Genomic DNA, 72,089 nt, shown 5'->3' with positions numbered 1-72,089 from the left:
GACATAATTCAGCATCCCGTCATTAAAAGTCTTGGGAAGGTCAGGAATTCAAGGCCCATATCTAAACATAGTAAAAGCAGTGTCCAACAAGCCAGTAACCAACATCAAACTAAATGGAGAGAAACTTGAAGCAATTCCACTAAAATCAGGGACTAGACAAGGCTGCCCTCTCACTCCTATGTATTCAATATAGTACTTGAAGTTCTAGCCAGAGCAACTAGACAACAAAGGGAGCTCAAAGGGATACAAATTGGAAAGGAAGAAGTCAAACTCTCACTATTTGCAGATTATATGATCGTATACTTAAGTGACCCCCCAAAGCTCCACTGGAGAACTCTTACAGCTGATAAACAACTTCAGCAAGGTGGTTGGATATGAAATTAATTCAAACAAATCAGTAGCCTTCCTACACTCAAAGAATAAACAGTCTGAGAAAGAAATTAGGGAAACTACACCCTTCACAATAGTCACCAACAATATAAAGTATCTTGGTGTGACTCTAACCAAACAAGTGAAAGATCTGTATGAGAAGAACTTCAAGTTTCTGAAGAAAGAAATTTGAAAAGACCTCAGAGATAGAAAGATCTCCCATGCTCGTGGGTTGGCAGGATTAATACAGTAAAAATTGCCATCTTTCCAAATGTAATATCTTCATAGTTAGAATGAGCAATTCTCAAGTTCATCTGGAATAACAGGAAAATACTGGATAGCAAAAACTATTCTCAACAATAAAAGAACTTCTGGGGAAATCAGCATCCTGGACTTCAAGCTGTACTACAGAGCAATAATGACTAAAAACTGCATGGTATTGGTACAGTGACAGGCAGGTAGAGCGATGGTATAGAACTGAAGATCCATAAATGAACCACATACACCTGATCTTTGACATGGAATCTAAAACCACACAGTAGAAAAAAAGATAGCCTTTATAACAAATGGTATTGGTTTAACAGGCAGTAAGCATTCAGAAGACTGCAAATAGGTTCATTCTTATCTCCTTGTACTAAGCTGCAGTCCAAGTAGATCAAGGACCCCCATATAAAACCAGATCCACTGAAACTAACAGAAAAAAGTAAGGAAGAGCCTTGAGCACATGGGATCAGGGAAAAATTTCCTGAACTGAACACCAATATCTTATGCTCCAAGATCAAGAACTGACAAATGTGACCTCATAAAATTACAAAGTTTCTGTAAGGCATAGGACACTGTCAATAGGACAAAATGTCAACCAACAAATAGGGAAAAGATCTTTACCAAACCTACCTCCTATAGAGGTCGAATATCTAATATATACAAAGAGCTCAAGTAGTTAGAATCCAGAGAACTGAATAATGCTATTAAAATTGGGGTACTGGGCTAAACAAAGAAGTCTCAACTGTGGAATACCTAATGGCTGAGAAGCATCTAAATAATGTTCAACATCCTGAATCATCAGGGGACTGCAAATCAAAACAACCCTGAGATTCAAACTCATACCAGTCAGAATGGGTAAGATCAAAAAGTCAGGTGACAGCAGATGCTAGGGAGGATGTGGAGAAAGAGGAACACTCCTCCATTGTTGGTGGTAGTGCAGACTGGTACAAGTACTCTGGAAAACAGGCTGGCAGTTTCTCAGAAAACTGGACATAGTAGTACCTAAGGACCCAGCTATACCAATCCTGGGTATGTATCTAAAAAATTTTCCAACATATAACAAGGACACATGCTCTACTATATTCACAACAGCCTTATTTATATTAGCCAGAAGCTGGAAAGAACCCAGATATCCTTCAACCACAGAATGGATACAGAACATGTGGTCCATTTACACAATAGCGTATTACTCAGCTATTAAAAACATCGAATTCATATATTCTTAGGTAAATGGATAGAACTAGAAATTATCATCCTGAGTGAATTAACTCAATCACAAAAGAACACACTTGGCATGCACTCATTGGTATTAGCCCAAAATCTCTTAATACCCAAGGTTCAACTTGCACACCATATGAAACTCAAGAAGATGGAAGACCAAAGTGTGGTGCTTTGGTCCTTCTTAGAAAAGGTAACACAATACTCACGGGAGCAAATATGGGGACAAAATACAGAACAGAGACTGAAGGAAAGGACATCTAGAGACTGTCCCATCTGGGATTCATCCCAGATATAGTTCCCAAATTCTGACACTATTGTGGATGGTAAGAAAGGCTTGCTGAATTTGAGCCTGATATAGATATCTCCTGAGAGGCCCTGCCAGAGCTTTACAAATATATAGTCAGTTACTCACAGCCAACCACTGTACCTAGTGTGGGGTCCCCAATAGAGGAGTTAGAGAAAAACCTGAAGGAGCTGAAGGGGTTTGCAACCCCATAAGAAGAAAAATAATATCAACCAAGCAGACCCACCAGAGCTCCCAGGGACTAAACCACCAACAAGGAGTACACATGGCTCTGGTTGCATATTAGCAGAGGATGGCCTTGTCAGGCATCAATGGGAGAAGAGGTCCTTGGCCCCATGAAGGATCAATAGATGTCCCAGTGTAGGGGAATTGAGGGCATGGAGGCAGGAATGGGTGGGTGGGTGGAGGAATAACCTCATAGAAGCAGGGGCATGGGTGGTGGGATAGGAGGTTTCTGGGTGAGGGGGAAACTGTGATGGGGGGATAACACTTGAAATGTAAATAAATTAAAAAATAAAAATATTCAAAGAATAAGAGCTTCTAGCTCTCTATATAGAAAATAAACAGCAAGCACAGCCCTAGGTCCATAACTTTGTTACAGCACTTGTGGAACAGGGTTTTATTTTTCACCTTTAACCTCTTTCATGTGTGTGGAGTCAGCATGCATCACTGTATGTCTGCTCCCATGGGTGTGTGCTCTTGCCTGTGTACATGCATGTACATGTGTGTAAACATGCCTGATATGTAAACAATATTCAGGAGGGTTAAGGTCAATGTCTAGCTAGCCATATTGGGTGATGGATACTCAGTCTCTACCTCCTGAATATTGGAATTACATGTGGGCTACCATCCTCACACTACATCTATAGGGCTTCTTTGGTACTCTGGTCTTCACTCTTGCCACAGAAAGCTCTCTACTTACAGACATGTTTCTCTACCACCCAATAAATGTTTTTATTTAAAACTGAAAATGTCTTTTGAAAGAAGTAAAGTGCAATGCACTCTATATACTCCAAGTCACAATTTGGTAGATTATTTAACTCTGACTATGTAAACTGTGTAGAGATACAAAGAACGTTTTATAAAGTTTTGTGCAATGATGTAAAAATCTATTGTGCTTGCAATACAACATATTAATTCCACTTTCTACCACTTTATCTTTAATTTACTTATACCTGGAATCCTGCCAATGGCATTACTTTCAGCTTGGCTAATTCCTACACACACATTAATTTGTATTTCAGGTAGAAATCATTATTTTTTAGCTGTTCATCTATTTTGCACTACTATGATACCTACTAAAAATCTCTCATTGTATTTGTTGTACTTCATGGTTTTTATGAAAACATATGCTTCTGAAAAATTACTTTACAGAATGTTGTCATTGTGTATTTATTTTTATATTTGCAGCTCCATTATGCATCAGAATGTGTAACACTGTCTTGAACATCTGAGAGATTAATCTACTGAATGAAATTTCCCCTTGCCAGTACTGAGCTCTACAAGCAGGTCTTGGGCTTTGGGCAAGTAAGGTCTCCCTTGCTGCTGAATTTCTAAGTGATTCTTGTGAACATAGGAGAAGTAATGTATCACCTTATTAGTTGATTCCTAGAAAAACAATTAGGACAACCTCACTGATAATGGAGTCCACAGTGCATTACACCACTGATTTTTGTCATACCCCAACCAACATATAAAATAAAAACAGAATACAATGTATAGAAAAATATGATATAAATCTTATTTGTTAAGTCTTTCAACTCCTGGCTATTTATAGTCTTCACCTCCAGTATGAAGATCAAATACATATTCTATGTATCTATATGATGTATCTTACTGAGGACTCTTATTTGTTTTATTCCCATAAGGAGAGAGTACTTTTATAGCTTCTATTTTATAGTGTCTCAGATATTCATTGGTCACATTTTAAAAATAAAGTTCTTGCTATCTCTCATGAATAGTCAGAACATCTGAAATATACAAAATCCATATAATCAATAAAAGGCAATACAGAAGTTTTATCTAAGTCTTTGAACATCACAGGGAGTTTACTCCATTACAGATAACCTACACATTCCATTGACACAGGCATCTTGCTGGTCACTGAAATTCCTTAAAGCTTTCAGAATTTGTCTCAAACCATCTTTGACTTTGAGTTTATGAGTCATTTGCTTCTGTGAATACCTCTTTTTGGTAGTAGTATTCTTATTGTACAATTCTCATATACCCATTTTTCTAGGAATTTCACCGTTTGTTCATGACACTTAGGGAAATACTAGGTTCCCCACATGAAAGTCCATACATGTAGATGAAGCAATTATCAAAATTTTACATGTACTGTTAATTAAATGATCTGTTACAGTAAGTATGCCAACTTTCTGATCTAAGGGTTTCTATATTTTTATTATGGAAACTAAAAATGTAAAATAATTAATAGATTATCTTAGGTCCTAGAAATAACTGCCAATGTTTTGTTTTGTTTTTTTATTTAAAGAAAATTACCTGAGGGCTTAAAAAGGCTTGTGCCTAAAATAAAGATATTGTGCACCAGAACTTCAAAGCCTCTATGATTCACAAAAGCTTTCATTACATTTGGGCACTTTTTATAACCATCCTTTCTCTTTCTTTTATGCAGGCAACTATATTCATTTTGATTCTCAGAGAGCTTTTCCACATTAGAGAGATATTATTATTTGCTTCATAAACTATATTCCCAGAAAAATGGAATTCAAAGGGCCTAGAAATAAGTAAGTTTAATAAAAACTCACTGCAGTAATTTGAGTTGGCTGTGCATCTGACATCCTTGATCCTTCAACAGTAAAAAAGGGAATATACACAAGCATTGGATAAGCTCCAGTGTCCACAGCAAAGAAAAGCAGTTGAAATTGATCTTGCTGTGGAGATGCCAAGGAATGGAGACATTTGAAGTGCACCATCTTCAGCACTACATTCATGAGTATAATTTTTCACAATCTGTGAAAAAAATTGAAGATGTTTCAGAGATACAGCATTCAATAAACAGAAGAGAAATTGGGAAATAGCCTCAAACGCATTGGCACAGGGAAAAATTCATGAACAGAACACCAGGTGCTCAGGCTATAAGATCATCAATTGATACATGAGACCTGTCAAAACTGAAACGCTTCTGTAAGGCAAAGGACACGGTCAATAAGACAAAATAGCAATGTACAGATTGAGAAAATATTTTCACTAACCCTACCTCCAATAGATGGCTAATATTCAAAATATATAAGGAACTGAAGAAGTTAGACTAGTTTGCCATAAAGACAAATGTCAACAGACAAAATGGCAACCAACAAATGGGAAAGGATCTTTACCAACCCTACATCCGACAGAGGGTTAATATCCAATATATATATATATATACAAAGAACTCAAGTTAGACTCCAGAAAGCCAAATAACCCTATTAAAAATGGGAAACAGAGCTAAACAAAGAATTTTCACCTGAAGAACTTCAAATGACTGAGAAGCACCTTAAAAATGTTCAACATCATTAGTCATTAGGGAAATGCAAATCAAAACAACCCTGAGATTTCACCTCACACCAGTCAGAATGGCTAAGATTAAAAACTCAGGAGACAGCAGGTGTTGGCAAGGATGTGGAGAAAGAGGAACACTCCTCCACTTATGGTGGGAATGCAAGTTGGTACAACCACTCTGGAAATCAGTCTGGCTGTTCCTCAGAAAACTGGGCATAATACTTATAGAGGAGCCTGCAATACCATTCCTGAACATATACCCAGAGGATTCCCCGGCATGCAATAAGGACACATGCTCCACTATGTTCATAGCAGCCCTATTTATAATAGCCAGAAGCTGGAAAGAACCCATATGTCCCTCAGTGGAGGAATGGATACAGAGAATGTGATATATTTACACAATGAAATACTACTCAGCAATTAAAAACAATGAATTCATGAAATTCTTAGGCAAATGGTTTAATCTGGAAAATATCATCCTAAGTGAGGTAACCCAATCACAAAACAACACACATGGAATGCAGTCACTGATAGTGGATATTAGCCCAGAAGCTCTGAATACCCAAGACACAACTCACATATCAAATCATTGCCAAGAAGGAGGAAGGAGAGGGCCCTGGTCTTGGAATGGCTTGATGCAGAATTGTAGGGGATTACCAGGACAGAGAAGTGGGAGGGGGTTGATAGGAGAATGGGCAGAGGGAAGAGGGCTTAGGGAGCTTATGCGGAGGGGAGAACCGGGAAAGGGAAAACTTTTGGAATGTAACAAAGAATATAGATAATAAAAAATTTTAATAAAAAAAATAGGATGCAGAAGTAAGGGAATTTTCAACAGAAAAATCACAAATGGCCAAGAAGCACTTAAAGAAGTATTCAGCATCTTTAGTAATCAGGGAAATGCATATCAAAATGTCCCTGAGATTCCACCTTGCTCCAATCATACTGGCTAAGATCAAAGATTCAAGCAATAGGACATGCTTGTGAGGAAGTGGTAAAAAGGAACACTCCTCCATTGCTGGTGAGCTTTCAAACTGGTACAACGAATCTGGAAATCAATCTGAAGGTTCCTCAGAAAATTGGAAACAGTTCTACCTGAAGACCCAGCTACACCAATCCTGGGCTACTCCACTCCTGGGCCAGAAGATGCTCCTCTATATCACAAGGACATGTGCTTCACTGTATTCATAGCAGCCTTATTCATAATAGCCAGAAGCCGGATGTCCTTCAACCAAAGAATTCATACAGAAAATGTGGTTCATTTATACAATTGAGTACTGTTCAGGCATGAAAAAGGACATCATAAATTTTGCAGACAAATGGATGGAACTAGAAAATATCATCCCAAGTGTGGAAACCCAGACCCTAACGGACTTGCATGATATATATATATACTTATTGATAAGTAGATATTAGCCAAAAAGTACAGAATACTCATGATATACCCCACAAACAGACCCTAAGAAGTTAAACAAATGAGGATATTTCAATCCCACTTAGAAGGTGAAACAAAATAATTATGGGAGGCAGAAGTAAAGAGGGACTGAAGTGGGAATGGGTAGGGAAGATGGCAAAGGGACAAGGAAGGGTAGGGTCAGGTATAAGAGGAAATAGGAAAAAGACCAGAGAGACAAGAGAATGAACGGAAATATGCGGCTGCTAAGGATGGGCATGGGGGAAACTCTAAAATGGCTGAGAGACCTGGGATGGGCAAGGCTCCCAGGACTTAATGTGGATGTCCTTAGCCAAAATGCCCAACAGTTGAGATATAGAAATTCAAGAGACCACCTCCAGTACTTAGAAAGTTGCCCCCAATGTAGGGATAGGGACACCAAACCACATTCTAAGTGGTTTTTTAGACAAAATTCAGACCAAAATTGTTCCTGTCTAAAAGAAATGCAGGAAGAAAAATGGAGCAGAGGTTGAATGAATGGCTGACCAGTGACCAGCCCAAATTTGCCGGTGACCAGCAAACCCTGACACTATTACTGATGCTAAGCTGTGTTTGAAGACAGTAGCCTAGAATGGTCCTCCTCTGATGAGGCTCTACCAGCAACTGACTGAGGCTGATGAAGAAACACATAGCAGAGACCGCTAGGAAAGAGTTAGGGCAAAGTTTGAAGGAACTGAAGGAGATGGCAAACTTTTAGTGAGACCAACAGTGTCAAGTAGCCTGGAACCCTGGGAGCTCCCTGACTAAGCCACCAACCAAAGAGCATATATGGGCTGGTCCAAGGCCGGACACATATGTAGCAGAGGTCGGCCTGTCTGCTTTCTGTGGGAGAGGATGTGCCTAATCTTGTAGAGCCTTGATGTCCAGGAAGGGGATTCTGGGTTGGGGGTGGAGCACCTTCTCAGAAGTGAAAGGAAGTGGGGAGGGGAAAGACCTGGGGGAGGCAGGAGGAGAGCAATATTTGGAATGTAAATAAATAAAATAATTAATAATAATAAATGAGTATGTCCCTAAATGCTTATGTTTATTACAAACTAGGCCAGTGGCAAATATATCAGTAAATAACATTAGTCTGTAGACCATATTTATAGTTCCTTTGCTCTGTATATTAATCTTCTGTAGTGATTAGCTGACATGGTCATATATCATCACCTTCCAGAGCTCCACCTCCCTTCCGGAATGTGTTTTCCACCAGGGCAGATCACCAGCTTGTATGCTCCTCTAAAGACCCCATAGTTTTAAGGTCTCTCAGAAGTTATGCTGCATGAAGGGAAATAGGTAACAGACCCTCTCAAACAACCACAGCAGTTAGGAACCCTGAGAAGCCCAGCGGACCCTGGCACACCCCGCACCCAAAGTTCACTCCCCTTCTTGACTGTGCCTTCCACCAGGGCAGATTTCCAGTTTGTCTGCTCCTCTGCAGACCCCACAGTCTGAAGGCCTCCCAGGAGAACAGCCAGGGCAACAGGTCACCAGCATGCATGCTCCTCAGAGGACCCCACAGCCTGAAGGCCTCACAGGTGATCTGATACAGCCAGGGTTATAAGGCTCCTGGGAGACCTGCAGCAAACCCAGGGACACAGGAGGCAGGCTCCAAACAGAGACATCCAGACCAGCAAACACCAGGTTTAGCCAGATGATAAGAAGCAAGCACGAGACCACAAGCAATAGAAGCCAATATATTTTGGCATCATCAGAAACTAGTTATCTCACCACAGCAAACCCTGGATACACAACCACACCTGAAAATCAGGAAGCTGACCTAAAACCCTATCACATGACGATATTAAGTCCTTTAGGAGGATATAAAGAACTCACTGAAAGAAATATATGAAAATACAGGTAAACAGGAGAAGCACATAAAGAGGAAACATCACTTAATTTCAAGCATCCTCATGCTATCTCACATTTTTTCCTTCTCTGGATTGTTTGATCTTATGGGCGCAGTACTGTTATTTTCATGTGTAGAATGTTTAGAATCTTTGGATTTACATCTGTATAGCAATAGTTACTTGCCTTTTCTGAACACCCTTTGAGATGTGTTCTCTGCAGATGTGATCTATAAAGACTGCTAGCATGATGTATGTTACATAAATCAGCATACAACTGATACACTAGCAAGAAACAAGAGTAGGAAACTCAGGATTTCTATTCCACTGATTTCTTTCATGCAAGGGATGCCCTATGCTCACCATGTTCTTCCTCTTAGAATATAAGCTGCCATATGTGGCCTTTTCTATAGTGTCTGTTGGTATCAGGACCTTGGAAACCCATGACATCACATAGGTGGCAACACTACCCAAACACCTGTTGCCAAGGCAACAGGCTCCATGTTCCCAGATTCCACTTGTCTCACCTCCCACCTTTAGTTGTGGCTATGTCATCCCCCTTATATAAGAGGAAGCCCCATCTGATATCTCTCATTCTCCCCCCCCTTCTTTTTCCACTGCCACCTTGCCCTTTTCTCTCTCAATAAACCTCATGTGGAATTGTTTGGCCTAGTGTGTTCTTTCTGGTGCTACATGAGGATCACAACAGTGCCTACCTTACTCTCTGATTTCTGAATTCCTTAGTAAAAACATCCTGTCAATATTACCTTTATGAACTAAAATGAAGTGTCTTTGAAAAGACTATTTCTTTCAATGGCTAATACTATTCTAATTATTATTTGTGTATTCTAAATGAACCTTTGATCAATATACACAAAAACCTTTGGAAGCTATTAAGAAACCTGAACAGCAACAAGCTATTAGAAGTAACACTTCTATGGGTCTTTAAATAAAAGAGATGCACTATGTGACCTTGGATACTGTCAACGAAACATTTTGTAATATTCATTCAGGAGAGCCACATAACCTCATACTATTTGCAATTGGCATCTGCAATATACTGGCTTGGAGAACATCCTTCCAATGTAGAATAAAAAAAAAATGAAGATAGTGAATGATAAGCGAATCTCAAAAGTAGAGTTAATGAACAGTTAGTCAGTAAACCTTCAACCTCTAAGCCACTCATTCCTCAAATCCAACTTTCTTTAAAAGAATTACCTCAAACAGTGAGATGGATGCTCTGCTACTCATATGGAAAGGTATTGAGGCAAAATTACATCTGAAAATTAAAGGATGAAATTAACTTGATTGACATCTCAGATACACACAGACCATAAAATCACTCTCACTGTTCTGGGTCTCCTGAACATCCCAAATGTGAAAATAGTAAACCTTTTGCTACTTTTCTTTCACAAAATCGTTAAGTTTAATAACTGTCATCACAAAACTTCTGTGGAACTCAAAGGACAACCAAAACATAAAGAAAACTTAACAACAAAATTGAACAGAAAATTCACCTTTAAACTTTATTTTCTTTTTCTGTTTAAAAAGCAGGAGAGTGCAGTTTAATGTAAAGATTGAAACCACGTAAGTAAATGTTACAATGTATTATTTTAGTAACTCTATTCATACAAATTTTCATGTGTGTATGTACTTGGTAAATCATTTGTAGATATTTCAAGTTCATGCATTGACAGCTAACAAGGGCTATTGGATTTGTGATAAATGGTGTAATCATGTGACAGTTACATTTTTTAACTATTGCATAGAGAATAAGGATGTTCCTAATATATGAGCTATCAGACGTTGTTCTTAACTCCTGGCCTATGTGTCATTGACAAGAGCCAGAAATTTGTGCCCTGTGCTCTTTATTACAAGGACAACGTTCTAAGTGGGTTTGCTATATAAATAACTGAAGGGAGTGTCATTATAAGGCCAGTGTACTCTGTAATTCTCTCAGAACGCAAACTGCTTTAGTGATCATTTCACGCAGGTGCAGAGCAATCAAGCATGGAGTAGATTGGCAAAACGTAGCTTTTTCCAAAATTACAAAATTTATTTGATGAAATGATATCCCTTCTCTTGAGAATTTACTGGCATAAAGCAATATCCTGAAACTCTCAGGCCCACATTATCATTGCAATGAAGCACAAACTAGACAAATATCCAGAGGGAAATAATATTTTCAAATTCAGTGATAAATTGAGTCTCTAGAAGGCAAGAAAGTTGTATATTAATGTTTTAGTCTATGCAGTTGAGCACTGAGAGAGTTAAAGGCTTAATTTTTCTATGTGGTTTAACAGCATAATGCCTTCCTGATATCACTTAGTGAATATAAATGTGAATTATGGATGCTCCTAGCTTTATTAAGAAATCACAATGTACATTTAAAGGCACTAGGTATGAAGTGTGAAGACCACGATGAAGATATTTCATTTTCTCTTCGATAATATACAATCTTTGAGGAAACACTGGTTAAAGAACATGAGTTAGAAGGGCTGGTAACATTCCACAAACTTCTTCAGGAACATATAACAAAGTATTCCCTTGTGAAATAATAGTAGTGACAGCTGATAAGAATTGAATGAAGATTCTAATTTTAAAAACCTTTTAGATATAAACAATCTATCTACTTTGAATGGAATAATTAATAACATTTCACTATGAAGAGTACTTCTGCAGTCTTGATGTCAGGCATGAGAATGATCCTTCACGTTCATTTACAAAATTTTCTGTAATACAATGAAAATATTTGGTATGAATGAACATTATCATTTTAAGAATTTAAGCTTCAATGGATAAAGCTGTTTCTGCTTTCTAAAAAGATGGTCTGTTGTAATTTGCAAATACTTGATTTTTGTATGGTTTTCATTTGTAATAATTCTGCCAGTTTGTACGGTTTTTAAACCCCTGCGTTTATGCATATTGATGGGGTTGTGGTATGCGTCTTCTTGATGTTTGTTTGTGTGCATCAAATGCTATCCTTCTAGGATCATCTGTTCAATTCTTACTTTACTGATATCATATCATTAGTTTATGCTCTCTATTAACTTTTTTCCAGTCTTTGCTAATTTAATAAAACTTTATTCGTACCTCTGTGTTTTCTAAATATTCCTTTAGGATAAGTCTGTGATGGCCAAGAAACTGCTAAAATATCATTTATCTTTCCTCTTTTTCATTACACTATTTTTCATGCATAATTAAACTTTTATAAAGTTCCTACTCTAAAATAAACACATTGACATTTATAAGCAGTATTTGAAAGTGAGTAAAAGAAAATTGAGAAAAATCATATTTACACTATTATTTTCTATTTCTCATGGGATCACTTATGCATGTCACTTATATTTTCAGTTGACTTTGTCATCTGGTGTGGATCCTTTCATTTCAAGTTTCCTTTAAGTGTCATTTTTAAGATACACCCATTAAAAGCCAATTGTCTCGGGCTTCATCTATCTAAAAAAAAATTGATTAGCATCCTTTTAGAGAATTTTTTCACTTTATACAGAATTTGTTACTGGTTGCTTTCATTGTGAACATTTTATTCCTCTACATCATATGGCCTCCTTTCTCTTTCTGAGGAGAAGCTCATGTACTTGGTCTTGGAGAAGTTCCCTTAGCTTTTCTCTCATAAAGTTTCTCTTCATGGTCACTAGGCTTACTACTAAAATGTGTCAGTACATAAATCTTAAATAAATTCTTGTTGGTCTTCTGAGTATTCAATATATATGTATATGTACATGTATATATATGTATATGTATATATGCATGTGCATATATGTATACATACATATATATATTAGCCAGAATTGTCAAACCAGGAGTGGGATTTGTTGCTCATCCTATTATTTCTTTTACTTCTTAAGCCTCTTTGTCTACTAGAATATTATTTTGTGGATCTTTATCTTCTCCATGCAGTTCTCAAAGTCCCTGTGACTCTGTTAGATTAATTACATTATTAGATGGCTGTAACTTGTTTTTGTTCTTCTTGTTCTTCTTGTTCTCCATGTTCTTTTGTTCTTGTTCTTGTTCTTGTTCTTGTTTGTTCTTGTTCTTGACCTTGGCATTGGTTGTGTCCTTGTTGTAAGTTTGTTCTTGCTCCTGTTTCTGCTTCTCCTCCTCCTCCTTCTCTTCTTTATTCTTCTTTCTGACATATATAATATTTTAGCTTTGGAACTATGTATATTAGTGATTTGGGTGGTGATTCTTGCTTCTAAACTTCATTCAAGATACTGCAGGATTTCATTATTTATTCTCTATCATGGCATAATTAATTAGTAGTATATTCTTGACAGATTTTTTTCCCACTGATGGCTCTGTCCCATGTAGATTTTTCCTTTTCTTTTCTTTGGCTTCAAAGTGTTTTCTCTGTGTCAACATTTATTAATTGTCAACAACTGTCTGATCAAAACTAGTCTTAGTCTTGGCATCAAGTAACATATTGACGTGATCAGTTTTTCACACATGGTGGTGATGTGATCAGAAATCAGTTTACATCCTGGGTATTTTTTTCTTTGTGGCTTTTACTTTTGTCATGTAAATGGCAGAATTAATTATTTTTAGCTCACACCAACAATATATTGAGTGTAAACATTTTTGAGGAACATTTACTATTAGCTTTTGTTAAGTGTCATATCAGTATCAAGCACATTTTTATAACAATGTTACTTTTTTCTCTTGATTGTCTTATGGAAAAAGATGTTTCATTGTGATATATTTTTATTTTTTTATTTTTAAAATTATTTTATTTATTTATATTCCAGTCAATACCCTCGCCCCAGTCTCTCGTTCCACAGTTCCTCATCCTATTCCTTCTCCACTTTGCCTCTGAGATGGTGCTTTCCTGCCCGGCCCCCTCACACACACAGGCTTCACCCTTCTTGGGGCAGACATAGTGTAGGCAGAGCTGAGGGTTCTATGTCTTCATCTGAATGCCATTAGAGGAAAACTGTCTTCTAGGCAGCTAGGATGGGTCTTAAAGCCCACAGTGGCACACCTACTCTAAAAGGGCCACAAATTCTAATAGTGCAATTCCATGGGCCATGCATATGCAAGCCATCACACTCAAAAAATTGGAAATATTTTTACCTGAAGACCTGACTATCCCACTGTTGTGTTTGTACTTAAAAGATGCCCTACCATACTACAAGGAATGTTTTTCCATTATCTTCATGGCAGCCTTACTTGTAATAACTAGAAGATGGAAACTGTGACAGGATTTTCCCTGTCCAATTAGTTTAAATATTAGTGCAAAACAGGAGGCTTGTGAACGGAAGGCAGAGCTAAGAATTGCAGAGACAGGGAGCAACTCAGGAGAGAGGAGAAGGAAGCGAAATGGAGGGCAATGAGGAGGATGATTCAGAATCTGTGTGGTTTTAAATAGTCACAGTCAGATATTCAGAATGCCCACACAATAAATTCCGAGTCAGTTTATAATGGTATAAGCTACTCATCTAGATTAGACAAGTTACCCCAATTATTCTATCCCAATATAGTTTTAAATCTATCTGTGCCTATTTAAAACCACAGCCTTAGTTGTAGTTGATGGGGTCCAGGACTGAAGGGGTCATGCAATGGAGTTGAAGACTGGCATCATGAAGAGAGCCTATGAGAGGCTTTTAGTGAAGCCTAGTTTCAGTGGAAGACCCAAGTATTAGAGATGTCAGTACCATGGGTTGGTCACCAAGAACAGCAGCAGCAGTGGAGTAGATTAACCTAAGCTTCAAGTGCTACAGAGGGCAGAGTTGCAGAAGTAATGCAAGCCCTTTGGAGGAGCCCAGAAGATCATGTGTGAATTCTAGATACTGGAACATGAAACTGTAAGCTGAAGTTGCCTTGGAGACTACAAAATGTTAGAGATACCAGAGCCATGGGATATCTTCAGAGGAAAGCTGCTAATAGGGAGTTCAACCAGCAGAGGAGAAAGAAGTTTGTTGTGGTCATCAAAGGTGAAAAAGGAGTTTGAGACTTGATGATGGCTTTGACATCAGAAGCAGAGATGCAGAGTTTGGAGTTTACCCAGCTGGTTTCCTGGCATGCTTTGGGGATTCTAGTTAAGTGATTGGGATGAATCTCAGAATAATCTTTGAAATTTTTAACATTTTTGAGACTGCTATAAATTATGAGGATTTTGGAAGTTGGACTAAACATATTTTGCATTTATCAATTGTTGATCTTAGAGCCTGAACAATTGATGTTCTGCTCAGGAAATTTCCTCCTGTGTTAGTGAGTTCCAGGCTCTTTTCCAATTTTTCTTCTTGTAGATTCAGTGTATTTGGTTTTATGTTGAGGTCCTTGATCCATTTGAAATTGAGCTTTGTACAAGGTGATATATATGGATCTATTTTCATCCTTCAAATGCAGACTGCCAATAAGACCAGTACCATTTATTGAAAATGTTTCCCCTTTTCACTGTATGTTTTTAGTTTCTTTGTCAAAGATCAAGTGTTCATAGGTGTTTAGGTTCACTTCTGGATCTTGCTTTCAATTCTGTTCCACTGATCTACCTGCCTGTCTTTGTACTAATACTATGAGTTTTTTGTTTTGTTTTATTTTGTTTTTTTAATGTTGCTTTGTAGTGCAGCTTGAGATCAGGGATGGTGATTCCAAGTGAAGTTCTTTTATTGTTGAGAATTGTTTTTGCTATCCTGGGGTTTTTGTGATTCCATATGAAGTTGAGAATTGCTGTGAAATCTATGCCTGTGAAGCATTCTGCTCAATTTTTGCTGGGGATTGAATTGAATCCGTAGATTGCTTTTGGTAAGATGGCCATTCTTACTATGGTAAGCCTACTGATTCTTTTCCCAGATTTTAGTGGTATTGCGTCTATTTTCTTTGCATTTAGTTTGATGTTCACTGTTTGTTTCCTATATATTGCATTCATTATGTTTAGATATGTACCATGAATTTCTGATCACTCCTAGACTTTCAATATGAAATGGTGTTATATTTTGTAAAAGACCTTTTCAGCATCTAATGAGATAATCATGTGACTCTTTTCCTTGAGTTTTTTTTTAATATAGTGCATTGTATTTATAGGTTTTTGTATATTAAACCATCCCTTCATCCCTGAAATGAAGCCTACTTGATCTTTGGTGAATGAAGGTTTTGGTGTGTTCTTGCATTTAGCTTGTGAGAATTTTACTGAGTATTTTTGCATCAAAATTAATGAGGGAAATAAGTCTAAAGTTCTTTCTTTGCTGGGTCTTTCTTTTTGTGTTTTTGGTATAAGAGTAACTGTGGCTTCATAGAATGATTTGGGTAGTGTTCCTTCTGTTTCTATTTTGTGGAATAGTTTGAGGAATATTGGTATTAGCTCTTTTTTAGAAGGTTTGATAGAATTCTGCACTAAATCAATCATACTCTGTATTTTTGGTTGTTGTTTTGAAGGGTTTTTTTTAATGACTATTCTATTTCCTTAGGGGTTATGAGAGTGTTTAGATGGTTTATCTGATCTTAATTTAACTTTTGGTACATGGCATCTCTTTAGAAAACCATTTCATCTAGATTCTTTTTTTATATATAGTGTAGGCATTTGTAGAATGCTGTGATGCTTTTTTTAAAAAAAAATTCCTCAGTTTCTGCTGTTATGTGTCCCTTTCTATTTTTGGTTATTTTTTCTAATTTGGATACTGTCTCTTTGCCCATTAGTTTGGTTAAGGGTTTATCTATCTTGCTTATTTTTTCAAAGAAGCAGCTCATGGTTTTCCAGATTCTTTGAATTGTTCTCTTTGTTTCTAACTGGTTGATTTCAGCACTGAGTTTGACTATTTTCTTTAGTTTTTTTGGATTTGTTTTTTTTTTTTTTTTTTTTTTTTTGAGACAGGTTTTCTCTGTATAGCCCTGGCTGTCCTGGAACTCATTCTGTAGACCAGCCTGGCCTCAAACTCAGAAATCTGCCTGCCTCTGCCTCCCAGAGTGCTGGGATTACAGAAGTGCACCACCACCGCCTGGCTGAGTTTGACTATTTTCAACTCTCTACTCCTCTTGGGTATATATGTTTCTTTCTGCTCTAGAGCTTTCAGTTGTGCTGTTAAGTTCCAATTTATTTATCAAGACATTTACTGCTATCAATTTTCCTCTTAACATTGCTTTTATTTTGTCCCACTAATTTGGGTATAATGTGTCTTTATTTTCATTGAATTCTATAGAATCTTGGATTTTCTTATTTATTTCTTCTCTGAACAAGTTCTCACTAAACAGAGAGTTGTTCAGTTTTCATGGATATGTACACTTTCTGTTGTTTTGTTGTTATTGAAATCCAGCCAAAATCTGTGGTGATCTGATAGACTGAATGGTATTATCTCAATCTTCTTGTATATGTTAAGCTTGTTTTGTGACATATATGGTCTATTTTTGAGAAGGTTCTATGAGGTGATGAGAAGGAGGTGTATTCTCTTGTTTGGAGATGAAATATTCTGTAGATATCTGTTAAATCCATTTGGTTCATAACTTCTGTTAGTTTATCTCTGTGAGGTAGTGGACCATGATAGTTAGCCTGATCCTCTATTGAGGTAAAAGATTTGAAGCCCTGGAGACCTTGAGGGGATGGTAGGACCTTTGCCTGCTCCTGGCACCAGGGCACTGATGCTACTAGCCACAGCTCCCCATAGATTTGTAGCCATCAGGAATGTAAGGACATCACTCCAAACCCTTCCATGTGTAGATGAGGTAGCCTTAACATTACAGACCAAGACAATAGGAAAAAAAATGTGACCTTTGGTCACATAAGCTCAAGACAGAGATATCTATGCTAATGAGGTCCCTAAAGGCCTAGAAGGCATAGCCAATAAGCTTTCCTTCTAAGACATTCTTCTGGAAGTGCCATGCCCAGTTTTCTGAGGAACCGCCAGACTGATTTCCAGAGTGGTTGTACCAACTTGCATTCCCACCAGCAGTGGAGGAGTGTTCTTCTTCCTCTACATCCTCCCCAACACCTGCTGTCTCCTGAGTTTTTTTTTTTAATATTTTTATTTTCAATATTCTTTGTTTACATTCCAAATGATTTCCCTTTTCCCGGATCTCCCCTCCCCATATGTCCCATAAAACTGTTTTTCTCCATCCCTTCTCCAATCACCTCCCTCCTTTTTCTCTGTCCTTATATTCCCTTCCAATGCTAGATCAATCCTTTCCAGGATCAGGACCCTCTCCATACTTCTTCATGGGAGTCATTTGTTATGCAATTTGTGCCTTGGGTACCTCTCCTGGGCATATACCCAAAGGATTCCCCAGCATGCAATAAAGACACATGCTCCATTATGTTCATAGCAGCCTTATTTATAATAGCCAGAAGCTGAAAAGAACCCAGATGCCCCTCAAAGGAGGAATGGATACAGAAAATGTGGTATATTTACACAATGGAATACTACTCAGCAATTAGAAACAATGAATTCACAAAATTTTTAGGCAAATGGTTTGGTCTCCTGAGTTTTTAATCTTAGCCATTCTGACTGGTGTGAGGTGTAATCTCAGGGTTGTTTTGATTTGCATTTCCCTAATGACTAATGATGTTGAACATTTCTTAAGGTGCTTCTCAGCCATTTGAAGTTCTTCTGGTGAAAAATTCTTTGTTTATCTCTGTACCCCATTTTTAATAGGGTTATTTGGTTCTCTGGAGTCTAACTTCTTGAGTTCTTTGTATATATTGGATATTAGCCCTCTGTCCAATATAGGGTTGGTGAAGATCTTCCCTGGCATGCAATAAAGACACATTTTCCACTATGTTCATAGCAGCCTTATTTATAATAGCCAGAAGCTGGAAAGAACCCAGATTTCCCTCAATGGAAGAATGGATACAGAAAATGTGGTATATTTGCACAATGGAATACTACTCAGCAATTAAAAACAATGAATTCATGAAATTCTTAGGCAAATGGTTTAATCTGGAAAATATCATCCTAAGTGAGGTAACTCATTCACAAAAGAACACACATGAAATGCAGTCACTGATAAGCAGATATTAGCCCAGTTCCAAATCATTTATTGACATGGTGGAAAGTGATTCATAAAACTATGCAGCACTTCTCAGGGTGATCTTGAGATTAAATACCTTTTCAGGGAAGAATGTGATTTTTTTCAATATTCTTTGTTTACATTCCAAATGATTTTCCCTTTCCTGGTTTCCCCCACTCCCCATAAGCCCCATAAGCCCTCTTCTCTCAGCCTATTACCCAATCAAAGCCTCCTACTTCTCTGTGACAGGAAGATTTTCTTTTATAGTTCAATCTATTTGGTGTTCTGTAGGCTTCTTGCACATTTAAGGCCATCTCTTTCTTTAGGTTGGGGAAGTTTTCTTTAATGTATTGTTGAAAATGTTTTCTGGTCATTTGAGCTGAGATTCTTCATCCTCTTCCATTCCAATTATTCTTATGGTTGATCTTTTCAACATGTATTCATTTTTCAGTAAAGTTTGGGTTAGGAGCTTTGTATTTTCTTTTACTGAGTTGTCAATATTTTCTATGGTATTTTCTGTTCCTGAGATTCTCTCATCAATCTCTTATATTCTGTTGGTGATGCTTGGATCTGTAGTTCCTGATATCTCCTAAGTTGTCCATCTGAAGGATTGCCTCCATTTGTGTTTTCTTATTGTTTCTATTTCCATTTTTAGGTCTGACTGTTTCGTTCAATTCCTTTACCTGCTTGTTTGTAGTTTCCTATGTTTCTCTAAGGGATTTATTTGTCTCTTCTTTAAGGACTTCTACCTGTTTTCCTGTATTTTTTAAAGGAATTACTGATATCCTCCCTAAAGGCCTCTGTCATCTTCATGAAATGGGATTTTAGGTTGTTACCCAGGGTTTGCTGTGCTGGGAGAACTGGATTATGAGGGCACAGAATTGCATTGGGTTCTGTCACTTGCATCTGGTCATCGGGTTATCTTTGTTATCAACTGGCCTAAGTGTCTCTGACTGGAGTCATCCTCCTTGGAGGCAGGTAGAGCTCTGTGACCTGGGTTAGAGCCAGTCTCCTTTTAGTTAGGCAGTGCTGCATCTCCTTAGGTTGGGCTTCCTGTGTTCCTGGTTACCTAAGACCTCCTGGGAAACAGGCAGTCTATAAGGTATAGGAGAGTGTTAGGCCAGATAATCTGACTTGTGTGGAGGAGAGGATTGGAAAAAAGGTGGAGAACAGGATGGAGGGCAGATCCCACATCAGATGTGCTCTGCAGGCGTTCTGGCTGGTGTGCACATTTAGGTGCAATTTTCACCTGTGTGTTTGGTTACTGCAAACCCCCTGGGAGGCATGCAGGCTGTGGCTCATTGTGACATTTTTCATTCTTCTTGTTCTGATATCATTTCTGATGCTTTGATAAAATAACCAGACAAAAAAGAACATTGGCAAGAAAGGGTATCTTCACACTCACAAGGACAGGTTGTATTCCCAGAAGCCGAAGTGACAAAAACTTAAAGCTGAAACTGCACATCCACAGCCAGGACCAGACAGAACTCTTGAAGCCTACATGCTTAAAATAGCTCTTGGCTTCTACAGTCCAGGGCCTAAATTCACCCACTTCTAGGCTGGGTGTCATGTCAACTAAGGCAATCAAGAAATTCTTCCACACACATTCCTACTGCTCATCTTATCTATGCAAGGCTACCCTGAGACTCCCTTCTCAGGTGGTTCTTCCTTGAAGTTGACAATTGTAAGTAAAAGTCACTTTAGTCTTACTTACACACATTATACTCTCAACAGTTTCCACCTTCATTGATCTCCATTTTCTTACTCAATACATGTGTTTTCACGTCATTCTCATTTGCACATGTGTATAAAATGTAGCCTATCACAGGACAGAAAATGTAATAATAATCTACCGAAGTTGAGTCTATTTTGCTTAACATGAAGATTCCATGTTCCCTCAAGTTCCTGTGAATATCATAATTTCACTTACCACCAAATAAAACCCCACTCTATACAGATTTTCTCATTCATTTATCTCTTCCTGGATCTGGGATGGTGTCATAAACATCTTGTGTGAATAGTGCCACAGAAAACAAGAATGCTCAGCTCTGTTGCCTGCTGACTTTGGTAGATGGCTGTTTTGAAGGTGTCAAGTGCACACTTTCCATGGAGTCTTTAAGAACATCCAAAAGTGCTTTCCTAAAACATTATCTATCTCTTGCACCTGTGTTCTCAGATAATAATGTCTTCTTTTTAGAAAGAGTTTTTAAAGCAAAAATCATAAGTATTACTGTAGCTTTCTATAAGTATTTAGGTAATATATTTCTTCTCATATTTCTGGGTGGTTATATGGATCCATCTATACTTACACAAATAAAGTTTTAAAAAAAGTTGGCCTTATACTCCTTCACTCAATTAGTAGAGACTATCATTTTAATTAGGAAAATATTCGTTTTGACAATAATAAGAAAATGTTAATTAATTTTATTCACATGTATTGTGTGTGTGTGCGCACGTGCGTGTGTTTGTGTGTGTGTGTGTGTGTAAATGTATGCCATTTGTATATGTATCCTTGGAGACTGGAAGTAGCTATCAGATCCACTGAAGCTAGGTTTATAAATGGTTGCATGCACCCATACAGTGATTTTGGAAAGTAAATCTCGGTCCTCTGTAAGAGGAGGTATAGTTCTTAACCATGAGCCATCTCCAGCTCCAGAAAACCCAGTTCTACTTCAGCTATTGCATTACATAGCTAAAAGCTAAAATGTAGATTAGTATTCTTTCTTGCCAATATTTTTTCAACCAATTTCATATGAATATTTATTATTTTCAGTGGCATTTCACATGTTTTCCCCTTTGAATCAATATTTTAAGCAGAACTTTAAAATCTCATATGACACACATTTATAGACTATTATATTCCCAGATGCCCTTTATTTCTTTAAGATTTGATGTGCACTATAAACAGGCTTTTCCCTGACTGCTGATTGAAGGGCAATTTTCTGGGCCTGACTACTGCTTCTCTCTATGCAATGGCAGATGAGTAAGCACATTCTGACTGAGCTGGACAAACTCTCTTCAGCTCTGTCCATCTGTCTCCTCCGTTCTCCTCATGTCACATTTCACTTTTGAATATCTTCATTTATGCTTTGACTACCCACAGGAAATATGAGATGTGTATGTTTATTGCTGTTTCTGTTCTGTTTCTATCTTGTTTCGAAGGCTGTCCGGTAGAATTAGAAACATTAATGAAAAAATTAACTTTTATCAACCTGTGGCATGTGGAGGACATAGGAATGCTGATGCTAGTTATTGTAATCAGCATGACAGAAGATCAAGAAATGACAACATTCATGGACAATTACCCTTAAATATATAAGGACAGAGGAGGTTCAAATGATAAAAAATTTGACCCAAAGTATCAATTCCTCAGTTTAGATAATAGAACCATGTAGATACCAACTAGATGTGGATGCTGACTTTAACTTCAGAACTCAGAAGCAAACCCAGGAATCACCTGGGATGGAAAACTAGGCAGACTAGCAAGGATCTCTGTACTGCTTCAATAAACAGAGAGTGATTGAGAAAGACACCCAGAATCAATTTCCCATTTTTATGTGGACATCAACACAAAAGCACCCAAACACATGGAATGGATGAGTAGACATACACACAAGCACACTGAACAAATACGCATATCATGACACCACCTGATTACTTAAAAATTATGAGTTCATATTCTGGATTTTATGATTTTGTGTTTCAAGTGGTTTATCATATTTTTACATATTTTTCACAAGATATTTAAAGTTTTCATTCTTAGTCTTTACCCTCCTTTTTTCTAACTAGACACAAATAATGTCCTTCCTAATTCTACCTTACACATCTAGATCATCCATGATATAATTCCTTTTTTTCTTATGTTGATAAATACTTAACACTTGTTGACAAAATTTTCTTGTCAATAATGTTAAATGTCCCTAATTATTTTTTTCTTTTCCTTTTTCTCTTCTTTTCTTTCTTTTTTTCTTTCTTTTTTTTGTATTTTAGGTATTTGTGATATTCTTAGTAAGAAAAATTTCTACTGCTTTACTCTGTTTTTTTAGGATAGATGACAGGAAATGGTTTATTTTTATATAAATGATGGAATATAGTCAGTTCTTAATTATATATACTGACAACTAAACTTTAATGAAGGGAGAATCCCAAGGAGATCAAAGATGTTGATGGAGGCATATAAAGGAAAAATATGAAGAAAGCCTTAATTAATGATATACCTGGAAGAAAAATGGATTTTCTATATCACAAGAAAGGCTTTATCTGATGCATTAGAATGTCTGTAATTCTGCATGTAAATGAGATTTAGTATTCATCAATTTCAGTTCAATAGTTGTACAGGAGTATCATATAAACATGGGGCTTTTCAAAAGCAATACTAAATAGAGACATGAATTGAACAATGAGAAGTCCTACTTTGTATAATTTGAGACTGTCTCCTTTGTTATAAGAACAAAAATTTCACCTATTGTAAGCAACAATAACAGTAATGTATAAGAAAATTCTGTAGAATAATATGTGATTATCCTTATTAGGAATATATAATAGCAGATATTGCTGTGTTCATTTTTCAGTATGACTCAATTTTTTTATTTTCTTCAATAATAGAATATTCTAAGGACTATAATGTCCTCACCAGGAACAAATGGTTTCATCTCGAATTAAAAACTTTAAACAGAGTTCTACTTTCAGTATCAAATATAAAAATCACCTTTAAAAATTTTAAGAGGTTTTAGATATTTTCTTTAAGTAATTTGAGTAGTTATATTTTTTCTTTAATTTCTCAAGCAATGCCATTAAAACTAGCATCCTGGACAACAGAAAATTATAATAAAAATATACTTAATACAATTCAACTTTCAATAGGAACCCTTTTGCTTTTAGTAACCTATTGTGTTTGTTCTGTTTCCTTTGAGACCCAGAAAATGGAGCATTGGGCAATGGAACAAGAGGAAGAAAGTCATTAAGTCAGTGGCAAAGGACCATTTGAAATGTACTTACAATTGTCCCACAGATGTGTCTGACCCTATGAAAGCAACTCAGCATGTAAGAAGCACTTCTTCCTTCTCTGTTTTCTATTGACAACAGGATGCAGTTATATTCTTTACGACAATTCTCTGTGTGAAAGATTTACTGGCCCTGTTGATAGGATATAAGAATCAACTGCTTTTATTTAATCATCTCAAAAGGCCAATAGTTCATATATATAAAAGTATTTCACAAATCAAATTGGTGAGAATAGGAGAAATTATACTTAAATAGAATAAATATATTCAATTAGTTATGTGTAATCACATAGTATCTTCTATACCAACTAATATCTGTAAAACAAAATACTAAATTAAGATTGCGATTGTATTAATGAATAATCAACTAATCTTACTTTACTTGCCAAAAATGAGAATTAATTTATGGTCTACAACTCTCAGCAAGTTTGTCCTCTAGGTCAAAGATGTTTAAATATGCAAAATTATACTTATAAAATTTCTTGCAAACTTCTAGAGTCAATTAAACAAGCTTTATACATGAATGAACAGAAGAAAACAAGTTAACTTTGACCAATAACAATTGTTGAAAACACTACTGCTATTGATAAATATATCCCTATTAATGTTGATAAGAATTTGCCCATGTACTGATTACCAAACTATTGTTCTTTATTTGTTTTATTTAAAAACAACAACAAATAGAGCAACACCCATTTTCAAGTAGTATGTAAGTTAACGGGAACAACTAAATGCATACTTCTTGAAGCATTTTCTATATCAGCTAGAAAATTCATCTATTTTAATATAAATACGGATTAAAAAGAAACTACCAATGAAATTCACAACTCCATGGTTTCTCTCAGAGGAATATAGCTGGTTAAGACTTACTGCTCCACTCCATAGGAAATTGACTTAGACAGTAAAGCTAAGTACTTAAAGAATGAAAGTACTGAATAATTACAAATTTAATTAGTTAAATATGTAAATATAAATCTTTCATATTCTAACACTGTCAGCACTCAACTAACTTAATTTCTTGATTGGGCTTAGAAATTAATTAGGCTGCAGCATTCTGTAGCAAGCTGAATTTGCACATGAGCTACATTATGATGTATCTGATGTTAAATATTATTTATGAGTGGAATAATATTTCCACAGGGATAGATAAATGATGGATGTGTTAATATCCATGATAGTGAAGAAATAACTTCATACTTTTAGTATAGCTTTCTAGGACACCATGAGTCCAAGTGTAGAATGATCCATTAAGATGCAATGCACATAATAGTAAGATATAATGCACATAATAGTAAGATATAATGCACATAATAATGGCTACTTTTTCCTTATGGTTATTATTGTTCTTCTTTCAAACTTACTTTAATGTTATTTTTCTGTAATCATGTGTCAATAGAAATTCAATAAAAAGTAAATAAAATACTAATGAAGTTTCTCCCAAGTTTTGACATGCAGTGTCCTATTCATTTAAAAATAATTTAACAGTTGAAGACAAGAAATACATAAAAGAAAATAGATAACTTTTGAGTCTACATATACTATACACACACACACACACACACACACACACACACCATGTCCTAGGAGTATGGACACAGGCTTACAAGCCCACAGGAGAGACACACTCCAGCCAGAGACAGGAAGACCAACTAACACCAGAGATAACCAGATGATGAAAGGCAATTACAAGAACCTTATCAACAGAACTCAAGGCTACGTGGCAGCATCAGAACCCAGTTCTCCCACCACAGCAAGTCCAACACACTGGAAAAGCAAGAGTTGGATTTAGAGTCGTATCTCATCATGCTGATAGAAGACTTCGAGAAGGATATAAACAACTTCCTTAAAGAAATACAGGAGAACATGGAACAACAGGTAGAAGCCCTTAAAGAGGAAAGACAAAAATCCCTTAAAGAATTAAAGAGAAGCAAAAACAAACAAGTCAAGGAACAGAGAAAAACCATCCAGGATCTAAAAATGGAAGTAGAAACAATGAAGAAATCATAAAGGGAGACAACTCTGGGGATAGAAAACCTTGGATAGAAATCAGGAGTCACAGATATAATCATCAACAACAGAATACAAGAGACAGAAGAAAGAATCTCATGTGTTGAAGATATATAGAAAGCATTGACTCTAAAGTCAAAGAAAATGAAGGCTTGTAACCCAAAACATCCAGGAAATCCAGACACAGTGAGAAGACCAAACCTAAGGATTACAAGTATAGAAAAGAGCAAAGATTTACAACTTAAAGGGCCAATAAATATCTTTAACAAAATTATAGATGAAAACTTCCCTAACCTAATGAAAGAGATGCCCATGAACATATAAGAAGCCTACAGAACTGTAAACAGACTGGTTCAGAAAAGAAAGTCCTCCCGTCACATAATAATCAAAACACAAAATGCACTAAACAAAGAAAGAATATTAAAAATAGTAAGGGAAAAATGTCAAGTAACTTATAAACAATTACACCCTACTTTTCACAGGAGATGATGAAACCTAGATGATACTGGGCAGATCTCATACAGACCCTAAGAGAACAATATGCCAGTCCAGACTACTATACCCAGCAAAACTCTCAATCACCATAGATGGAGAAACCAAGATATTTTCTTATAAAACCAAATTTACATAATATCTTTCCCCAAATCCTTTCATACAAAGGATAATGGAAAATGCCAACACAAGGAGGGCAACTGCACCCTAGAAAAAGCAAAAAAGTGATCTTCTTCCAACAAACCCAAAATAAAGCAACCACACAAACAAAAATAACACCAAAAATAACAGGAAGCAACAATCACTATTCCTTAATATCTCTTAACATCAATGGACTCAATTCCCCAATAAAAAGGCATAGACAAACAAGTAATTGTTCATGTAAATCTTCAATTTTATCAAAAAATTTTAAAATGCCTCTTCCATGTAGTTTACTAATGTTTTTAAATCTACCATTTTTTCTGTATTATTTTCCATGATAATCTTCAATTTTAAAACGGTTTTCTATATATTTTTTCAATTTTATCAGAAATATTTTCTATGTAAATCTTCACTTTTTTTCCAGAAAATGCTTATAATTTCACTTTCAATAAACTTAGAAATATTTTATGTCTACTATTTCCTCTGTATAATTTTCTATAAAAGTCAATTTTAACGTGTTTTCCTACATATTTTTTCAGTTTTATCAGAGATATTTTCCATTCAAATCTTCAATTCATCAGAAGTTTATATTTCCACTTTCAATCAACTTAGAAATATTTTTATGCCTACCCTATTATCTATTTTATTTTCCATGATAATCTTCAATTTTAACATGTTTTCTATATATTTCTTAAATTTTATCAGGAATATTTTCCAAGTAAATCTTCAGTTTTATCAGAAAAAGTTTAAATATCCACTTTCAATCAACTAAGAAATATTTTTATGCCTGCCACTTTATCTGTACAACTTTGTATGAAATAGTCAATTTTAATGTGTTTTTTTATATATTTCTTGAATTTTATCAGAAATATTTTCCATGTAGATCTTCAATTTTATCAAAAAATATTTTTAATTCTACTTTCAATCAACTTAGAAATATTTTTATGCTTACCCTTTTATCTGTATAATTTTCCATGAAATAGTCAATTATAATGTTTTTCTACACATTTCTTCAATTTTATCAGAGATATTTTCCATGTAAATCTTCAGTTTTATCAGAAAAAGTTTATATTTCCACTCTCAACCAACTTAGAAATATTTTTATGCCTACCATTTTACCTGTGTAATTTTCCATGATAACCTTCAATTTTAGCATGTTCTTCTATATTTTTCTACAATTTTATCAGAAATATTTTCCACGTAAATCTTCAATTCTATCATAAAATGTTTCTACTTCCTTTTTCAATTAATTTAGCAATATTCTTTATGTCTATCATTTTACTCTTTAATTTTCTATGAAAATTGTCCATTTTAATGTGTTTTTCTTTATATTTTTTCAATTTTGTCAGAAATATTTTCCACATAAATCTTCAATTTTACCATAAAATGTTTTACTTCCTTTTTCAATAATAAAAAGAAAAATTAAAAAAGGAAATATGTAAGGAAACTATCCTTTTTGCACTGATTCATGAATATAGTGATACATAATTAAGAGTCATTTATTGCTATGTTCCTTTAGCATAATAATAATATTCTCCCCTCTAGGCCTGTGTTCTGACTGGTTGCAGGTTCTTGACCACTTTACCGATGTAAAGTATGGGTTCCATTTCACAAAGTGGGCCTTAAACACAAGCACAGTGTGATTGGTTGCTCACATATATACTGACGTCTTTTAAGTGACCTCTGTATAAGCAAGTATTTTAAAATAACTTTAGCATTTCATATTTTATGTATTTATGATGAGAAATGGGTAAAGTTTTATGCCTGAACTTTGTGCTATGCAAAAGCTTGGAGAATTATAAACATGAGTTTAATACATTCAAAATGTATGAAAAATGAAGGTATATACTCATATATATGATATATATATATGTATAAATATATGAAGGTATGCAGCATCTATTTGCATATATTTGGTAGAAAATAATCTGTGTGTACATATACTCATATACACATACATATATATATATGAAAGTATAGGATATTTGTATATCTTTGGTAGTTATAAAGAAAATTAGAAAACTGGAAACTGAATGCAGAGCTCATCACAAACACTGTTTTGTTAGTTTTAATTTTCTATTTCACTCTTTTAGCTCTCATTTTTCTTTATGTACATAGCTTTAGGACCATATTAGAACCCTTCATTATGTGTCTCAAAATGACAGGTGATCAGATATTTCTAAAGCACCTTCTCAAGGATTTTTGGTGAGTACTGAGAATAAATAAAATAATAGATACCAAATGTAAGACATACATAAGAAGACTGAGAGTTCTAGAGAAGAATGAAGGCCTAAAACACTCAGGGAATGTCATAGTAGTGTCTTCATCGGATTTTCTGATTTATATAACTCTCCATCGCATTTGAAGAAGCAGACAAATTAGAAGTGTCAGCACAGCAAAATAAGCTATTAACTCATATCTATTTACTCTAGTCAAAGAATACAGATGGAGCATTCTAGAAAACTAGTTATTTTAGACAACACTGTTCCAGTGCATCCAAATGTCAACAAGCAACAGAAGTAAACAAAAGAAAGAAACTGTCTAGTAGCCTATATCTGATTCAAAAAGTATGGAATGTTCTATGTATTTATCTACTATTTGTTCATTTGTTTATTTATTTAATTTATTTTGGTGTCAAAAATTGCTGTAAGAGGGTTATATATATTGTCCTGATGAATATAACACTAAGGTCGCCATGATGTAAAGTATGTGATTTAAGAAAGCACTCTTATTTAGAAGATGAACCAAGGTAAGATTACTACCTTGTAGAACCAAGTTTTGGTTCCTTTTTCATTCATGGCTACAGGAAACTTTAACAATTCTTATTTTGATTCTAGAGTAGGAAGAAGTAAAGTGGCAGTATATGTTAGGAAAAATTTCTGTCTCTATTATCATGGTCAAAGACTTCCTTAACATTTTCATTGGCAGAGTTGAGCATCCCTCAAAAAGTGTGGGAGCTATTTCTCCACACATTAGGACATTTGGATTAATTAAGATGTATTTTAACTGGGTATGTGAACTAAAGGAGACTAGCAAAAGTTGCATTGCAGCTTCTGGTTTAATGGGTACAATGTTGACAACAAGCTGTGTTTAACAAACTGTGTTCCTGGTCCACTATGTAGTAAAGAAATTGACCAGTGTGCTCTGAAATAGCAAACCATATTACCACCAAAAGGTAAGAACTTCTTCAGAACTCTAGCATTAATTGGATGATGGTTTATTGTAATTATGTCTAGACTAATGGGTAAATTTAATATCACAGGAAGATTTAATCTTTAATTGACAGTCTCAATTAGATATACAATCTTTAAAAAGCCAAGTCTCAGTGCAATTGGATATATACTCTGGCATACTTGGTCAAGTTTTGGTATTCGTTTGTATGGCCAAGAATTCCTCACTTCTCCCTCTTGTAAACTTGTCCTATTCTTTCAGTAAAACTACATCTCCAGTGTGTCCCTAATGTACTACTTTTCATAGTTAATAATAATGGCTTCATGTTGTCTATAATAACAAAAGAATATAGTTGATGTTTGTTTTGTTTTATCATTGTTTTATTTTGTTTTGAAAAGGTTCTTTCTATATAGGTCTGGCTGTCATGGAGTTCTCTGTATTAAACTGACTGGCTTTGAACTCACAGACCTAAGTGTCTCTGACTCTCCAATACTGGGATCAAAGGAGTATGCTACTACACATGGCTTAGGAAGATCATTTTTAATGAATATAAGTTTTCAATACTCAAGGAGTAAGGAGTAGGCCTGTATAAAAATGATACTTTCTTCAATCTCCATGATAAAATCTAAATAATTTTTAAAAAGTTCTTCCACTCATTTCCTAAGATTATTTTATTGACTGTATAGATGACTTTTATCATCCATAACTATAGCTTTTCTAGACAAACAATCATTTACTGATTTCTATTATCTGGTCACTTATATCTATTTTTATATTTCTTACCATTATTGAATATTATTTTCAGTATTTATTAGCATTAAGGCTCCCTGTATGTTATATTAAAACATGAAATTTTCTCATGGGAATTAATTTCATAACCATAAAAACATCCAACTTGGTGAATATAATTATTTAAAACTGAAAGTAGTTTTATATGACTATGACATTTATATTTATTGCACTGACTACCTTAATGCCAGAAAAACAAATCCCTCTTGTAAATGTCTCTTTAATTTCTTCAGATGAAGTGATTAGATGGGAGTAATAACCAAGTTGTGTGAATTCAAGGCTTGGACTGAGGAAAGACTGTTTCTTTCACTGTTCTAAGTATCCCTGGGCCTAGGCCTGGAACCTTCTAGCCATTATACAATCTAACCTTCCAAGATGACTGATTCAGTTTGGCTTCTTTAGGGGTTCTGACTGAATTTATCTTCCTGGCCTCAATGATATTTATAAATATCTTCTAATCTTCTGGATCCTTCTCAATCTTGATGGTTTTGTCACCACCTGAGTCTATCTTGTTCACTCTGCAACCTGTCTCTATTAAACTGTCCTGGTAAAACTGCCATACACATATACCACACACCACACACCACACATTACACATGTACCACATTTTGCTCTCTCTTGCTGTTCTTAAGTAGGCTTTTTCCTGTGTTATTTTCATGTGGGTTCAGTGTATCTTATCTCTGATTTATTCTGTCAAATCTTTCTCTGATCCCTCACTTTTTCTGCCCCTCAATTAGAAGGCACTTTCAAACCTAGCTGCTTCCTTCTAGAAACTAACTTTATACCTTCATTGTTAAGGATTAAAGGTATGTACTATGGGTATGTCTAGTACATACCTTTCATCCAGTATGATCTCAGCCAGATCATACTGTAATTTCAGACATATCTGCATTCCAACTAGACCATACCTTAAATGTGACTCCCTTACCAAATCAGCCATACTGCTGGATTAAAATTCGAAGAAGACTTCAGAAGATGGAAAAATCTTCCATGCTCCTGGATTGGCAGGATTAATATAGTAAAAATTGCCATCTTGCCAAAAGCAATCTACAGATTCAATGCAATCCCCATCAAAATCCCAACTCAGTTCTTCGAGTTAAAAACAGTAACTCTCAAATTCCTCTGAAATAACAAAAAACCCAGGATAACTAAAACTATTCTCAACAGTAAAGGAACTTCCAGGGGAATCAGTATCCCAGACATCAAGCAGTACTACAGAGCAATACTGTGAAAAACTGCATGGTATTGGTACAGTGACAGGCAGGTAGATCAATGGAATAGGATTGAAGACCCAGAAATGAACTCACACACCTATGGTCACTTGATCTCTGACAAAGGAGCTGAAACCATCCAGTGGAAAAAAAAGATAGCCTTTTCAACAAATGGCTCTGGCTCAACTGGAGGTCAGCATGCAGAAGAATGCAAATTGAGCCATTCTTATCTACTTGTACTAAGCTCAACTCCAAATAGATCAAGGACCTCCACATAAAACCAGTCACACTGAAACTAATAGAAAAGAAACTGGGTAAGACCCTTGAGGACATGGGCAAAGGGGAAAAGTTCCTAAACAGAACACCAATAACTTATGCTCTAAGATCAAGAATTGACAAATAGGACCTCATAAAATTACAAAGTTTCTGTAAGGCAAAAGACACTGTCAAGCGGACAAAACGGCAACCAACAAATTGGGAAAGGATCTTCACCAACCCTACCCTTCTCTAACTTGTACGTAGTGAACAAGAACAGAGGGTTAATATCCAATATATACAAAGAACTCAAGAAGTTAGACTCCAGAGAGCCAAATATCCCTATTAAAAAATGGGGTACAGAGCTAAACAAAGAATTTTCACCTGAAGAACATCGAATGGCTGAGAAGCACCTTAAAAAATGTTCAGCATCACTAGTCATTAGGGAAATGCAAATCAAACAACCCTGAGATTTCACCTTACACCAGTCAGAATGACTAAGATTAAAAACTCAGGAGACAGCAGGTATTGGCGGGCATGTGGAGAAAGAGGAACACTCCTCCACTGCTGGTGGGAATACAAGTTGGTACAACCACTCTAGAAATCAGTCTCGTGGTTCCTCAGAAAACTGGGCATAACACTTCCGGAGGACCCTGCAATATCACTCCTGGGCATATACCCAGAGGATTCCCTGGCATGCTCCACTATGTTCATAGCAGCCCTATTTATAATAGCCAGAAGCTGGAAAGAACGCAGATGTCCCTCAATGGAGGAATGGATACAGAAAATGCAGTATATTTACACAATGGAATACTAATCAGCTATTAAAAACAATGAATTCATGACATTTTTAGCAAACAGTTGGATCTGGAAAATATCCTAAGTGAGGTAACCGAGTTACAAAAGAACACACATGGAATGCAATCACTGATAAGTGGATATTAGCCCAGAAGCTCTGAGTACTGAAGACACAATTCACATATCAAATGACTCCCAAGAAGAAGGAAGGAGAGTTCCTTGGTCCTGGAAAGGCTTGATCCAGCATTGTATGGGAGCACCAGGACAGAGAAGTAGGAGGGGATATAACAGAGAATGGGTGGAGGAAAGAGGGTTTATGGAACTTTGGGAGAGGGGGAAACCAGGAAAGGGAAAATAATTTGGAATGTAAACAAAGAACATAGAAAATTTAAAAAAAATCCTCTATACCTTCCCCTCTTCTATCTTCTTCTTGATAAATCGGTGAATTGAGCCTACTATTTTTAATGAGACATGGCATAGTTTTTTCACTGCTATTTGTTCATATATTGGTGAGAATTCATTCCATTTAATTTTTACTTCAGAATTTCTTTTAGATTTTTCTTTAATTTTTTTATTTTATCCTCTTTATATCTTGTACTTTCCTCTTTGTTTTCATTTCATGTTATTGTTTCTTATTCTGAATTCTTAACTATAAGCACATTTATTTTGACACAAATATTTTCATTGGAATGACAAAAGCCAGCATGGTTCCTGTAAGAAAAGGATGATTCCTAGCTAATTCTTATTTCTTGTTGCATCCTCCTAAGGGTGAAGATGAACGCAAAGTTGAGTTTTGTTAACCTCTACTCTTTATTCCTAACTAGCCTTAGCTTAAAATTTTCTTTCCCTTGTTCCCTGAGACTTTCAAGGTTGCTCAAGGGAACCTTTGCTGCTTCTCAATGTCCATACTTTCCTTTTTAGTACTGTGAAAGAAAACACAGATCCTAGCAGTTCTCAATTTCTACTGTTCAGTGGCAGCCACTGAACCTATGCGACTTATAAACACTAAAAATGAATCTTCTATTGCATTCAAAGAACTTAATGGCTATACTTGCATTTAATTTTAATTAATGTAAAAATTATCCAACGTGATGAAATCCTTTCTGATTAGCAGTGTAATTTCAGGAGAAAAATGGGAGAAATATTAAAACCAGAAGTCCTTCTTTACATCATGAAAATCTCTGTATGGTATTTCATTGTTTATCTGCTCCTATTATCTCCAAGTTGGCTTAAGGGAAGTAGTATCTTTCTTTTATTTTGATTCATTGCTTGACTGATTTTTGTATTTTCTTGTTGATGTCACCAAGGATGTCTTTATATTTTTGGTAAGCAAGATAAATCAGACAACCTAGTCTCCCATATTCAGAAACAACAATTTGTTTCATTAATTGCCTTTATACATTTATTCAGAATTTAGCCCATCTTTTGTCGGACTCTGGTCCAGGAATAATATTGTGTGCTCAAGAGAATCCTTCAAGAAAACAAGAGAAGAGCCTTGTGATTTCAGTTTATTCAGACTGTTCTAGGAATTCTTCATAATTGTTCTTGGACTGTGTTTTCATGCTCTTTCCAGATGTAGAGGATAGGAACGTATTTACTTCAGGTTGTGTTTTATTTCTTGCAGTTGTTATTCAATCAGTTACATGTTTGAACTATTCTTTATATATTTCTATGTAAAAACATGTTTTTGCCATCTGTGCTTTGTCTTTTTGATTGTACACAGCTTGAACTCTTACTTGTTTGACCTTTCTTAACCCCAGCATATTTCTTTATTGGAATAGATTTTTTTCTCATTACTATACATTGCTTATGGTTTTCCCTTCCTCTACTCTTCCTAGTTCCTCTTTAGTTTTCCTCTCACAATGTTCCCCTGCTTTCTGTCTTTCAATAGAAAACAAATTTCTATGTAATAATAAAATGGGATAGAACAAAAACTAACATATTAGAATAGTACAAGACAAACAAACAGTAAGAAAAGGGACAAAGTAAAGGCACAAGACACAAACATAGATGCAGAGATTTACTTGCTTTCATATGCAGAAATCCCATAAAATATTACACTAGAATCCACGATATATATTATGCAAAGGAACTTTATGATAAAAACAGATAAAATATATAATAAAATACAAAATTAAATAAAAGCAAAAAAGAGAGATAAAAGAAAGAATGATAAAACCAAAGAAAGAAAGAAAGGAAGGAAGGAAGGAAGGAAGGAAGGAAGGAAGGAAGGAAGAAAGGAAGAAAGGAAGAAAGAGCCTATGAAGCCAGGTGTTGGTGGCAGACTCCTTTAATCCCAGCACTTGGAAGGCAGATTTCTGGTTCGAGGCTAGCCTAGTCTACAGAGTGAGTTCCAGGACAGCCAGGGCTACACAGAGAAACCCTGTCTCAAAAAAAAAAAAAAGAAAAGAAAAGAAAAGAAAAGAAGAAAAGAAAAGAAAAGAAAAGAAAAGAAAAGAAAGAAACAAAGAAACAAAGAAATAAAAAAGAAAAGAAAAGAAAAAGAGAAAAGAACCCACAAATGACAATATGAGGAAAGAAACCTTCCAAATATACAGCTCAGTCATATTGGGGGGGGGGGGGAGGGACATACTGCTGAGCATGACACCTGTCCAAAGTTTAGCTTGCTTCTTCAGTGATACTCTCCCTCCCCCCCTTTTTAATTTTATTGGTCATTTTATTTATTTATATTTCAAATGCTATCTTCCTTCCTGGCTTTCTTTCTACAAATCCCCTATTCCATCCCCATATCCCCTGCTTCTATGAGGGTGCTCCTGCACCCACCCATCCACTCGCACACTGCTGCGCTAGCATCCCCCTATGCTGGGTAACCGTGCCTTCACAGGACCAATGGCCTCCACTCCCATTGATGCCAGACAAGGCCATCCATCCTCTGCTACACATGCAGCTGGAGCTATGGGTCCCTCCATGTGTATTCTTTGTGATACTGCCTTGTAAAAGCTACATTTTTATTTGCAAGTGGTTCTCAGTTGAAGATAGATTCTAGTTTGGGATGGGGACATGAGTCCATTTCTCCTTCTAGCTCAAAGAGACCATCTGATGAATATCACTGTGAATGTGGCCTCAGTGTCTATGAGTTCTTATGTTCATTATACCTGTTGATTTAAAGGGGTTATGTCCTGGGTGTCTTCAATCTTCCTTGGTTCTTATACTCTTTAAGTCTCCTCTTTTGCAGAATTCCTGAGTCCTGGAAGGAAGAATTTTATGGAAACATTATGTTTAGGGTTGAGTGGGTCTTTCTATTTTTTTCCATCAGCTGTGAGAGGAAGCTTTTGTTATAATAGCCAAGAAAGGCACTGATCTATGAGTATAGTATTAAGACTAATGTCATTGTTATATTTGATTTTACCTTAGGTCTCTTAGCTATTTAGTCTCACATTATAGGTCACCCAAGCAGTGCCTGGTGTGGTTTCCATCCTGTGAGTAGGTCTTAAGTCAAGTCAAATATTCACTGGTTACTCTCACAAAAATTGTGCCATCACTGCACTATCGTATCTTGCAATCAGAACACCATTATAGATCAAGGGGTTGTATCTTGGTGTTTATGTTTCTCTTTTGAGAGCATACCTAGTACCTTTCTGTAGCAAAGACACTAACACTTTGCGGTGAATGCTTTATATAGTCACCAATTTGTTTCTTCACATTCAAAATGTATTGATGTTGTCTTCAGCAATCTGGCCTTCCTGTTGGTTTGTAGAGAACACCTAATAGTCTTGGCAGCATGCTGGGTTGTATGGGGGTTCCCATAAAAAGACCTTTGTCCAACTATTCAATTAGTTATAACCCAATCCAGGTATTGACAGTTTATTGTGAAAAGAACTGTTCAGTCAGGGCTCTATCTTCCCATTATTTGGCAAATTCATTTAGAACACCTTCAGATGTGTAGACATTTTGGGAAGCTTCTTTTGTTTTACATTCCCATACTAACTGTCAAATTGACCTTGATTTTGGTTTCTCTCCCCATATTTTCTCGCATTTCCCTTTTTACTATCCCCCACACATACAAGCTTAAAGTTCTTATTCCAGATTTTGATTTATCCTTTACCATAATGTACACTCTTTCTCTTTCCTAGAGAGATCCATCTACCACCCCTCATCCATTATGCTATACTTCTCTGATTCTACTGATTATAGGTTGATTATCATTGACTTAACAGGTAATTTGCACCTATAAGCAAATGTATACCATACTTGCCTCTTTTGGTATGGAATACCCAATTCAGGATCATTTTTAAAGTCCATCCATTTCCTTTCAAATTTTATGATCCTCCTCTCCCCCTTGTTTTGATGGGTAATATTGTGTAAATGTTCCATATTTGCTTTATCTATTCTCTTGTTGAATATGCAAGTTATTTCTAACTCCTTTCTATTATGAATAGAGCATCAGTGAACCTGGATAAACAAATGTCTTTCTGGTAGGCTGAATCATCTTTTGCATTTGTTTCCAAGAGTAGTATAGCTGGATCTTGAAATAGTTCTATTTCCATATTTTTGAATAATCATCACATTGATTTACATAGTGACTATATAAGCTTTCAGTCCTATGAACAATGATTAAGTGTTCCCTTTACTCTGCATTCTTGCCAACATAAACTGTCAATTTGGATAAGTGTTTGTCTATCTTATTGATAGTCTCAAAACATCAAATCTGTTTCATTGATTCTTGATATTTTGTTGTTGTTGCTACTGATATATCTATATCATCCCAGTATTTGATGATTTCTCGACATCTACTTCTTTAGTTATTATTTCTTTTCATTCTAAAACTTTCAAGTATGCTCTTTAGTTACCAGTATGAGATTTCTCCAATTCTTTAAAGTAGACATTACTGTGAACTTGCCTTTTAGAACAGCCTTCATTGTATCCTGTAGGCATAAAGTTTTTCTAAATTGTATAAAGGTCATTCTTGTGTTATTGAAATGCTGATTTCTCTGCCCTCATATCCTATTCCAACAAGATGTCATTGGCTGAGCTTTTCAGAGACAGGGTAAATTATCTATCATGATTCCTACTTCACAAATATGTCAATCAGAGACACTGGACCAGAAGGCTGAAGATAGATGCTCCAAAGTTATATAGACATTTCTGGGGACTTTTCAGGCAGTCAACTATGTCTATCATTTCTTTAGTCTTGGGAGCTGCTTGACTGCATTTCCTATTGACTTAGGTAATATTCCTTTCATGTCTCTAAAGGAGTTGAAGACTAGCAAGTTCTCACAATTATGTTTAAGTTGTATAGGATATAATAAAATATTTTAGGTATAATACATATTTTTTGTTATTATTACAATTTATGATAGAAAGTGATTTAGGTACAAAACTTTAAACTCATCATGATAAGATAAATAATGAAGTAATTTATCCAAAGTTGCCAAATGTACATAGACTGAATATTATGAATGTAAATCTTACCTGATATTTTTTATAATTTTTTATAATTTTTCTTATATATATATGCATATATATCATTGTTATTATTATTAAAGAAAGAACTTTTATTAGACAAAATAGGGGAAATGCAAGCATAATGTTTTTCTATGCTTTGTAAAAATTATGCTTGTGTTTTTCTCTGCCCTCTTATCTTATTTCATTCTGGATATGGGGTGGTAATGCTTACATCAAGAATCTCCTGTCTCGGCTGCCCCCTTTTTCCTTATCTTTTCAATATTGTACTTGAGGTGCTAGCTCAGGCAATTCGACAACATAAGGAGGTCAAAAGGATACAAATTGGAAAGGAAGAAGTCAAACTATCATTATTTGCAGATGACATGATAGTCTACCTAAGTGACCCAAAAAACTCCACTAGAGAACTCCTACAGCTGATAAACAACTTCAGCAAAGTGGCAGGTTATAAAATCAACTCAAGCAAATCAGTGGACTTCCTATATTCAAAGGATAAGCAGGCTGAGAAAGAAGTTAGAGAAACGACACCCTTCAAAATAGCCACAAACAGTATGAAGTATCTTGGGGTGACTCTTACCAAACATGTGAAAGATCTGTATGACAAGAACTTCAAGACTCTGAAGAAGGAAATGGAAGAAGACGTCAAAAAATGGGAAAACCTCCCATGCTCATGGATCGGCAGAATCAATATAGTTAAAATGGCCATTTTGCCAAAAGCAATATACAGATTCAATGCAATACCCATCAAAATCCCAACTCAATTCTTCACAGAGTTAGAAAGAGCAATTATCAAATTCATCTGGAACAACAAAAAACCCAGGATAGCTAAAACTATTCTCAGCAACAAAAGAAATTCTGGGGGAATCAGTATCCCTGACCTCAAGCAAAACTACAGAGCAATAGTGTTAAAAACTGCATGGTATTGGTACAGTGACAGGCAGGAGGATCAATGGAACAGGATTGAAGATCCAGAAATGAACCCACACACCTATGGCCACTTGATCCTCGACAAAGAGGCTGAAAACATTCAATGGAAAAAAGATAGCCTTTTCAAGAAATGGTGCTGGTTCAACTGGAGGTCAGCATGTAGAAGAATGCGAATTGATCCATCCTTGTCTCCTTGTACTAAGCTCAAATCCAAATGGATCAAGGACCTCCACATAAAGCCAGACACTCTGAAGCTAATAGAAAAGAAACTGGGGAAGACCCTTGAGGACATCGGTACAGGGAGAAAGTTTCTGAACAGAACACCAATAGCATATGCTCTAAGATCAAGAATTGACAAGTGGGACCTCATAAAATTACAAAGTTTCTGTAAGGCAAAGGACACCATCAAGAGGACAAATCAGCAACCAACAAATTGGGAAAAGATCTTCACCAATCCTACATCAGATAGAGGGCTAATATCCAATATATATAAAGAACTCAAGAAGTTAGACTCCAGAAAACCAAACAACCCTATTAAAAATGGGGTACAGAATTAAACAAAGAATTCTAACCTGAAGAACTGTGGATGGCGGAGAAGCATCTTAAAAAATGCTCAACTTCATTAGTCATTAGGGAAATGCAAATCAAAACAACCCTGAGATTTCACCTTACACCAGTCAGAATGGCTAAGATTAAAAATTCAGGAGACAGCAGGTGTTGGAGAGGGTGTGGAGAAAGAGGAACACTCCTCCACTGCTGGTGGGGTTGCAAATTGGTACAACCACTCTGGAAATCACTCTGGCGGTTCCTCTGAAAACTGGGCACCTCACTTCCAGAAGATCCTGCTATACCACTCCTGGGCATATACCCAGAGGATTCCCCACCATGTAATAAGGATACATGCTCTACTATGTTCATAGCAGCCCTATTTATAATTGCCAGTTGCTGGAAAGAACCCAGGTATCCCTCAACAGAAGAGTGGATGCAAAAAAATGTAGTATATCTACACAATGGAGTACTATTCAGCCATTAGAAACAATGAATTCATGAAATTCTTAGGCAAAAGGATGGAGCTAGAGAACATCATAGTAAGTGAGGTAACCCAGACTCAAAAGGTGAATCATGGTATGCACTCACTAATAAGTGGATATTAACCTAGAAAACTGGAATACCCAAAACAATCTACACATCAAATGAGGTACAAGAAGAAAGGAGGAGTGGCCCCTTGTTCTGGAAAGACTCAGTGAAGCAGTATTTGGCAAAACCAGAACGGGGAAGTGGGAAGGGGTGGGTGGGAGGACAGGGGGAGAGAAGGGGGTTTACGGGGCTTTCGGGGAGTGGGGGGCTAGAAAAGGGGAAATCATTTGAAATGTAAATAAAAAATATGTCGAATAAAAAAAATCTTCTGTTTCAAGTTAGTGTCAAGAATTCTTACTATTTATTTATTTATTTATTTATTTACTTACTTATTTATTTATTTATTTATTTATTTATTTATTTATTTATTCATTGCCTTGTTAACCAATGCTGATTACCCAATGGCTGAACTGAAGAGAGATTAGTGTAGAACTTCTACCAGCCAGGAGGAAGAAAAGGGAAAGAGAGAGGAGAGGTTTGAATTGGGTCCATGAGCAGAGAGTCCAAGAAGACACCATGGTAGAAACATCTGAAGCACAAAGAGCTAGAACAATATTAAACTGCAAATATCATAGAGCTGGCACTGAGAATGATAGGTAGCCAGGTTAGCCTAGTCAGTGAATGTATATCATTTATCTGCCCAAGTATTGTGATACGACTCTGTGTAGTTATTAGAAACTAGCAAAGGGAAGAAATATAGCTGTATAATTAATTTACTAAATACAGTTATAGTGATACAATTCATTTTCAATGTTGCATAAGTTGGGGGGTTTTTATTCAATGTCATTCAATTCTAGAAAGACTTTAATTTCTTATTGTAAATAGCCTTGTTCCATTTTACCTTTCCTAGATAGTTACTCAGTTCCCAGGAGTTTGTAAGATTTTTGTTTGTTCTGTTGTTGAGATCTAGCTTTAATATGTAGTGGTCAGATAGAAGACCAGTGCCAGTTGAATTTTCTTGTATATGTTAAGACTTACTTTCTGTCTATGTATGACGTCTATTTTGGAATCATTTCTATGACAAGCTAAGTAGACAGTACATTCATTTCAGTTTTGGTGAAATGGTCTTTAAATAAGTTATGCCCATTTGGTTTATAATGTCAACTAGCTTCAATATTTCTCTAGATAGATTTTGTCTGAGTGTCTTGCCTACTGGTCAGAGTAGGGTGTCAATGTGTGAAGTCATTATGTGACTTAAGCTATAGTGGTTTTTTGTTTGTTTAGTTTTTGTATGGAATTTGATGCCCACATATTGGATACATAGATGTTAAGAATTGTACTTTTCTCTTGGATTTTTATTGGGTGGCATGAGATTATTTGTACTTTGTGTTTACTTACATATTGTTAACCTTTTTATGTTGAACACTTCCTGTAGGGCTAGATTTGTACACATTACTTAAATTTCATTTTATTGTGAACGTTTCTTCTTCTATATATTTTATGAGACAGTTTTTTCTGCTTACAGTAGTCTTGGATGACATCTATCGTCCCTAAAAATTTACAGAATTTATCTTGCCTAGCTCTTTTGGCTTGAGAGCCTCCATTAAGAAGTCAGGTCATATTCCAATAGTTCTGTGTATGTATGGTTTATTTTTGTTTGTTTGTTTCATTTTTCCTGATGCTTTTTGTTTTGTTTTGTTTTGTTTTTCGGTTTTTTGGATTTTGTTTTTTTCGAGACAGGGTTTCTCTGTATAGCCCTGGCTGTCCTGGAACTCACTCTGTAGACCAGACTAGCCTCGAACTCAGAAATCCACCTGTCTCTGCCTCCCAGAGTGCTGGTATTACAGGCGTGTGCCACTTCTGCCCGGCTCTTCCTGAAGCTTTTAATATTCTTTTTTTGTATGTTTATTTTTTGGATAGTATGTGCAAAGGGGCATTTTTTGTGGTCCATCGTATTTGATATTCTGTATGCTTCTTAGAGTTTAATAGACACCCGTTTGTAAATTTTTAATTATTTTTACTTTTTCAATTTACAGTTTGCTCACTGCTTCCTTCCCTATCATCCCTCCACAATCCTTCCCTCATCCCCCCCCCCCTTCTGGTATCTCCCTGGTTATCCTCCAGGGATAGCCTGGAGGCTCTCTGTGAGGCTCTGGGAAGCTAGGTGCTTCCTTTCCACAGAGGCCAGAAAAGACACCCCAACTAATAGAATATTTCTTATGTACAGTCAGCTCCTTTATTAAGTTAGGAAAATTTTCTCTTTATTGTGCCAGATTTCCTGTATTTTATGTGCCTGAATTGTTTTTTGATATAGCATTTTCTTTTGCCAAGTGTTTCATTTCTCCTATTGTGTCTTCAAGCCTGTAGCTCTTATATTACTTTTATTCTGTTGGTGAGGCTTGCCTCTGAAGTTTCCTGTTTGAAGTTCTATTTTTTTTCTTTTTTTTCTTTTTTCTTTTTTACTTTCAGAATTCCCAGAGTGATTTTGGATTTTTTTTTTTTTTTTTTGGTGTTATAGTTTACTGGTTCTATTTCTACTGTGAGGTCATGACTGTTTTATTCATTTCCTTTCACAATTTGCTTATGTTTGATTAGTTTTCTTTAAATTGTGTTTTCATAGTTTTATTTAGGAGATTTATGCATTTCCTTCTTTTGAGGACCTGTATCATATTCATAAAGGCCATTTTAAGGTCTTTGTCTTATGCTACAGCTATGTTTCAACTTTCAGGGCTGACTGTGCCCTGAAAGGTTGTTTGAACTCTTATGGAGACATATTGTCCTACCTATTGATAAAGGATTTTAAACTGGCATCTTGCCATCTAGGTTGGGAATGATTTTATTTCTAGTTTCTGATATCTGGTGGTATCCACAGGAGGGAGGAAAGCATAGAGTTTCACTCGAATCCTCAAATCGGCTTTGTCTCCTGAGGATGAAAGCAAAGTGAAGAGAAGCCACAACAGGTGGTCAGCTACAGAGCTGGGGATGAGACCGGCAGATTGTTTTTGGAGGAGAATATTAAGAGTAAAGATCTGAAGCTTAGTACCTGCTTTGCTGGCCTACTTGTTTCTCTGGCAGGCTTGGGTATCAGGTTACTGGGGGAATAGCTTCTAGAGTTGTAGGCTAGGATAACAATGTGAGTAGAAAAGGAGCTGTCCTGAGGGTGTCTGTATGATCTGCTCCATGTGAGGGCTGAGAGGAACGAGACAAGAAGGCACAGAAGTTGTCTGCTACGGAGTTAATGCAAGGAATAGGGGATAGGACTTAGAGGGCAAGAAGGAAAGATGAAGACGTGGAGTTAAGCTATCTGCCTCCACGGCCAGAGTGCAGATACCTATACATTTAGATTTTTTTCTGATACTATTTATATGCCTTTTATTTTGTCTCACATTTTGAAAAATCTTATAAAATATGGGACAGATTCATTATGTTTTATAGATACAATGATAAATATTTATATAGGTGCCAGATATAATTAAGAGAATAACAAGAAATACATTTTCATCTTATTTGGAAATTTTTCTTAAGAATATTCTTAGTTTCTTTCTTCCAAACAATTAAGAGTTCATGTCCATCCTATTTCATGTTTGCTTTTTCTTCCATAACTGTGTTACTGCTTTCACATCTACATGTATGTGTGCCTGTGTGTGTATGTATGCAGAGCATTTCAAATTAGACTAAAGCCATTCTTTCAAAGTAATATTTGAAATTGTATTGTTATTTTGATTTAGCAGAACAAATTTATATGTTTCCATATATTTCATGTTAGGGTTTTTCTATCACTTGCAATTGTTTTTAAAATTATTATGTAGCTATTACTGACCTTCATTACTCCTGGGCGGGATAGTTTTCATGGTATCAGAAGATATCGTGCAATCTTCCAAAGGAGAGAGGAAAACAACACTCCCTTACCTATTTCTGATGCCTATGAACAACAGCAATGATCAGCTTGGCAAGATACCTCCTTTGTATCAGTGCTGTAGTGTCACATAGCACTTTGTCAGTATCCAGTCAGCTCCTTAATTGGGGATAATATTCACCCAAAAAGAGGGATACATTTCCTGGTACTAGAAACCGAGATAACTGTTCATTGATTATAAAACAATGATTGTCGAAGAATAACTGACAACTTCTAATTTGCTAAATCAGCATAATCCCTAAGAACAATCTATAAATATTTTACCTATACTCACAGTTAATGGTAGTCTTCATCACTCCTCAAATAAACTTCTCATTGCAACAAACAGAATTCACTATACCAAATGACAACCAAACAGCAGAGTTCTGGACAATCATCTCCCTGGGCATAAAGGCAGTGTCCCCTTTGTGAACCCCAAAAGGATTACTAAGGAGCTGACTCTGATGCAATCACACTAGGGTCTTTATTCAAAATTGAGTTTGGTCTTCGAGACCCCTCAGCTAGACAATGCTTTATAGGAAACGGAGAGCAAGTGAGGGGGTTTCTAATAGGTGGGTGCTCTGAAGCAAACCCATGAACAATAATCACAAATGGTCTGAAAGTACACCTGGAACTACCAGGCTAATCCTGATTGGCTGTTGCTAGGAAGTACCTAGGGAGTAAATCTGGAGTATGGCCCAGGGACAAGCTATGTAGTTTTCCCTGGAATTTAGGTGCAGCTTGGGTGCATCTGAAGGTCAAGTTTTCAAGACCTTTTATTTTTAAAATGGAAGCCATTCTTTAGATAGATTATGCTGGATTCTCATATGTATGAAACACTCTCACATTGTAGATTCAGGAAATAAGGAGAAAAGGAGGGCAAAACATTGTAAGGTTGTGTCTTCTAGTTACACTGAATGGAATGGTGTTTCTTCCTAAGTGCTGAATAATTTTAACCTATTTTTGAAAAGATTTAACATAGTACTTTTCAATATAATATACAATGTATTATTTTTGCTTTGTATGCCATACGTGTGCCTCAATCTGTGTACTGAAATTACTTTCCCTCTTAGATACTATAACTTATTATTTTCAAGATCATGATCTATTGAATGCATGTACTAGTCAGTAGGTGCATATTACTTTGTGACTTTGTGAAGTATGAATTAATATCATTTAAAATATCTTGTACAAGATCAACTTAAACTACCAAATTTATAGTTGATATTTATTAGTTCTGTTTCATATCTAATACAATAAGTAAAAGGTGTCAAATATGTTACTCCATTTTGTTGGCAGAAATAAATGATTATTGTGTTCAAGCATGTTGTAAATTTTCTTTCATCTTAGGTAAGACAGTTGGAATATACTACTACCATTGTAAGCAAAATACACGAGTTTTTGAAATTCAGTATGCACTTGAATCATGTAGTTACTTTGTTAATATAACATATAATTATGACTATAGAGGTATATTTGTTAGAGGTTTGAATGACAGTTTTACATACATTTGGCAGATTATGCTAGAATACACTATCTAAATAAAACTCTTTAGAATGCTAAAAATATACATTCTTCAATTTTGTAAAATTATAAATTTTTATGTACTGTTATTCTCTCTCATACATGTGTGTATGTGTGTGTGTGTGTGTGTGTGTATGTGTGTGTTTGCATGTGTGTGTGTGTATGTGTGTGTATTTAGGCTCAGGTGTCAGCCAGAGAATTGTTTCAAGAGGTCATTTTCTTTTTCTACATCAGGTTTCAGGAACTGAACTCACATCCCTCAACCTCATGTAGAAAGCACTTTTGCATGCAAATCCATCTCATAGACTATTATCTTAATAACATATAGAATATAAAGTAAAAAATCCAATACCTAATTATATGACAATTGTGCTATTGAAAGCATGTTATGTGGCTAAGAAATGTCATGGTCTGAAATTTAGTACTCACATTTTCTTAAAAGTCACCCCTCCTTTACCTAAATATTTTAAGATTATACGTATTTCAGAGGGAATTCATTTCCACCATACCAAGTTAGTAAAAACTATTTGTCTTATAAATCTGATGCTAATCCTATTTATTAAATCCTGAAGACATAACTTCATCTCTCTGGCCATGTCTGAAAACTAATAGGTTTCTGCTATTTGAAAGCTTAATTTTAATTGTATACAATATGTAAATGCATTTCTTTCATTTTTGTGTAGTTTTGTCTATGCTAACTTTAATTTTAAAGCATTTATTTCATTTTCAATCATGTGTACATGCATGGGAATGAGGAGCACGTTGCCGTGAGTGATGGGGCTCAATCAGGTCACAAGGCATTGCACCCTAGAGCTGGAGGTAAGAACAACTTGGACTGAGTTGACAAGGGGAACTGGGAAGTGAATTCAGGGTGTTGGCATGAGTAGTGTTCACTCTTAGATGATGATAGCTTTACTCAGGCCCCTCCCTCTTGTTGTGGTTGACTTAAGGGTGCTATAGTGCCCAGGCTCTTCTTGTAAATTACTATGGATATAATGGTGCCTGAGAGTGAATTCCCAAGTATTTGGATTACAGCTGAAATACATATACCTATACTAATACATACACATTCTATTGGTGCAGATCTGCCTGCCTTTTCCTCTCACATTCTGGCATTGAAGGAATGAGCAGCCAAACCTTGCTTTTTCATAGTAGTTTAGTCCTTTTTAAACATATGAATACACTTTTCAATCTTTTTAAACTAGCAAAATAAATATAATATAAAATTATATATACATATATTCATGTGTGTGTATATATTACTGTGTTTCAGACACAGTACTTTAAAGAATGCAAATGAAAATAGCCACAAATAAGTTCACTATTTACCTATTGAATAATTTATTTTTGTTCTCACTGGAAACAGTCCTTTTAAACCCCAAGCCTTCCCCCTATAACATACTTCCTACAAATCTTATGTGTATTAAATAACACAATAAAAAACAGCCAAGGCCCTAATTCAGCACCAGAACCCAGATATCTTACTTCAGCAACCTCTGAATATTCCAAACCAAAAGAAGCACAAGAAAAAGACCTTAAAAACCAACTTTATGCATACTACTGAGGTCCTTAAATGGGAAATACATAAATCCTTTAAAGAAATTCACAAAATGCAAATAAATACTTGTAGGAAAAGAGTAAATCAATTAAAGCCAAGAAAAAAAGCAAACATGGAAAAGTAACTTTGACCAGATGTAATTGGCATCATGGAGGTTTAATGCTGTTTGGTATTAAGGATGTATATTAAGTATGTGTGTGTTTTCAAGCAAGAGGAGTTGAAAAATGTGTATTCCAGCAGGATCATATCTTTGGATGAGATGCCTTACCAGATCAATTTTGTATGTTGCTGGATAAAAAAATTTTTTACACAAAAATGTGAAAGAAAGAAATAAAACTGTTCAAAACCAGAAACTGAAGAAACAAGGAAAACATAAATTCATAAATTTATGGAAATGAAAAATCTATATAAGAAAAGAGATTACACAGACATAGGTGTCCCCAAAAGAATACAGGGGATAGAAGAGAATCTCAGACAAACTCATGACAGAAAAATTTTATACATAGATCAAAGAAAATGCTAAATCTGAAAAGTCCATGTCTCCAAAGATCCAGAAAATGTGGGACACTATGAAAAGACCAAACCTAAGAATGATGGGATTAGATGGGGAAGATTACCAGATCAAAAAAAAAAAAAAAACAGAATTTTTTTTATAAAATTGCAAAAGAAAGTTGTCCTAACTTAAAGAATGAAAAGTAATAAAAAATAATAAAGATTTAAGAAGCTTACAGAAAATCAAATAAATGAGAAGACAAAAGAAAGTCCACTGAGCACATTATCATTCATATTCTAAATATTCAGAACAAATAACGAATACTAAAAGCTGCAGTTGAAAAAGAGGAAATAACATACTGGAATTACACTTGAACTCTCCATAGAGACAGTAAAACCAGAGGCCCTGGACAGATGTCTTGCAGAATCTAAGAGAGCACAGAGGTCACCCCTGATTACTGTACCCAACAAAGCTTCCAATCATCATAGAAGGAGAAAACAAGATTTCCATAGCAAAACCAAATGTAAATAATATCTATCCAAAACTATGTCCCTACAGAAGGTATTGAAAAAATAAAATCAAAGGAGGTTAGCTACACTGATGGAAATACACACAATATTTAATCTCCCATTGGCAAAAACAAAGGAAGGGAAAGACAGACACACATGCACACACACACACACACACACACACACACACAAATAGACTACCACCAATAAAATAATAGAAATTAGCATCTATTTGTCATTGATATCTCTCAAAATCAAAAGAGTCAGTTCCCCATTAATAGGCTAACAGAATGAATGTGAAAACAGAATCCATCCTTTTTATGATTACAAGAAAGATACCTCAACATAAATAATAGAACAATTCCTAACTTCATATGGAAAAACCCAGGATACCTAAAGCAATCCTGAACACTAAAGAACTTCTGGAAGTATCACAATACCTTATTTCATGCTGTACTATAGAGCAAGAGTAATAAAAACTTCCCTTTATAATAATATTTATAAAAACTGAAAGTTTGATCAGTAGAATTGAATCACAAACCCAGAAATATACCTACACACCTACAGATACTTGATTTTTGGGAAAAAAATATATACAATGGGGAGAAAATGCATTTTCTGTTTTTTTTTTAATTTTTTTATTCGATATAATTTATTTACATTTCAAATGATTTCCCCTTTTCTAGCCCCCCCCACTCCCCGAAAGTCCCATAAGTCCCCTTCTCTTCCCCTGTCCTCCCACCCACCCCTTCCCACTTCCCCGTTCTGGTTTTGCCGAATACTGTTTCACTGAGTCTTTCCAGAACTAGGGGCCACTCCTCCTTTCTTCTTGTACCTCATTTGATGCGTGCATTATGTTTTGGGTATTCCAGTTTTCTAGGTTAATAACCACTTATTAGTGAGTGCATACCATGATTCACCTTTTGAGTCTGGGTTACCTCACTTAGTATGATGTTCTCTAGCTCCATCCATTTGCCTAAGAATTTCATGAATTCATTGTTTCTAATGGTTGAATAGTACTCCATTGTGTAGATAGACTACAGTTTTTGCATCCACTCCTCTGTTGAGGGATACCTGGGTTCTTTCCAGCATCTGGCAATTATAAATAGGGCTGCTATGAACATAGTAGAGCATGTATCCTTATTACATGGTGGGGAATCCTCTGGGTATATGCCCAGGAGTGGTATAGCAGGATCTTCTGGAAGTGAGGTACCCAGTTTTCAGAGGAACCGCCAGACTGATTTCCAGAGTGGTTGTACCAATTTGCAACCCCACCAGCAGTGGAGGAGTGTTCCTCTTTCTCCACACCCTCTCCAACACCTGCTGTCTCCTGAATTTTTAATCTTAGCCATTCTGACTGGTGTAAGGTGAAATCTCAGGGTTGTTTTGATTTGCATTTCCCTAATGACTAATGAAGTTGAGCATTTTTTAAGATGCTTCTCCGCCATCCGAAGTTCTTCAGGTGAGAATTCTTTGTTTAACTCTGTACCCCATTTTTTAATAGGGTTGTTCGGTTTTCTGGAGTCTAACTTCTTAAGTTCTTTATATATATTGGATATTAGCCCTCTATCTGATGTAGGATTGGTGAAGATCTTTTCCCAATTTGTTGGTTGCCGATCTGTCCTCTTGATGGTGTCCTTTGCCTTACAGAAACTCTGTAACCTTATGAGGTCCCATTTTTCAATTCTTGCTCTTAGAGCATACGCTATTGGTGTTCTGTTCAGAAACTTTCTCCCTGTACCGATGTCCTCAAGGGTCTTCCCCAGTTTCTGTTCTATTAGCTTCAGAGTGTCTGGCTTTATGTGGAGGTCCTTGATCCATTTGGATTTGAGCTTAGTACAAGGAGACAAGGATGGATCAATTCGCATTCTTCTGCATGCTGACCTCCAGTTGAACCAGCACCATTTGTTGAAAAAGCTATCTTTTTTCCATTGAATGTTTTCAGCCTCTTTGTCGAGGATCAAGTGGCCATAGGTGTGTGGGTTCATTTCTGGATCTTCAATCCTGTTCCATTGATCCTCCTGCCTGTTACTGTACCAATACCATGCAGTTTTTAACACTATTGCTCTGTAGTATTGCTTGAGGTCAGGGATACTGATTCCCCCAGATTTTCTTTTGTTGCTGAGAATAGTTTTAGCTATCCTGGGTTTTTTGTTGTTCCAGATGAATTTGATAATTGCTCTTTCTAACTCTGTGAAGAATTGAGCTGGATTTTTGATGGGTATTGCATTGAATCTGTATATTGCTTTCGGCAAAATGGCCAGAAAAAATGCATTTTCAACAAATGGTGCTGGTCTAACTAGTTGTCTGTCTGCATGTTAAAGAATGAAAAAATATCTATATTTATCACCCTAATGAAAACTCAAATCCAAGTGGATCAAACACCTCAATATTAAACCAGATACACTAAATCTAATTGAAGAGAAAGTGACAAGTAGCCTTGCATTCATTGGTACAGGATATAACTTCCCAAACAGAACACTAATGAGTCAAACACTAAGATCAACAATAAATAAATGGGCTGAAACTGAAATCTTCTGTAAGGCAAAGGACACTCACCAGCACCTTACATACAGATTTAAAAAAGATCTTCATGAACCCTGTATCCAGTAGAGGGCTAATATCCAAACTATATAAAGAACTCAAGAAGTTAGACACCAACAAACCAAATAACCCAGCTGACGTGGGGTACAGAGCTAGAGAATTTGCAACAAAGGAATCGCTGAGAAGTACTTAAAGTTCACCTTCTTTAGTCATCAGGGAAATGAAAATGAAAATGACCCTGAGATTCTATCTTACTCGAATCTGAATGGCTAACATCAAAACCTAAATTGACAACTCTTGCTGGTGAGGATGTGGAGAAAGAGAACAGTCTTCATTGTTGGTGGAAGTGCAAACTTGTACAATCACTCCCACCAATCTGGTAGTTTTCAAAAAATTTGGTATACTGATATCTCAAGAAACCCCTAAAGTTATATTGGACGTATCACCAAATGATGCTCCAACACACCACCAGGACGTGCACTCCACTGTGTTCATAGCAGCTTTATTCATAATTGCCAAAAATTGGAAACCACCCAGAAACCCCTCAACCAAAGACTAGATAGAGAAAATGTTGTTAAACTCCACAATGGAATACTACTCAGTTATTAAAACAAGTTTATATCATGAATTTTATAGTCAAATGCATGAAATAGAAAATATTATCCCAAATGAGGCAGCCCTAACCCAAATGACATGCATAGTAGGTACTAACTTATAAGTAGATAGTAGCTGTGTAGTACAGGATCTCCACACTACACTCCAAAGACCCAAAGAAGCTAAACAAAAGGGATAACCCAAGCAAGGATATTTGAATCTTACTTAGAAGGGGAAATAAAAGGAGGCAGATGTGGGAAGGAAACTGGGTGGGACAGAAAATGGGGAGGAGAATGAATGGGTCTGCATAGCCAGGATCAAGTGAATAGAAAGAGGAGAGTGTGACAAAGGGTCAGGGTAGTGAGTGGAATTTGATGGCTGAAAAGTCCAGGGCTTGGGAAGGCATCTATAGGACTTGTCAGAGACCTGGGAAGGAGGAGGCTCCCAGAAGTCTATAGGGTAATTTTAACTGAGACCGTTAGCAGTGGGGATAAGGAACCCGAAAGTGCTACTTTCTGTTCTAGGCAGGACCCTCAGCAGAGAGATAAGGACCCACCCACAAAACCTTTGACCCAAAATTTGTCCTATCTACAAGAAATTTAGGGACAAAATTGAAGCATTTACTGAAGGAGTGGTCAACCAATATCTGGTCCAATTTGAGACTCATCCCAAGGGCAAGCCCCAGTCCCTGACACTATTAATATTATGCTTGCAGACAGGAACTTAGCATTACTGTCCTCTGAGAGGCTACACTCAGGCAGCTGACTGATACAGATGCAGAAACTCATAGCCAAACATTAGACAGAGCTGGCGGAGAGGTCAGGGGTTGGGGGTGAGGGAGGTTTATGGAAGAGATGAGGGGAGGATTTCGGAACAATGAGGTCATAGGAACTCCACAGGAAGGCCAAACATCAGCTAACCTGGACTCTTGAGAGCACATCACCAATCAAGCATATGCGGCTGGACTTATGTCACCCACACATATGTAACAGATGTGTAGCTTGGTCTTCATGGGGGTCTACCAACAACTGAAGTAGGGGCTGTCCCTAAATATGTTTCTTGACTATGGAATCCAGTCTCCTAACGGGGCTGCATTGTCTAGCATCAGTAGGAAAGGATGTGCCTTGCACTGCATAGATCTGATGTACTAGGGTAGGGGAGGGGGGTTCCTAGGACAGGCCTCTACCCTGTCAGAAGAGAAGGGGAGGGAGGACTGAGAAGAGGGACTGTGTGAGGTGGGACTAGAAGGGAAGCTATGACTGGTATATAAAGTGAAAAAATAAATTAATAGAAAAAATCTGTAATTTTATTTATTTATTTTCATGCTCTCTGATTAAATGAAGAAGCCGTAGAATATTCAGTTGCAATTGTGGTCATTAAACACACTAATCGCAACTTTTCTTTTGTATGTAGTTTGAAATGTTCATTTTAGTAAACATTAATTGCTCACAACAAAGCAAAGAAAAGCAGGCTGAGTCTATAGGAACACATTTTCCAAGTGTAAGATCTTATGGCATCTAATAGAAATGTCACTCTAGTTTTTAATCTCTTCATCGGTACCAGAAACCAATATAAATTCAAATTGTATGAAATATTTATTACTCTATTAGAAAAAGAAAAAATTTTGAATAGTATTTAATTCAGTGTAATTGTTATTTTATAAGTAACTTAATACTCATTTTAAGTTTATTAATAAAATGAGAAAACATTTGTGTTCTGCTATTCAGAATTTATTGATAAGCACTAACATATTGCTTTGTAATAAACACAGTGGTCATATTTCATCCTATTTATTTTAACAGTTTTAGCCTTAGTTTCTCATGTAATCCTGGAGTTGCCATTTTAGTCTTTGTTCTATACCTCTTATTTTGAAGATAGTAAACTTACAAAGGTAAAACTTGACTATTTTATTCATAAAATTGAGTTGATTATTTTTCATTAATTTCTTGCATAAAAAAATTTAGCTCATCATATCGGTTCAAAATGACATATTTGTCTAGCATTCATTCCACACAATGAGTTCAAATATGTTTTACTATATATTATATTCTACAAATTAAAATGTAATCATGAACAAATGATATTTGGGGTTTTTTTAGTAAAAAAATTAATCTTGATATTTAAGTGTCAATAGCATATTTAAATTTTTCAGATAAAAACACTTTTAAAATACTTTATGAGAAAATATTTTTCAGATTAGTTATAGTTTTTAGATCAAAGCCAAGCTAGGACACTGTAGGGGTGAAAATTGAAGCAAAGTATCTAAATTGATTCCAGTTTTATATGAATTAAAAGATAATTATTTATTACAAGTTTGACAGAAGCTTTGTCAAATAAATAAGGACAATACCAAAATAATGTTACTTGGAATGCTATGCATATAAATACACAAAAATGAAAATACTTGTATCTAATGAATCACAGACATATGTGTACATACATATAAAATTGCACATATACAAGATTGTCACCTACTGATTATAGAGTTTCTAAGCAGTAGTTAAATCTATGCAGTTGGAGGCCAGGATTTCTAAGAAAAGTTCTTAAACTAACATGAGTTTTTTTAATCTACAAAATTAAACCACTCTAATATTTACTTCACTGGTTTTGGTTGCATTTCAAGTGAATTATTCTTCATATTATAAAGTATGTTTGACAAATCCCCTATGACTAAATATCAGAAGTTGTTAGTGAGTAAATGTCAGCTAATATTAATACATGTGGTTTCAAAGTCAAACAAGCTAAAAGAGTGCCAAATTAAGAATTTGGGAAATGGATTTATGTAAGTTTATGTCTTTGGAGATTACATATGTTACAAATGTACTGAAATTTACATTTTAATGCTTAGTGATTTATCACATCATAATTTATTTAAACTGAAATTTATTTAATTTTCCTCATATGTTAACATCACATATTATATATTTAGAAGATAAATTTAGTTAGTATTAATTAAGTTATATTTATGTAAAGGTAACTTTCGTATTTTGGCTAGTGAAAAATGTCTTGAAAGTGAATGGTACATAATATGATTGTGTATGAAATATTGAGGTATCACGCCTAACTCGACCAGCAAGGGAAGACACAACACACAAACTCTTCTTTAAGCAGTTTATTCAGGAACCCTTGAACAATCTTCTGACTTCTGACTTCTGACTTCTTCTGACTTCTGGAAACACCCGTGCAAAGCTTAAGAACCCCCTAGGCAGCCAACCCATGTGAGCCATGGGGCGCAAGCAGATAGGTCCACATTTTCTACAGAAACAACCATGGATCAACAGCCACAACCAAATAAGGAATTATTTACCACAGAGAACACTCTCTGTGGCACAGGAGAAGGCGGAAACAGGCGCAATCTTTAAGGTGCAGTACTGCACAGGTCTCCACATAGAGGTGCTCAGAGATTTTAGATAAAAATCTATCATTGTTTGTCATTTGAAGTTGATGAGTTGGTTAACCTTATCAACACACTTTGGTAAATGTTGAATTTATTACAATGTAATTTTTAAAGATTTATTTTAATTTGTGTGTGTGTGCGTGTGTGTGTGCGTGTGTGTTTGTGTGTGTGTGTGTGTGTTTATCCACATGTCTGTTTGTGTGTGGGTGTGCATGTACATCTGAGTGAAGATGTCTTGGGAAGCCAGAAGAGAGGGGACGAACTGTAAAACTGAATTCAGGTCCTATACAAAATCACTGTATATAATCCTACTCATTGAGTCATCTCTCTAACCCTTTGAAACATCATTAGGACTCAGTCCCTTGTCTTGTTGTTCCCAGATTGCAAACCCCAACAAAGAGACCACCAGGAACCCCAACTCAGATGCAAGTATATGAGAATCTTTATTCAAGCTCACAAGCTTGGGCCACAAACCTTCCTGATGCAACAGGATAGGAAAAGCGACCACAGGGAAGGGGTTTTTAAAGGAAAAATAAAACATGCAAGCAGGGGTTTCCAAGCATTGGTATTACATGACTGGGTATGAGGTTTATAGCGAACATCTGGTCATTGATTAACTGCTGCTATGGAAGAGGAGAGATTAGCAACCTTTGAAAAGGTAGCTCCTAAGCACCGAAAAGAATGCAGTAGGACCAGTGATTCCCAGGGTTGCTAGGAAACGTTATCTAAAGGAATGTGGTGGGACCAGTGACTCCAGGCAGCTGTAGCTGGCCAGATGTGTTTCACCCTGGGAACTGGTTCTTTGCTTAAGCTTATGTTTCTCCCTTAAGTTTGACCATGTAATGATAACCAGAAGTATCTTTCCTTGGAAATTCATTACATTTATATAATGTCATACATACATGTGTTGTATTTTGCAGTATTTACTGAGTCTCCTTAACTCTCTATAATGGTACAGTTATGAGGTTGATCCAAAAACAGGAGAGTAGAATTTGTATGTGGATAATTTGTTTGGGTTTTTATAGCAAAATATACCAAGTAGTATTTGCTAAGCAAAATACTAAGTAGACCATAGACAACAAAAAAGTAATTGTCATCATTCTGGGCTTCAGAATCCTGGCCAGCTGCTGTCTACAAACACTCTTCTTGATGTCTTCCTGTACATAGTAAGACTCTGGGCCTTTACAGGGATACGCTGCTGCCATGACCTATTATGGAGGAAATTCCCACCTCCACATCTCAATGTCATCATACTGATATGTAGGCTTCAACATGAGCACTTAAGGGAAACTTGTGCATTCTATCATAACTTCATCATCTAATGCTTATTTTAATCAACCATGTAATACATATTTAAGATTTTGAGCAAGAAAAAATACTTAGGTCATTTATATGACAAGGAGAATTTGGTTCAATAACCAGAACATAATATAATCAACCACAACACCTGTACATTCCATTGTCCATACAAAAAGCTTCAGAACAGTCTTCCTATAACTTAGGAAAGACTAGTGATAAGTCTTTCTATTTACTACTTTATATTGACTAAGTTCAATATATCTATATTTTATAACTAACATGCATGTTTATTGAGCTAATTATGACATTTTCTCTCTTATAAGGCAAATTAACCTCCCAAAAGGCATTAAAATTGTCTCCATTTTCAGTAGGATTCCTTGATGTTTAGTTTTCTGAGTTATTTATATAGTCTAAAGACTTAGTCTCTGTATGATATGTATCTGTTATGTAGGTTTTACTATTCTGGACTCTGCTTCTTTAATTGACAATTTCATTTGTTTTCAGAAGCTTTTAAAGTTCATGAAATCCCATTTGCCAACTACCCCTAATCTCTGGGTGATCATAGTCCTACATAACTTTTTTTTAAACCTATGAGTACATTTTAAAGTGTACTCCCTCCTTTGTAAGCTAGTAACTTCAGCATATAGTTTCTGATAATGAGACTATATTTATTGCAACTGAATTTTGTACAGTGATCGATAAGAATTTGGATTCATTCTGTTTATAACCTTTTTTCCCAGTGCCAGTCATTAAAGCCCGGGTGTATTTTTAGCATCTTTGCCAAAAAAAAAAAAAAGGTATCTGTAGTTGCCAGGGATTATAACTAGGTCCTTTATTCTGTTTTACTGATGTATATTTCTAGACTGCTCTGGTGCTATGCTGTTTCCATGACTGTAACTCTGAAACTGTGTAATGTGAGAAGCCGTCCTGAGCTATTCGGACTTATGCATACTCATGGCCCTAAGGTGGTGGCTGCTAAAATATGAGCACAATTAACTACAGACTTCCCATGAGCTGTCGGTGTGAGAAGAGTGCGAGTTCCTGAGTTCCTGCCCTAACCGCGGAATGTACCTGCCGGCATTAACTCCGGGTGTCCCCTCCAGATGACCAGATGACCTCCTCACTTCCTGCTTCATCCCTAGGGGTGTCTCTGCCCTTCCCTCCTTTGTCTGGTAAAGGTTAATTCCTTCTCTGTAAGCCTTAAAACCCACTTACCTCCCTGACATGAAATGAAGCCTTGACCACAACCCAGACGTGCTTGGCTTCCCTTTTCTCCCCCCCTCCCCATTTTTGACCCTCAGGTAATGCCTCTTCGAGACCCTGGAATAAGTGGACCTGCTGGACGGGTCAGTGTAACTTGAAATTTTAAGACTCTGGCAAGCCTCAACTTACCAGAGAACCTTGGGTAAACAATGTGGAGACAGGAATTGATGCAAAGCAAGAGGAGTTTTATTTAATCCAGCATGCTGGGGTCACCCTGCACATGGAGAGAGACCAACCATGCGCAACTGGTTCAATGGACCTTTATACAGTTCTCAGGGCAGTTGCCTTTAGGCACAATGTGATTGGCAGAACAATGTTACTTTTAAACTGATTGATCTTTAGGGAATGAGGTGGCAAGTACTTCCTGTATTCTGTAGAGGGCCAATGACCCACCACCCACAGGTTGGTTCCCCCACCCTGTGGTCTGAGGAATGTTAATTAGCTTCTCCCTTCTGGAGGGGCAAGTGTTCCATTACCTTTCCAAAGTTCCTGAATTGACCCCTTCAAAATCAGGTGGGATGCTTTTTCCCACAGTCTTCTTGCTGTCCAGGATTGCTTTGGTTGTCTTCGGTCACATTTTTTCATATAAATTTTAAGATTATTTTTTCTATACCTATTAGAAATTGCCATGAAATTTTGATTGGAATTTTATTTAATCTGTAAAATACTTTTAGTAGCATTTTGACCAAACCAGCATGACCTTTGTTGGGCAGAATAACTTGGTTCTTGCTCCTGGGACAGGGACAGTGGATGTGGGCCTCCAAAATTGTAGATGGATGGCTGCTGTGGAAATAAGGCTTGTTTGTATAATAATGTACATATTTTATGATCCTCCTTTGAGGAATGTTCTCCCTTTTAATGGTAATTGCTCCATGATGATCAGAGACAGCATGAGTCTGGGAGGCTAAAATGTCACTATCATCTTAGCCAAAGAGTAAATGCTAAGACCTTCAAGACAGGCTATGGAAATGAACTCTAAAAACATGGGTTCAAAATATATAATTTCTCAATGATGCAAAGTAGTAAGATGGATATGAATTATGAGGAGCTTGACAATCTAAAAGAACAAAAGCTGCTGCACTGTGAGACAATTTATCAGAAACCTGCTAAGAAAGAAAATAAAGAGATTTCGGAAATGGTAATCACAGGAGATCCTACCCAGCTAACTTTTTTTCTTTATGCTTACAAAGGTAGACAAATTTCTAGGTTCAGAGTTGGCCTGGGAGAGAAAGGAAGGTTAGACAAGGGTGTAATAGAAATGGTAATTTCAGGACAGTATCCCACCCAGCTACTTATTGTTTGTGCTTAACAGAGGCAGGCAGGTCTCTGAATTCTTTTGCAATATTAAAAGAAAATTTCTGCTTGTTGTCTCCTATGAATTAAGAGGCAGGATGACTCGATGTGATTCATAGGATAATCAAAAGGAAACCTAAAGTAAATGACTGGATTGATATGTAAAATAACATGCTGGGCTTTTGATCTGCAGGAGATGAGCTATCCAGAGAATTTTTTATAATAGCAAGAGAGAACTTCTTGGAAAATACAATAAAGTACACAGAATAAAAAGGTTGCACTCTCTGGAGATCTCCAGAGAAAGCAGAACAGAGAGAAAGGAAGAAGAACAGAGAGAATTCATGCTGGAAAGCTCTTTCCAGAAGGGCATAGGTTCCAAGATTCAACCCAAAATTTGGTTTTGAGACCTTTGTTTTCTTTGTTTCTAGGCATCCCAAGCCTAGGATGGACTTGGCAATTAATTCTTTAGTTCCATGAGAAACAAACAATGCAGTTTTAAAATAGACCAAAGAACTAAACAGATAATTCTCAAAATAAGAATAAAAATTGTTAGTTATTAATTTTTGTAGCATTCAACATAATTGGACATCAAGAACATAAAACCACTTTCAGGTCTCATCTGCCTTCAGTTAGAATGACCATTGTAAGACCCTCAAAACCGAGGGTGCCCCAGCACCCCACACCGCGGAAGGCGACACCCAAATCACTCGCGAGAAACGGTCTCGATGCAATAGCATGAGGATTTCTTTATTTCCAGAATTCTGGGTTCCATAGCCATGCACCACGCAGGGTTAGAGGACTATGGACCCTGAGTGCCGAATTGCAACAGCTTTTATAAGTTTATGACAGAGCACGTGAATCACAAACCAATCATTTCTTAGCATGGAGAGCCCGCGAAATGCAAGCCAATTGATTTGTACCACTCCATAGTTTTTAGGCCAAACAGTTAAATTATCGGAGCCCGCGCTTAGTGGACCAATTAGTTTCCTATAATGTCTACAGCTGCGTGAACTCCTGCTTAGGGGTAATGGGGTAAGTTTGCAGAAGATAAGCTTAGCCCATTTCCAGTTACCCTATGGGGCCAGGATCACCTATTCAAGGCCTTTCTGCTAGGTCTAAACAAAGGGTGGGCTCTGGAATGTGACCTTTCACCTAGTTTCTAACAAAGCGAGATAGCATTTTAAACTCCTGATTTCTTGGGGGTCATTAGAGTTAGGCTGTATTATTTTCTATCCTTTCAACCATCACTAAAACATTTCAACAAATGTTGACATGGATATGGGTAAAAAGGGAACTTTTACAATGTTGGCAAGTCTGTAAACTAGTTCATTCACTTTGGAAATTTATAAATGACTTACACTGAAATTACAAGGCATAAATTATATCACTTGAATCATTTTTAAATAATTGAGAGTTGGTTGGGTGCTCAAATTCACATGAGTGCATACACAACTAAACATCCATTTACATGGTGATATCATTTAAGATTGGATAAATGTAATGCAATATATAATAAATATGTATACACCTATTACACTTTTGCTAAAACAACTTCCAAGATATACTACTAAATTAAAAAAAAAATTAGAATAAGAATATAAAGAAAGAGACCCAACTTTTGTGTAAGGAAAGCTAGAACTATCAGAATGAAATTGTATTACTTAGAATATATGTAAAGAAATTGCAAAACTACATGGAAAATAATAGCAGTGGTTACTTGTGTCTTTATCCAAACCAAAAAATACTGTATTTACTCTAAAATATTTGTTCACTAATTTATAAACATTAGCACATTTTTCCACTATACAGTAGTAAATACTGAATATTTTCACTCTGACACTCTCCCATTTCTACCTTCCTCCTGCCTTTCTTTAGAAATCAGTTCCTCAAGCTCGTACCCCCTCAGTTTGTTTTATGATCCACTATGTCCATCTAGGTTCATCTAGATGGCCATATCTTTGGAGTTACTTACTAGAGTTTGGTGGGATCAGCTTTGAGCACATGATAATGATCCTTCTCCCATATTCTGCCAGGAGCTCATATTTCAGTAACTCAATAATAAGTAGAGGGCAGATCCTTATGAATACTCCCCATTATATCACAAAGTCTAGATAGAGCAAGTTTTGTGCAGGTCTAGTGCAGATAACCCCTGTTGCTTTGAATTCATGATCTCAAAGTCACCTAAGCATTAAAGTAGGTAGTGTAAGCAAATGTTCCTTTTTCATTGCTAAACACTCCAGGTAGCTTATTCTCAGCAATGTGTTTAATCATGAGTTAAGCACTATTTACTGCAAGAAAGGATCTCTGATTAAAGCTGAAGCAGCATTTCTCTCTTGTATCAGCATTTCTCCATCAAAAAAATATATAGAAAGCTGTTTGATGCTCTTGTCAGTTTAGTCAGATAATAGTATCAGATTCCTCTCTGTGTCTGTGACCTCCCAGCCATAAGTAGTTAGTCTTGCTTGCAGTACCTTTCATAGATTCTCTCATGTGGAGTGTTCTTCTACCTTTATCAGAAAACAGTTTATTACTCTCATAAAACTTGTGCCACTGTGACAAAGGGGATCATATCTAGTTCACTAATTGGATCTGTCGTTGGAGTTGGGTTAGACTACTAACATCTTTTTCTCTCTAGCTGCTTATGTTTACACTCACAAACTCTATTAGCCTTAACCAGCAAGGTCTTTTCATGGCTGCCCAAGATGCAAAGAAAAAGTATGGGTCAAAGCTTAGTCCTAAGTAAAACATTTTAATCCTCTCGTTAAGGTTCAGGAAACCTAGAAGAAGGGGTAACAAAACCCAATTAGAAGAATGGCTGGGAAATGTCACTTTCAAGGCATGACATAGTCAATACAATCATGAACTCACAGCTATCGTTACTGGGAATGGGCGTGACAAGACTGGTCCTGCCAATAGTCAATCATGAGTCATGAAAGAGGTCAAAGGGTCATATCCTTCCCCGCTGTATTATCAGCTACTTAGATTCTGGGACAGAAAAGTCATTGTCTACAGATACGTTCTCACAGCTGAGGCTCCAGTGGCTAATGTCTAAATGCAGGACATACAGACAACCTTTGTCAAAATCAAGGTTCAGCCAATCACAATAAATTTTTCATGAATATATGAGACCACTAAAGAAGAAGTTTAATATAAATACATATGTCCATTGCAGTGTGAATTTATGTATATTTATCAAAAAAAAAGACTTGCATCTCTACTTCCCAGATGGCTGCTCACTGAATTGCATAATCAAAACCACTCACCCTGATTCAGGACACGTTGTGGAGAAGATCTCTTTAAATGGTTTGGCATGTGTCATCCAGAACTGAACAGTGTTGATCACAATCAGGAAGACACAGTCCTCAATACCATAAAAACTTACATTGAAATCCTACAAGATCAAAATCTCTGAAGTATAACATTTCACATGATCAGAGAATCAAAAGTTACAATCTTGGGAGTTTAATCTTATAATCCGAAGAGTCCAGATCTTGAAAACCAAATTGCATATTTTTTTAAAGTTACATAAATGGTAGAAAGTCAAACCCTGTGGAAAGGATTACTGTGTTTGTAATTGCTCAAACTTAGTCGGTCTTATACTCATCTACTCTTTCATGCAGAAGACCATGTCTCACTTCAAAAAACATCTTATCCAAAGATAAAAACAAATGGGCAAGCTCAGTGACCTTCTGAACCACATTCCTGCTGAGGAAGGGATTTGGCCAGAGATCCAGAACACAATAACTAGTGAAATGTGAAATTTTATTAGTTATAAACTTCAGTGTTAAAGACTATTTTCTCTTGTCACTCAAATAAATATAAAATGTAGCACATACTGTGTGTTAGATAATATGAGGAACTTCCACAATTGTTCCTAATATTATTTTTAACTTAATATATGCATTAATCATTTATTCATGAATATCCAAATTAATTAAAATAATTAATTAATATCCAAAAAATTAAAAAATATTTTTAGGATTTTTGACCCAAAACATAAAATCAAGTGATATAACACAGGAAAATTTGTGGAACTTTTAATATCTTAATAGAATATTCAAGCCATAATGGTAGATTTGTAATTTAGGTGCTCTTAAGTTTGCCATGAGAAAGCTTAAACCCACCTAAATTACATAACAATTCTAAGCCAATCTGGAGTATAAAAATGGTGTCTCAAAAGTCAATAAATATAAAACACAAACCAATTCTCTAAACCATTCCTTTCATCTTAAGAAATTCAAAAGGCCATTAAATGTATTAAAGGCATATTGGTCTAGAGAAATCCACAAAGCTGCTAAATAGTCGAAAAAAACCTGTAGGTACTAGAATAAAAGATATTATTAAATGTATTTATTTTCACTTTTATTTTTAGTATGTGTGTGTTTGGTCTGTGTCTCTGTGACTGCATATGTGTTTGTCAGGGCATTTTGAAGGTCAGTGGACAACTTGCAAGAGTCATTTCTGTCATTCAACCAGGCGAGTTATTGAGAGCAAACTTGGGTCTTTAGATTTGAAGCAATGTTCCTGCTCTACTGCGTTGCTTTTATTCAGAGTATTCATAGAATTGTGAGTATTATATATTTATCAGCTATATTTCTGCTAAATTTTGCATACAAGTACCAATTAAATGTATCCCATATAGTTAAAATTAACTTGTTACATAGAACATATGGAAAATATGAAATATTAATTAAGAAAGCTCATGTGTCAGTCAAATAATAGTAAAATGTCAAAAAGAGCATCACCAAGTGAGAGACCTTTAGCTCAGTGGTAGAGCATTTGCATAATGTTTGCAATGCCCTGATTCGGATCTTCAGTATTGAAAATAACGAAAAAAACCCAGCACCTAATAGAACCTAAACACCAAGTATAAATTATGTTACGGTTCAACACAAAAGCCTAATGGAGATAACACTGAAATTGATCAGTGTTATCTAGATCCCGTGTAGTGTCCACACGTCTTTCTTAAAGTCCATAGATTTCTAAGAGAATTTTTCAAGTAATAATTTTTTATTTTTGTTTCCTTTTTCTTTCTGTCTCTGGATTTTCGGGTTTTTTTCTCTCTGTTGGTTGCTTGTAACTGGGACAATATTTCTAACAGAAACAATAATAAGGAAAGAGCTTATATTTTACTTCACAATTTCAGAAGGTAAAAATTCATCTTGGCTAAGCAAAGATGAAGCACAGAACCTGTTAAGAAATTTCATTAATGGGTTTTGAACTATATCAAAGGAATTTCTACTAATAAAGATAATATCATTTACATTGTAGCAACATGACAAAATATTTTTTTAAATTACAATATCATGTCTTCCTCTCCTTTCCTCCTTCAGAAACTTCCCATGTATCCCTCCATACTTTCCTTCAAATTCATTACTTCTTTTTCTTTACTAATTGCTTTTGCTCGTATAAAACATTTAACCTTTTTGTTCTGTGCACAACTTCGAGAGTCAGCTTGTCCATATCATATTTAATCAATATTTGAGACAAGAACAATTTTCTCACATACACAGTTTCTCTCTCTCTCTCTCTATATATATATATATATATGTATATATATATATATATATATATATATATATATATATATATATATATATATATATATACATATAATCTTACTAAATGAATAAATACTGCCCGCTCAGCTTGTAAATGCTACTTGCATACTTGCAAGTGTTTTTCTGGAATGACCATTTGATACCAGATAACCAATTGGAATGTTCTCTCCTGTGGAAGACTATATCTCCACCTTTCATCATTCCCTACTACCCTGTAGTTTCCTGTGCAGGATAGAGGCTTCATGGGCTTCCTCTACCCATGCTCTCATGACCATTTCCCTAGTTCCGCTCTTGGTTAGGCTGTCATGTCTGTAAAAATGCATGTGTGATGTTTCTGGAATTACTAAGAGACAGACAACAAACTCACTGATGCTTCTGCTTCCATGTCTTAATGATCCATTAGTTATAAATACAGAAGTGTTTTGTATATGTATCCATTGGTACCAAGCCCCAGATTTCTGTACTTTGATTCCTTGTTTCTTGTGGTCCATTAGAACTATCTTAAGGATTGTCCATATTTTGACTCATTGATTGGGTTTGGTCTTTATTCTTCAACACTGTGAAGCTCCTCATAAGCCATTGGGTCTTGTGCCTTGAGTGCCCAAAATGCCAATGTTATGTAGTAAGCACAAAGTTCTGCTGCCATGTTGAGATGGAGTGAGGTCCCCTAAGATTGGGATTGTTGTGGTTTCTGACTACTACTATAGCTGAACTATAGAAAATAATTTGCAGAATGGTCCTGTTCAACATTTTTTCTTTCCCTGGAGGGTTTGCAAACTACTACTACTATTACTACTACTACTACTACTACTACTACTGCTACTACTATTACTACTACTACAACTACTACTATTAAATCTGTATATTTGTGTGTGCTTGAGTTCATATCATGCATGACAATTTGTGCATGTCTATCAGTCAAAGAAAACGGAGTCAGTTCTTTCTATCATGTGTGGTGGTGTGAAGGAAAAATCTAAGCCTTTCTTTCTTGTATCTGAAAACAAAGCCCTCAGCTGTGGTGTTTATGTTTAGGGACTTCATGACATATTTAGGAGGTATATCCTTGTTGAAGGAAGTAAATTACTGAGGCAGGGTTTAAAGATTTATAATGTCTCCTTACTTCCTGCTTCATTGCTCTGCCTCTTATCTGTAAATAGGGAGTGTGAGCAGCCAGTTTAACTAATGCACTGTAGGTTTTGGAGAGCAAAATAAGGAAATGAAACTTGATCAAAAGTTCCTTTACTAATGGGCCATCTCATCAATCTTCTGGTGCTTTCTTTGAAATCATTTTTAGTAGTTTTATTTAGAATTTTTTCTTCTTTATTTTGTTTCTACTAGTGAATCAATAGTTGTGAATATGTAGGTGCCACATTCACCTATTTTTAAATACCCTCATTGTCTGTTTCTTCTCAAAACACATTTTCTCATCTTTCTGACCTGCTATTTGTTCAACTTTCTAACTGTAGATATGGCTTGCTTTAGTATTAACCATCCTATATCCTGAAATCTGCTCTATTTTGAATTTTTTTCACCAAAACCACAAGTCCATTGATTTTTAGCTCAATACCACAAAAAAACTAGAAAACTGGAATAACACAGTCAAAATGTTTGATATAAGACAACATGAATGATCTCTAGTACAGTTTCTGACAAAGTTTTTGTTCTAATGTAAATTCTCACGAAACTGATTTCTCTAGCCTTCTTTCTATTGTTTTTCTTGCCTTTTACCCTTAGGCCATCAAGCTTACTGGATTCTAGTATTTCTCTGACCTTCAGGTCCAAATTCTTTCACATTGCTAAGAAGCATCAATATCCAAAGCAAACTTTCCAACACCAGTTCTCTGGTTTTGGTACCTTTTTCAGTGCTATGACAAAATACTTGACGTATATAACTTGAGGGAGGAAAGACTTCATTTTGACTGTGTTTACATTAATCTATTATAGTGGAGTAATAATAAGGCTTGGCAGCAAGATCTTGAGGCATGCTCGCTAGGTCTTTTCTGGACTGGGAAGCATGCTATATTGTAGTAATAGAGCTGTGTTATTATCCTCCAAAGCAACTCCCAATGACTTAAGCCTAGCATCCTATTTCCTGCCTCAGATAGTCCAATACAGTTACGGCATTAAAAGTTCTTCATCACTTTGAACTCAATAATAATAAACTTAGAGTCATCAATAATTCAACACTATCACATTGGGGAAAACAAAATTAAAAAAAAAATCACTTCTCTACAATCTAAATTAACCAAGAGTAAGACCAGATTAGAATAATCTAATTCCCTTATCCTATGTCTTTCATTGTTATCTATTGAATGAAGCTTGGCCAGAAGACTGTCTTATCTGCCCCTATGTCTATGTTACTAGCAAAGCACTTTGCTCTTTTTTTAACTGAATATCATAGAAGTTATCAAATGGGGAGCAATAAGGGATAATTTATAAAAGTCTTTAAGAGAGTCTAAAAGGGATTAGTAACTGACCCCAACTGACCTCAACTGATTTCAACTGACCAGGCAACAAAGAAACCCAATACTTTCAAGTAATATGTATATGTCACACTTAAAATATATGGTGAATGTTATTATTTTAAAATGCTTTGACCCTATTTGCTGGGACTGTAACATACATATAGAAGCACATGCATAGTTCTCTGGGTCAGGGACACAGAGAAAAACTTTTAAATTATATTTAATTGCAAAACATGATTATGTGGAAAATCTAAAAGAAATAAATTTGTTTATTGTATTGTTCTCTTAAAGGCAATTTAAACAAACAGGGTGATTACACAGTACGATGCCAGTCTTAAGTTATAAGTAACCTCAAGATGCATTATTAACATTGTCTTGTATATTATTAAGTATGGGGTTCAGCAAAATTTCCAGTCTCTTTTATTGTAAGGAATATTTTTCACAATAATGCATTACCATAAAATTATTGTTCAAATATATGGGAAATATTTCACATACAAATAGTATTAACAGGTACCATTATTTTTAATATACACTATCCATTACAATCTCTACAGAGTTATAGAATGTTGGATTCATTCCCTTTGACATAAAGAAAAAGAAAACAGCTTTTTTATCTTCTCTAGTACAATAAATGAGAAATGAAATAGAATAATTAAGCACCAGACAGACATTACAAACAATTTGTCACCTAAAAAGAAGATAAACAATTATGGACTGCAAGGAGATCTGCATATAATATATTAAGATTAATAAATATTTCCACAAAATGGGCATCTGAGTGCATTTGTTTTCATTTTTATATTTATAACAGGAATGAAATACAAGACAGTATTTTTTGTAATACTGTTTATATGGGCATACAAAACACTGACATTTGTAAACAGAGCTGATAAAATGTATCTGATTTTATTTAGAGAAAAATCGTGTAGTACAATTTACAGGAATTAAAGGAGTCTTAATCAGTCGGGAGCTTTACCATCTGATGTCAAGAGAAGCAAGCATGCTAACTTTGTCACTCAGATCTTCCATTTCAGCATTCTTACCAAGACACTCACAACATACATTTTATCACTGTTTTTATTATCTTCTCAAGATGATGGGGAAAAATCAACAAAAAATTAAGACTATCAAAGACATGCATGTTGATTATCAACAATTAGTGAATCTGATCTAATAGATGATGATTTTAAATCTGCATGAAATAATTTACATTTGAAGATCACATAGAAATTTGATGAAAGAAGAATCCCAATAAAGTGCATAAACTATTTAAACAGAATATATTTTCTACAGGAAGGAAATATTCAGCATGATTTTTTTTTAAAAAAAAGCTAATGTGTTCTCAGAATAGAATATAAAAAGGGTAATTTGAAGAGCACTTCAAATATTACATAAAAATATGTTCTGTTTGATAATAGATCAAGCATGGAAATGACAGGAATGAACTCTAATAACATGGATCATAGCTATAATTTTGTGGTAGATATCTAAGAGAAAACAAAGCCCATAAAGGCATAAAGACATAGAATTAACTTTGGTAAAATGATTTACCACACAAATACAACAGTAAATATAAATATAGAGGATTCTAATATAATATTTAGCAGCACTATTCAAAGAAGCTAAAAATTTGCAGAGAAAAGGATACTTTAAGATCTGAGAAAAAAATATTCACAATAAGAATGGGTCATTGTATCAAAACAATACAAAGGAGACCACGTGAGAAGTTATTAATGACCTAGAAGGTAACTGAAGATACTTCCAGTGACCAATGTTAGGGAAGTTCTAGGAATAAAAGAAATAGTTTCCATGTCTAATCTGGAGAAAACTTAAAACAAGTTAAAACCGATAAACATTTTTAAAATTTTCTAATGGTGCTTTTGGCTAAATATCTGTCTATCTCTCATCTATTTGTCTGGCTGCCATATGGACATACATTGGCAAAGGTTGGAACATCCCTGAGGGGTGGTAAAGTTCCAGGAAAGACCTCCCACCTACCACGATACATCTGCATTTTCCAGGCATTATATCATTAACAGCAGAAACCTTTGTGAGAAAGAGTACATGCAAATACCTTCCAAAATAATCATTCCTTCTCACTCAATAGAGCTAAAAGGTGAGAATATAACATACTAAATACAGACATGATTATAAAATGCCATTTTGGATACTTCCTTAGTTTGAGAAGGCAGAGATTTTCTAAATTGAATGTGAGATAGGTGTTCTAAAATTGGAATAAATAAGATCCATTGAATAATTTTGGTAAAGTTTGAAGAAAAGGAAGTTCCAAATTGTATGTAAAAAGAATCTTGTTTATATTTATTATATTCACCTCATAAAATCGGGTTATATTACACACACTAAAATATACTGTGATTTCAGTGATAGTAATATACAAATACAAAAATTCTAAGGGAAAGCTTAATGTTGAATTTTCTATTTTCTCTCTTGTCAAAGCATACCCATAAGGAAAAATCCCATGATATTGGCTCTATGTCTAGATGTTTTTATATAAAATAAATATTCATGAATTCTAGCAACTTGAGCTTAGGTCTAGATCCTTATAGATATTTGCAATTTCTCTTTTTCAAACATTTAAGCTTCATAATTCACATGCCATGAGAAATTAGTTTAAGCAAATTAGATTTGTCAAAGCTTCCAAAAGTGTTATTATTTTGAAAGTTAATTTTCATTAAATTCAAAATAATCTAAATTGATAATTGTTAGATTGTTTGTGTGTGAGATGTTTGGATAATCTTAAATGCATTTGGCATTAACTAAAAATTAAATTTAAGCATCCAGTATGAAAACAGTGTTTCAAGTGTCTGGTGGCATGTTTTATAGTCTTAATAATCACCAGACAGATTTAGTTTGTCAGTAGAGTAGAATCTTTTAGAAGTTCTGTTCTATTTGGATTTCAGTTGATCACAGGTATTCAAGCAGCAGTGTCACAACCCATGTATATTTGGTTCTATCTAGCTGTGCAAAAGTCTTGGATTGTGTTTATAAACTTTGCTGTGCATATTCATACTGATATATGAAAACAAATAAGAATTCTCAAGAAAATGAAAATAGGCAGAAAACCTAGATCCAGACCTGTGAGAAAATAAATATATTAAAGTCAGAAAAATGGATCTAGATTTGACATAGCAAAAGGCCTATTTGTTATAGACAAGTTGGTAACTGATAAACTTAGCAAAAATTATTGCCAGAAAGATGAAGACGTATGTTAACTTTAAAATTAAGAGTCCAAACAAGAGTAGAACTAAGCAAGCAATCACTTAGTTTAGCAATGTGATGTTTGACAACTGAGGTCAGAGCATGGTCAGTGCCCTTGAATTGTACTGAACCAGGTAATGAAAGATTGGAATAATAGTGAGATTGAAGGAAGTTGAGCTACAAATATCAGTGACAATGTATTTTATTACTTGTGCATTTTTAGAGTAATGATGTTGTGGAAAGGGTCAAGTTAGAAACATCTGACATAATGGTGGTAAAGAAAAAACATCCTGTATAAGTACATACATGATACTAGTCAGAGAACATTCTAGTAAGTTAATTTAACATGGAATGCCATGTGCCCAGAATTGGCCTTTGTGGTAGAAACAGAAAATGAAGAAGTCCACACATTGCAAGAAAAGGAACAGAAAATTATCTAAGAGGATAAAACTATGCTTTGGGTATGTCAAAATTTGACCTACACTGTGCTAAAATCTGTTTAAGGTTTGGCATATATTTTATTAGTTTTCTTCTATTAGATTCTTTTCTAAATATCAAGAGTTCCCAAGCAAACAAAATTAAAATAACCCCTTTACTCAAGGTAGAAATATGTGGATAATTTTAAGGGAAAACCTTTCATAATTGATTATGAAGTCAGATCTATGTAAAGAAGGAAATGGAGAATAAGATTTGGGCATGTCAGAGCTGTGCTGAAAAGTAATGTTACATGTTGAAAAATCAAACACCTTCAAGCCATCTTACTATTCCATACATGAGGTTGTATGCATATCAATTTGACGTTTTCAAGCTATTAGTTTAAAACTCATTACTATACAAATATCTCTGTTCCATTCAATTTAGATGGTGCCCAAATACAACTTAAGCCATTATTTGAGCAGATGTATCCATACAAACCTATTGTAGATTTTCATCTATTGAAGTGAGAAATTTACATTCATGAAACATGTCCAACACTGCCTGGTGTTTAACAAATAGGGTATGAATGAGTGTAGGGCTGTTATATGAGGGAAAAAATGCTATTTGGGATATTTCTGTAGAGAAATTTTTGTTCATGAAGAAGAAGATGCCATCAAGTATTGGAATCATGAATGCCTCTTTTGTGGATGTTATTTTAAAGATTAGCTTTTTGCTAGTAGTGAGAGCTGTATTGAGAAGTCATAATATTGCTAAAATAATGTTTGATTTGGAGCGGCCCTTCTTAATTTGCTACTATTCTCTCGGTTGGGACATTGATCAGGGTATAATTGCCGCTCCTTTTGCTTCCGATTGTGCGTTCCCATTCATTTTTTTTTACAGGCAGCTTTCAGCCACATGGATAATTATATCTAATTTCATGAGTCTCAGAATGAGATTGTGATGCCTAAATGAGATCTTTTGTTTTTTCCGTGTTTTTCTCGCTTGCTTACTCTCTGCCATGAATCAAAAATTTCTGCAGATAATTGGCTGTTCATTTTTAAGAGGTATTATTTCATGAAATAAACCTAATAACATCTCAGGTCCAATGAAAATATTATTTTACAGAAAGCTTTGGTCACTGACTCTACTTTCATGTTGGAAGACAGATAGTTGTAATATTTCTAATACTGTTAATTAAAGCAATATCAGATGTTTATGTCGTTTTTGAAAGAGACAAATGTGCAGGGCATTTTGAAATAATCCCCTAGATGAAAGCTGTTGTTTGTTCATCTTCATAAAACCATTCACAAGGCACATATTTACAGGAGAAATATCCGGGCATATGGACTTAGTACATATGTCATTCTATAAAATTACTGTCAAAATGCAAGATGAGGATTACCAGAAAAATACATCAAAATTATTTTTTTTTTGAGAAAGTTAGCTATCACTCCCAGGCCCCTCTGCAGTCAGCTCCAAGCTTCCTGGCAGCTAGAACAGCAGGAGCCAGCTAATGAGGCTAGTCACCCATTATCATCACTGTGCTTAGCCTGATTTAGTTATCTGAATCAAAATGACAGACTCAGGAGGAAGGCTCCTGGGAACTTGACTGAAAATGTTATGTTGATGTAACCATGCACTGATCAGTCTGGTGGAGTGATTCTTAGTCTCCATGCCAACAAGAAAAAGAAACAAAAAAATACTGGGTTAAAGGGCGTGCTTTAGGAAAAAACGATATTGGGCAAGACATTTTTCTTTTGAAACAGACTGAGTTAAACATTGAAATAAGCTTCATGCCCTGACCAACTCAGGGCTTCTCAACACATAAGAGGTTTTATAAAGTAATTTCAGCTTGTCAGGAACAATTTTCC

Source organism: Apodemus sylvaticus, chromosome 23, assembly GCF_947179515.1.
Source record: "Apodemus sylvaticus chromosome 23, mApoSyl1.1, whole genome shotgun sequence".
Lineage (NCBI taxonomy): Eukaryota > Metazoa > Chordata > Mammalia > Rodentia > Muridae > Apodemus > Apodemus sylvaticus.
This window is presented reverse-complemented; position numbering follows the sequence as displayed.